Genomic DNA, 72,089 nt, shown 5'->3' on the forward strand with positions numbered 1-72,089 from the left:
TGATGCTGTGACTGAGGGTAATGGGTTGCAGTGGGTGAGGGGAATGGGATGCCGTTTCTGAATGAACTGGGATGCCGTGACTGAGAGAACTGGGATGCCGTGACTGACAGAACTGGGATGCAGTAACTGCGGGAAATGGGGTGCAGTGAGTGAGGGAAATGGGAGGCAGTGACTGAATGAAATGGGCTGCCGTGACTCCGGGAAAAGAGATGCAGTGACTGTGGCGAATGGGATGCAGTGACTGAGGGGAATGGGAGGCTCTGACTGTGTGAAATGGGAGGCAGTGGCTGTGTGAAATGGGAGGCAGTGGCTGAGTGAAATGGGAGGCAGTGGCTGAGTGAAATGGGAGGCAGTGGCTGAGTGAAATGGGATGCAGTGGCTGAGTGAAATGGGATGCAGTGGCTGAGTGAAATGGGAGGCAGTGGCTGAGTGAAATGGGAGGCAGTGGCTGAGTGAAATGGGAGGCAGTGGCTGAGTGAATTGGGACGCAGTGACTGATGGAAATGGGATGCATTGACTGAGGGAAATGGGATGCAGTGACTGAGGGAAATGGGATGCAGTGACTGTCAAATGGGATGCAGTGACTGTCAAATGGGATGCAGTGACTGAGTGAAATGGGATGCAGTGGCTGAGGGGAATGGGATGCAGTGTCTGAGGGAAAGGAGATGCAGTGACTGATGGTAATGGGATGCAGTGATTGTGGAAATGGGATGCAGTGACTGAGGGTAATGGGATGCAGTGTCAGATGGAAATGGGATGCAGTGACTGAGGGAAAGGAAATGCAGTGCCTTTGGAAACGGGATGCTGTGACTGAGGGTAATGGGTATGCAGTGACTGAGGAAAGGTGACGCAGTGACGGAGGGAAATGGGACGCAGTGACGGAGGGAAATGGGATGCAGTGACTTATGGAAATGGGATGCAGTGACTTATGGAAATGGGATGCAGTGACTGACGAAAGGAGATGCAGTGACGGTGGGAAATGGGACGCAGTGATTGAGGGAAATGGGACGCTCTCAGTGAGTGTAATGTGAAGCATTGAATGAGTGAAATGAGATGCAGTGAATGCGCGAAATGGGATGCAGTGACTGATGGAAATAGTGTGCTGTGACTGACGGAAATGGGATGCAGTGACTGAGGGTAATGGGTTGCAGTGGCTGAGTGAAATGGGATGCGGTGACTGATGGAAATGGGATGCGGTGACTGATGGAAATGGGATGCAGTGACTGATGGAAATAGTGTGCTGTGACTGACGGAAATGGGATGCAGTGACTGAGGGTAATGGGTTGCAGTGGCTGAGTGAAATGGGATGCGGTGACTGATGGAATTGGGACATAGTGACTGAGTGAAATGGGATGCAGTGACTGATGGAATCCAGATGAAGTGACTGTTGGAAATGTGATGCTGTGACTGAGGGTAATGGGTTGCAGTGGGTGAGGGGAACGGGATGCCGTTTCTGAATGAACTGGGATGCCGTGACTGACAGAACTGGGATGCAGTAACTGCGGGAAATGGGGTGCAGTGAGTGAGGGAAATGGGAGGCAGTGACTGAATGAAATGGGCTGCCGTGACTCCGGGAAAAGAGATGCAGTGACTGTGGCAAATGGGATGCAGTGACTGTGGCGAATGGGATGCAGTGACTGAGGGGAATGGGAGGCTCTGACTGTGTGAAATGGGAGGCAGTGGCTGTGTGAAATGGGAGGCAGTGGCTGTGTGAAATGGGAGGCAGTGGCTGAGTGAAATGGGAGGCAGTGGCTGAGTGAAATGGGATGCAGTGGCTGAGTGAAATGGGATGCAGTGGCTGAGTGAAATGGGATGCAGTGGCTGAGTGAAATAGGAGGCAGTGGCTGAGTGAAATGGGAGGCAGTGGCTGAGTGAATTGGGACGCAGTGACTGATGGAAATGGGATGCATTGACTGAGGGAAATGGGATGCAGTGACTGATGGAAATGGGATGCAGTGACTGTCAAATGGGATGCAGTGACTGTCAAATGGGATGCAGTGACTGTCAAATGGGATGCAGTGACTGAGTGAAATGGGATGCAGTGGCTGAGGGGAATGGGATGCAGTGTCTGAGGGAAAGGAGATGCAGTGACTGATGGTAATGGGATGCAGTGATTGTGGGAAATGGGATGCAGTGACTGAGGGTAATGGGATGCAGTGTCAGATGGAAATGGGATGCAGTGACTGAGATAAATGGGATGCAGTGACTGATGGAAATGGGATGCAGTGACTGATGGAAATGGGATGCAGTGACTGCATGAAATGGGATGCAGTGACTGAGTGATATGGGATGCAGTGGCTGAGTGAAATGGGATGCAGTGACTGCATGAAATGGGATGCAGTGACTGAGGGAAATCGGATGCAGTGACTGCGTGAAATGGGATGCAGTCACTGTGGGAAATGGGATGTAGGGACTGAGTGAAATGGGATGCAGTGGCTGAGTGAAATGGGATGCAGTGACTGAGTGACCTGGGATTCAGTGACTGAGTGACCTGGGATTCAGTGACTGAGTGACCTGGGATGCAGTGACTGAGGGAAATGGGATGCAGTGACTGATGGTAATGGGATGCAGTGACTGATGGTCATGGGATGCAGTGACTGAGTGAAATGGGATGCAGTGACTGAGTGAAATGTGATGCATTGATTGAGGGAAAGCAGATTCAGTGACTGTGGGAAATGGCATGCTGTGACTGAGGGGAATGGCATGCTGTGACTGAGGGGAATGGGATGCAGTGACTGATGGAAATGGGATGCAGTGACTGATGGGAATGGGATGCAGTGACTGTGGGAAATGGGATGCAGTGACTGTGGGAAATGGGATGCAGTGGCTGACTGAAATGGGAGGGAGTGACTGACTGAAATGGGAGGGAGTGACTGAGTCAAGTGGGAGGCAGTGACTGAGTCAAGTGGGATGCCGTGACTGAGTCAAGTGGGATGCCGTGACTGAGTCAAGTGGGATGCCGTGACTGAGTGAAATGGGATGCCGTGACTGAGTGAAATGGGATGCCGTGACTGAGTGAAATGGGATGCAGTGACTGAGTGAAATGGGATGAGGTGACTGATGGCAATGGGATGCAGTGACTGATGGAAATAGGACGCAGTGACTGATGGAAATAGGACGCAGTGACTGTGCGAAATGCGTTGCAGTGTCCTTTGGAAATGCGACGCAGTGACTGAGGGAAATGCGACGCAGTGACTGATGGAAATGCGACGCAGTCACTGAGTGAAAAGGGATGCAGTCACTGAGTGACATGAGATGCAGTGACTGAGTGAAATGGGATGCAGTGACTGACGTAATGGGAAGGAGTGAATGAGGGAATAGGGATACAGTGCCCGACTGGGCTTGGGGTGCAGTGACTGACGGAAATGGGTTGCACTGACTGAGTGAAATGGATGCAGTGTCTCAGTTAAATTGTATTCATTGTCTCCGTTAAATGGAATGCAGTGACTGACCTCATGGGAAGGAGTGAATGAGGTAATCGGGATGCAGTGCCCGACTGGGCTTGGGTTGCAGTGATTGAGGGAAGTGGGATGCAGTGACTGAGGGAAGTGGAACGCAGTGACTGAGTGAAATGAGATGCATTGACTGAGTGAATCGGGATGCAGTGACTAATGGAGTTGGAGTGCAGTGACCACATCAGATTTGGTACTGGGTCATGAGCCTGGCCAGGTGTTAGATTTCGAAGTAAGTGATCACCTTGGTGATAGCGATCACAATTCTGTTATGTTTACTTTAGTGATGGAAAGGGATAGGTGTACACCACTGGGCAAGAGTTATATCTGGGGGAAAGGCAATGACGGTGAGATTAGGCGAGATTTAGGGAGCATAGGATGGGGAAGGAATCTGCAGGGGATGGGCCCAGTAGAAATGTGGAGCTTATTCAATGAAAAGGTGCTGTGTGTCCGACACAAGTATGTACGTGTCAGGCAGGGAGGAAGCTGTAGAGCGCGGGAGCCGTGGTTTACGAAGGAAGTAGAATCCCTGGTGAAGAGGAAGCAGAAGGCTTCTGTTAGTGTAAGATGTGAATGCTCAGTTAGGGTGCTTGAGGGTTACAAGGTAGCCAGGAAAGACCGAAAGAGAGATCTCAGAAGAGCCAGGAGGAGACATGAGAAGTTGTTGGCGGATAGGATCAGCGTAAACCCTAAGGCTTTCTATCGGTATTTAAGGAATAAACGAATGACAAAAGTTAGATTAGGCCCAATCAAGGATAGTAGTGGTAAGTTGTGTGTGGAGTCAGATGAGATAGGGGAAGCGCTAAATGAATATTTTTCAGCAGTATTCACTCGAGAAAACCACAATGTTGTCGAGGAGAATACAGACATACAGGCTACTGGACTAGGTGGGATTGAGGTTCACAAGGAAGTGGTATTTGAAATCCTACAGAGGGTGAAGATAGCTATGACCCCTGGGCGGGATGGGATTTATCCTCGGATCCTCGGGGAATCCAGGGAGGAGATTGCCGAGCCTTTAGCATTGATCTTTAACTCGTCATTGCCTGCAGGAATAGTGCCAGATGACTGGAGGATAGCAATTGTGGTTCTCCTGTTCAAGAAGGGGAGTAGAGACAACCCTGGTAATTATCGGCCAGTGAGCCTTACTTCAGTTGTTGGTAAAGTGTTGGAAAAGGTGATATGGGATAGGATTTACAATCATCTAGAAAAGAATAAATTGATTAGGGATAGTCAGCACGGTTTTGTGAAGGGGAGGTCGTGCTTCACAAACCTTATTGAGTTCTTTTGAGAAGGTGACCAAACAGGTAGATGAGAGTAAACCGGTTGATGTGGAGTATATGGATTTCAGCAAGGCGTTCGACAAGATTCCCCATAACAGACTATTGTACAAAATGCAGAGGAATGGAATTGTGGGAGATATAGCAGTTTGGATCGGAAATTGGCCTGCTGAAAGAAGACGGAGGGTGGTAGTTGATGGGAAACATTCATCCTGGAGACCAGTTACTAGTGGTGTACCGCAGGGGTCGGTGTTGGGTCCACTGCTGTTTGTCATTTTTATAAATGACCTGGATGAGGGCGTAGAAGGATGGGTTAGTAAATTTGCAGATGACACCAAGATAGGTGGAGTTGTGGACCGTCCTGACCCGCTCACGGCGACGTGCCGCCGCCGCCCTGACCCGCTCATGGCGACATGCCCCCGCCGCCCTGCCCCGCTCACGGCGACGTGCCCCCGCCGCCCTGCCCCGCTCACGGCGACCTGCCCCCGGCCGCCCTGTCCCGCTGACGGGGACCAGCCCCCCGCGGCCCTGCCCCGCTGACGGGGACCAGCCCCCCGCGGCCCTGCCCCGCTGACGGGGACCAGCCCCCCGCGGCCCTGCCCCGCTGGCGGGGACCAGCCCCCCGCGGCCCTGCCCCGCTGGCGGGGACCAGCCCCCCGCGGCCCTGACCCGCTCGCAGGGACTTGGGCGCGCGCACGCACACACACACACACACACACACACACTCCTCTGGATTATTCCTGGTGCCACATGCTGAGAAGGCAAGAAAAAGGGGAAGAAAACAGATGAATGCTTTGCTCAAGTGTTCGTGTTTGGGGAAGGATTTAGACTCCCAGATCTGAAGGAAAATTTGCGGGCATGGTGTATCCTCTTCAAGTGGGCTGGTCTGCAGCTGAACCGGAAAGGAGCCAAAATCTTTGCACAAGGGTTTGCTAATGTTGTGAGGAATTTCGGCTATGGACCTCCAAGCAGTGGGCAATTGCAGGTAATTCACTGAGAGGTGAGAACGAATAAAATAAAAATTATATCAGGGGATTTCAACTGCACAACATGAATTGAGATAACATAAAAGGTTGACTTGGGAAATAATTCTTGAAATACATTTGAGAGATTATTTAACACCAACACGAGCTTGTAAGGGACAGTGCAATGCTGGACCTATTTCTGGGACACCAAGCCAGTGTTCAAGGTGACAGTGGCTAAGTGTTTTCGCGATAGTGACCATGACAACAAACTTTTCAACATATGTTACGGGAAAGGAGAACGTCAGTCTGTTAAAAAAAACCAAGTGTCTTTGGTTTGGGAAGAGACATGTTTTATTTAAACAAGGCAGGATCTGGGTAAAATATTTTGTGAAGTTACTTGAGGGTGAATCTGCAGCAGAATAGTCGTATACGTCCAGGAAAGGAACTGGGAGAGTAAAGGCCAGTTATATTCCATTTTGGGTAGAATTTATAATCGACAAGCCTGGAAAACCCTGGATCTTGAGGAATGTTCAGGACATGTTTACGACAAGTGCGAAGGAAGCAAATGAATGGATGACTAGTGGCGTATAAAAACCAAGTGTGAAGAAACGGTGGTGGCCAATATTGGAGAGAATATCAAGATATTCCACAGGTACATGAAGCAGGAGAATAACCAGGGAAAGAGTAGCGCCAATTAGAAACCGGGGTGTACACGGGGTGAGGGAGCAATCTGTGTTCGGAACTGAAGGGCATTGATACAGTAGACAAGTCCCTCCCATCGGCTCTCCCTTCAAGGAGGAGCATTCATGTCGAGAAAGCAGGAAGATGCAGTGTGAAATTGAAATTTTTGGCTGGTGAACAAATCCCCACGCCCAGATGAGTTGTTTCCAAGACTGCTGTGGGAGAAGAGAAAGAAAATCTCTTCAGAGATAGTAGCAACTGCAGATGCCGGAGAATCTGAGGTAACGAGGTGCAGAGCTGGATGAGCGCAGCAGGCCAAGCAGCATCAGAGGAACAGGACGGCTGATGTTTTGAATCTGGACCCTTCTTCAGAAATGGGGCAGGGGAAGGGGATTCTGAAATAAATAGGGAGAGAAGTGGAGGCGGATCGAAGACAGGTGGAGAGGAGACAGACAGTTCAAAGAGGCGGGGATGGAACCACTGAAGAAGAGTGCAGGTGGGGAGTTAGAACATAGAACAATACAGCGCAGAACAGGCCCTTCGGTCCTTGATGTTGTGCTGACCTGTGAACTAATTGAAGCCCATCCCCCTACACTATCCCTTCATCATCCATATGCTTATCCAAGGACTGTTTCAATGCCCCTAATGTGGCTGAGTTAACTAGATTGGCAGGCAGGGCGTTCCATGCCCTTACCACTCTCTGAGGAAAGAACCTGCCTCTGACATCTGTCTTAAATCTATCACCCCTCAATTTGTAGCTATGCCCCCTCGCACCAGCTGATGTCGTCATCCTTGGAAAAAGACTCTCACTGTCCACCCTATCTATTCCTCTGATCATCTTTTATGTGTCTATTAAATCCCCTCTTAGCCTTCTTCTCTCCAATGAGAACTGACCAAGCCCCTCAGCCTTTCTTCATAAGACCTTTGCTCCAGACCAGGCAACATCCTGGTAAATCTCCTCTGCACCTTTTCCAATGCTTCCACATCCTTCCTGTAATGGGGCGACCAGAACTGCACGCAATATTCCAAAATGAGACCGCATTAGCATTTTGTACAGTTGCAGCGTGACATCTTGGCTCCGGAACTCATTCCCTCGACCAATGAAACCTAACGCACTGTAAGCCCTCTTAACAGCACCATCAACCTGGGTGGCAACTTTCAGGGATCTATGTACATGGACACCAAGATCCCTCTGCACATCCACACTGCCAAGAATCTTTCTATTGACCCAGTATTCTGCCTTCCTATTATTCTTCCCAAAGTGAATCACCTCACATTTATCCGCATTGAACTCCATTTGCCACCTTTCAGCCCAATTCTGCAGTTTATCCAAGTCTCCCTGCAACCTGCGACGTTCTTCCACACTGCCCACCACTCCGCCAACTTTAGTGTCACCTGCAAACTGAGTAATCCATCCACCTGTGCCTGCATCCAAATCATTTATAAAAATGACAAACAGCAGTGGTCCCAAAACAAATCTTTGTGCACACCACTAGCGAATTGACTCCAGGCTGAATATTTTCCATCAACCACCACGAGTTGCCTTCTTACAGAAAGCCAGTTTCTAATCCAAACTGCTAAATGTCCCTAAATCCCATGCGTCCATATTTGCTCCAGTAGCCGACCACGTGGAACCTTATCAAAGGCTTTACTGAAGTCCATGTACACCACGTCAACGGCCCTTCCCTTGTCCACATGCTTGGTCACCTTCTGAAAACTCAGTGAGGTTTGTGAGACACGACCTGCCCTTGACGAATCCATGTTGACGATCTCCAATCAAATTGGTGCTTGCTTGATGTTTATAAATCCTATCTCTTCTCATCCTTTCCAAAACATTTCCAACAACAGACGTAAGGCTCACTGGTCTATAATCACCTGGGTCATCTCTCCTGCCCTTCTTGAACAAGGGCACAACATTTGCAGCCCTCCAGCCCTCGGGTACTAAATCTGTAGAAAATGAGGACTCAAAGATCAAGGCCAAAGATCAAGAGGATAGGAGATGGTGGTGGGGCTTGATGTGGGAGGAGGGGATAGGAGGGAGAAAAGACAAGTTTGGGAGACGGGGGTGAGCTGGGCTGGTTTTGGGATGCAGTTGTGGGAAGGGGTGATTTTGAAGCATGTGAAGTCCACATTGATAACATTGGGCTGCAGGGTTCCCAAGCAGAATATGAGGTGCCCTTCCTGCAACCTTCGGGTGGCATCATTGCGGCACTGCAGGAGGCCCAGCATGGACATGTCATCTGAGGACTGCGAGGGGGAGTTGTTCAGTGTGAAGTGAGCATAGGTGATGTGCAAAGTGGTCCCCAAGCCTCCGCTTGGTTTCTTTGATGTTGAGGAGGCCACAATGGGAACAGCGGATGCAGCTACCACATTAGTGGCGCCGATACAGTCATCAATGTAACGGAGGAAGAGGTGGGGTTTAGGGCCAGTGTAGGTATGGAAGAGGGATCGTTCCAAGTAACCTACAAAGAGGCAGGCATAGCTTGGGCCCATGTGGATACCCTGGCCACCCGCTTTGTCTGGAGGAAGTGGGAGGATTTGAAAGAGAAGTTTTAGTTTTCAAGGACCGCAACTCCCCCCGCCCGCTCCCCCCCGACACCACCCCCCACCCCCGCAGTGGTCGAAAACGCCCTCGACCGGGTCACCCGCATTTCCCACAACTCACCCCTCACACCCGCTCCCCATAATAACAACCAAAACAGAGTCCTCCTCGCCCTCACGTACCACCCCACCAACCTTTGGATTCAATGCATCATCGCCGACACTTGAACCATCTGCACTCTGACCCCACCACCAAAGACATTTTTTCCCTCCCCACCCTCAGGTGACTCCCTTATGCACTCCACACTCCCCTCCAGCACCCCGTACACGCGGCACTTTTCCCTGCAACTGCAGGAAGTGCTTCACCTGTCTCGATACCTCGTCCCTCACCCCCATCCCAGGCCCCAAGAAGAAATTCCACATCAAGCAGATGTTCACCTGCACATCTGCTAATGTGATATACTGTATTCGCTGTTCCCATTGCAGCCCCCTCTACATCGGGGAAACCAAGCGGGGGCTTGGGGACCTTTGCAAGTCACCGATGCACGAAAGAACTGCACCTACCAGTCGCGAACCGTTTCACCTCTCCCTCCCAATCCTCAGATTACATGTCCATCCTGGGTCTCCTGCAGTGCCACCTGAAGATTGCAGGAGCAGCGCCTCATATTCCGCTTGGGAACCCCGCAGCTCAGTGGTATCAATGTGGACTTCACAAGCTTCAAAATCTCCTCTCCTGCTCCCGCAACCCAAAACCAACCCACCTCTTCCATCCTGCCACCTCAAGCCCCACCCCCAGCTCCTACCTACTAACCTCTTCCCGCCCCCTTGACCTGTTCGTCCTATCTGGACTGACCTGTCTGCTCCCTAACTTTCCACCTGCACTCCATCCCTGCCTCTTTGACCTGCCTTTCTCCTGTCCACCTATCTTTTCCTTTATCCAACTTCTATCCACCTCCCGCTCTCTCCCTATTTATTTCCGAACCCCCTCTCCCTCCCCCATTTCTGAAGAAGTGTCTAGGCCTGAAACGTCAGCCTTCCTGTTGCTCTGATGCTGCTTGGCCGGCTGTTTTTGTCCAGCTGTACACCTTGTTACTTCAAAGAAAATCTCAGTGGCCCTGACCAGTTTTTCAATTCCTCTCACAAGGGAAGTACCAGAGGGTTGGAGAACAGAATGTGGTTTGACTTATCAAGATAAATGCAAAACTATTCAATTCCAGTGGAGGTTTGAGATGCAGTGTTGATGTTTGTTCTATGTCGTAGCCTGGCCTTAACTTGTCCTGTGGTGAGATGTAATTTGAAGGGGATGCTGTGCTTTTTTTTCTCGTTTTGGTACGGTATGTGTTACTTTACCTTGTCAGCCTATTTTATAGTCATAGTCGTACAGCGTGGAAATGGGCCCTTAGGTCCAACATAATCCCAAACTAAACTAGTCCCAACTGCCTCTTCCTGGCCCATATCCCTCCAGCCTTGTCCTATTTATAAACGTCGATCAGGTCACCTTTCATCCCACTTTGCTCCAGTGAAAAAAGTTCCAGCTGACCCAACCTTCCTTTATCACTGAAACCTTCCATGCTCAGCAACGATCTGGCAAATTTCTTCTGTGCCCACTCTTGCTTAAAAATATCCTTCCTATAATAGGGCAACTATAAATTTGTACTGTAGAAATCTTCAAGACTAGAAAAACATAAAAGCATACAAACCAGGAAATGAAGGGATCAAATTGTAGTTCAGGAAGTGGAAAAATGGAAGTGGCTTGAGTGCAGCATGTTCTGGACTAACGTGGACTGTAGTTCTGAAAGGGCACTTCACTGGTGTGGGTGGGAAGTTGTAGATGAAATAGTGACTTGAGTCTTCATATATGCTCTCTCTCCAATTGATGTTGGAAACTCCTTCATGTTTCTAATGACGAATCCCAGGGATCGCTGCTGTTGTCTAGCTGATAGCCAGCCTTCAAACTGTTTCAAAGAGGAAAAGAACAAAGAAAATTACAGCACAGGAACAGGCCCTTTGGCCCTCCAAGCTTGCGCCGTTCCAGATCCTTTATGTAAACCTGTCGCCTATTTTCCAAGGATCTGTTCCCTTTGCTCCCTGCCCATTCATGTTTCTGTCTAGATACATCTTAAATGACGCTATTGTGCCCGCCTCTACCGCCTGCGTTGGCAACGTGTTTCAGGCACCCACGACTCTGCATAAAGAACTTTCCACGCGTATGCCTTAAACTTTTCCCCTCTCACCTTGAAATTGTGACGTCCAGTAATTGAGTCCCCCCACTCTGGGATAGAAAGCTTCTTGCTATCCACCCTGTCTATACCTCTCATGATTTTGTCGACATCAATCAGGTCCCCGCCTTCAATCTCCGTCTTTCTCATGTAAATAATCCCAATCTACTCAACGTCTCTTCATAGCTCGTGCCCTCCATACCAGGTAACATCCTGGTGAACCTCCTCTGCACCATCTCCAAAGCATTCACATCCTATTGGTAATGTGGCGACCAGAACTGTACGCCGCATTCCAAATGTGAACCAAAGTCCTATAAAACTGTAACATGACGTGCCAACTCTTATACTTGATACCCCGTCTGATGAATGAAAGCATGCTGTATGCCTTCTTGACCACTCGATTGACCTGTGTTGCCACCGTCTGGGTGCAATGGACCTGAACACCCAGATCTCTCTGTGCATCAATTTTCCCCAGGGCTTTTCCATTTCCCGTACAGTTCGCTCTTGAATTGGATTTTCCAAAATGCATCACCTCGCATTTGCCCGGTTTGAACTTCATCTGCCATTTCTCCACCGAACTCTCCAATCTGCCCATATTCTGCATTCTCCAACAGTCCCCTTCGCTATCCGCTACTATCTGTTTCGCATCGGTTTTGCACAAAACTAGATTTCTGTTCTATTTTTTCAAGTGAATTGTTTCAAATTAGTTGCTGTTCTTTGTAAATCACAATCATGAATGCACATCAAAGCAGTGGGGAGAGGGGGAGAATGGATTTGAGTGTCATGAAGTCTGGGATTTGTTATAATCCATAAATATTGTCATTATAATTTTTAAAATTCAGGAACATGTTATTGATGTTGCTTTCTTGGGCTGTATTTGCTATCCATCCAGAATTGCTGTTGAGAAGGTTGTGGAGAATTGGCCTGTTGAATAGCTGCAATGCACGTGGTGTGAATATATCAATGAACTGCTGAGGACAGGAGATGAATTGCTTTTACTCAGTGGAAATGAAGTAACAGTCATACAGTTCCACATCAGGATTCTGCTGATTTTGACAGGGAACATGCTGATTCTGGAGCTGCTCTTTAAATATTTTTGGGTGGTCGGGATCACACAATTATCAGGTACTGTGGAAGGAGTTTGATGAATTGGTGCATTGTCTCATTGTAACTCCCCATCTCCAAACAACAGTTAATTCTCGATCCATTGTTAATTGTAAAATTTTCAGTTCGACCAAAAGGAAAAAAAGTATTGAGGGATATGGACCAAAGGCAATATGGAGGTAGGCCACAATTAAGTTATAATCTCATTGGATGGTAGAAAGTGTTTGAAGGGTTGATTGGCCTACTTGTTTTCCTGTATCCTTAGGTAAGAAGGGGGAGCAATCAATGGGATGATTTGACTGCATTGCTGTCGTTTATCGATAGTGTTGTCGGAGTCGCACTCGTTCAGCTGAGTGAAGAGTATTTCATTGACACCCGGATTTGGAGTTTATAGGCAGTGGACAGATGTTGAGAAGTCCAAAGTGAGTTACTTGCTGTAGAATCTATTGTCTCTGATCTACGGTTCCAGTCACATTGATTAACATAGATCCGAGAACACTTCAGCAGAGGAACAGGCCCTTTGGCATGCAATGTTGTGCCAAACATGATGCTAAATTTAGCTAAAGCCTTCTGAATGTCCTTGATTCATATCCCTACATTCCTTGTATATTCATGTACGTATATAAAAGTGTCTTAAACGCCCTATTGTACCTGCTTCCACAGCCACCCCAGCAGTGCTTTTCAGACTCCTACCACTCTCTGTATATAAGAATTGTCTCTGACATCTCCTTTGAACTTACCCCCTCTCACCTTAAATACATGCCCCCAGTTTTAGACATTTCAAATCTGGGAGAAGGGTTACAGTCAGAATCTGCCTATGCATGTCATAAATTTGTAAACCTCTATCAAGTTTTCCCTCAACCTCTGCCACTGCAGAGAAAACAGCCTGAGTCTTTCCAGCCTCTCCTTTCTAGCTCAAGCCCTCAAATCCAGGCAACCTCTTTTGCACCCTATTCAAAACCTCCACGCCCTTCCTGTAACATGACGACCAGAATTGGGTACAATTCTTCAGAGTGCAATACTTAAGGCCGAACCAAAGTGTTCTAAAGCTGGAACATGACATCCTGATCCTTGTGCTCGATTCCCCAACTAATAAAGGCAAGCATGCCATGCGTCTTCTTTACCACTCTATCAACTTGTGTGGCCACTTTCGGGGAGCTATGAACTGAATCCCGAGATCCCTGTATACACAAATGCTGTTCAGGGTCCTGCCATGAACTGTATATTTATCCTGAACATTTAATTTCCCAAAGTGGAGCACTTCACACTTAATGGATTAAAATTCACTTGCCATTTCTGCAACGGATCTGTATCCTTCTGTATCCTTTTATGACTTTCTACCCTAACTACCCCTCTTACCAATCACTCTATCGTCTACAAACTTACTAACCCATCCATCTATATTTTCACCTCAGTCATTTTATATATACCACAACAGCAGAGGTCCCAGTACAGATCCCTGCAGAATAGAATAGTCCTGGATCTGCAGCCTGAAAAGCACCTTTCCACCACCACCCTCTGACTTCTCTGGGCAAGCCAGTTGTGAATCCAAGCAGCTAAGTGACCACGGACCCCATGGATCTTAATCTTCTGGATGATCCTACCATGAGACACCTTGTTGAAAGCCTTGCTAACATCCATGTCAACAATATCCACTACTCTACCTTCAATGATCACATTAGTTACCTCCTCAAAAAATTCGATCAAGTTAGTAAGACATGACCTGGCCTGCACAAAGCCATGCTGACTGTCCCTAATTGGGCCATGCTGTTCCAAATACAGATAAATACAATCCCTAAGAATTCTCTCCAATAGCTTCCCAATGAACGATGAGAAACTCGCTCGTCTATTGTTTCCTGGATTGACCCTATTTCCCTTCTTGAACAGAAGAACAACATTTAGCTACTTGCTAGTCCTCCAGTACCCCTCCAGTGGCTCCCAAGGATACAAAGATATTGCTGAATGCCCCGACAATCTCCTCTCTCACCTTGCTCAAAAACCTTGAGGAGATACCATTGGGTCCTGAGGACTTATCCACCTTAATGCTCTTTCTTGATTTCAAAATGCTGTTGTCATATGAGCATGCTCCACACAAATCCCACTATCCTCCACACCCTTCGCCTGAGTGAATAGTGATGCACAGTACTCATTTAGGATCTTGCCCACATCCTCTGCTTCCGGACACAAGTTCCCTCCTTTATCCTGAATGGTCCTACTTTCTCCCTATTTATCCTCTTGTTTTTGATGTATGCATAGAATGCCTTGGGATTTCCTTTAACCCTCCTTGCCAAGGTCATTTCATCGCCCTTTCTTTTTCTGCTTTCTTTATGTCGGCCCTGTTCGATTTTAGCTTCCTAAACCTGACATATTTCTGTTTTTTGCCCATTTGACTAAATTCACAACCTCCCCAATTATCCAAGGGTCTTTTACCTTGCCATCCTTGTCCTTCCTCCTTCCTGATCCTAAACTCATAAGCAGGCCTTTAAACAATTCCCATATGGCAAATGTGACAGCTCCTCCCAATTAACACTCCCCAGCTCCTACCTAAAATTGATATAATTTACTCTCCCCCAAGGTCCTGACTTATCCTTCTTCATAGCAATCTTAAAATTGAAGGAGTCGTGATCACTATTTCCAAAATGCTTTCCCACCCTTCTCACCAGTTACCTGACCAGGACAAAGTCCAGTATGGCCCATCTTCTATCCATATATTGTGTCAAGAAACTCTCTTGGATAGACTTAACAAATTCAGCCTCATTTAAACTCTTGTTGTAAGGGGGTCCCAGTCAATACCGTGGAGGTGAAATTCACTGACTGTGACAACTCTGAGTTAGTGCATCGTTTCACAAGCTGCCTACATATTTGTTCCTCAGTGTGTCAGTGGCAACAGGGGAGCAGGCTATTAGTTTAATCTGATCAGAGTGATTGTGTCTATCTTATTTTTGAATGCTACCTCTATTGCCTCAGTGGGCAAGCCCTCCAGAATGTCCTTTCTGGGTGCAGATGTAACATTTCCCACAGGTTAGGAGTGCACCTCCTTCTTTTATCTTCCCCTCTATCTTGTCTAAAACAATGAAACCCTGGAACATTGAGCAGCCAGTCCTTTGTCTGTCTCAACCAAGCCCCTGTAATAACCTCAACATCAGAGTCCCATGTACTGATCCAGGCTCTAAGCTCATCTGCCTTACCTGTAATACTCCTGGCAGTGAAATAAACATACTTCAGCTTGTTCGTGCCATCATGTTCATATACCTGTGTCTGACTGCCTTTCTTTTCTGATTTATTGGTCCTAACATGTACCTGCCATCAATTCATGTACTTGCTGACCTGCTGCTCTTGTTCCCAGCTGCCTGCCAGTCTTTCAATCTTCGGAGATAATGGGAACTGCAGATGCTGGAGAATTCCAAGATAATAAAATGTGAGGCTGGATGAACACAGCAGGCCAAGCAGCATCTCAGGAGCACAAAAGCTGACGTTTCGGGCCTAGACCCTTCATCAGAGAGGGGGATGGGGAGAGGGAACTGGAATCCAAAGTAGGACTAACAAACCTTGCTGTGAGGGTGTTTGTTCCCGTTCAGTTTAGGTGCAACCCATCCCTCTTACACAGGTCACCCCTTGCCCAAGAAGCAGTCGCAATTATCCATGAACCTGAAAGCCTGCCCCCAGTACCAGCTCCTTCACCATGCATTCATCTCACCTATCTTTCTCTGACTTACCTCACTAACATGTGGCACTCGTGGCAACCCATAAATTATTACCCTCTAGGTCCTGCCTTTCAGCCTCTTTGCTTACTCCTTGTACACAGTCCGCAGGATCTCATCCCTCTTTCTGCCTATGTCATTGATACCAATGCGCACAGTGGCCTTTGGCTGCTCACCCTCCCGCTTAAGAATTTCTTGCAACCACTCAAAGATGTCCTTGACCTTGATACCAGGGAAGCAACACACAGCCCTGGTGTCTCAAATGTGGCTACAGAAACTATGCCCCCAACGAATGAGTCTCCAACCACGATCACTCACTTGGATTTGCCTGACCCTGTTCCACAGCAGGGCGGTTTGTACCACGGACCTGGCTACAGCTGATTATATAACTGACCCTGTTTAGTCTTAGATCAGTGTTAACCTTGATGAAGTGGATAGCCAAGCACCTCAGTGGTCTACAGTACAGGAGCATTAAATTCTTAAGCTCACAGATTCTGTGACAGTCAAAGACAAGCACTGAATTTTTCTAACCTCATTTCCAACACCTGGCCCATAGCCCTGCATGGCTTGTATAACACTTGTACATTTAAAAAAAATGTATGGATGATGTGAGGGGAAGGACATGGAATTTTGTGATGTGGTCATATTCTCTCTTGTTGGAGCTGATTGCTGCTTAGCACTTGTATGGTGCAAATGTTACTTATCCTTTATCAGGCCAAGCCTGATCGTTGTCCAAGTCTCACTGTATTTTCTCATCGTTGACTTCACTGTTGGAAAAGTCATGAATTCTGCTGGACACCTGGACAATATTCAATGAACATTCATGTCTCCACTTTGGTTCAAATGAAGACATGACTTCAACCAGTGCAGGTATCCAGTGAATGCCACTGACTGAATTTTCTATTCCTCTGCTTCACACCACATTCAATCAGAAGTTGCCAGGGTGGAAATGACAGATTGCAGTTTCCTTCCTTTTCAAGCTCAGGATCTCTGATCATGTTTGTGGTAAATCCTGAATGAGGTTACGAGAAGTGTGGGCATGACGAAAAGTAAACTGAGCCTTAGTGTGCAACTGTTTGACAGCACTGTCATCCAGATGTTGCATTAGAACATAGAACATAGAACAGTACAGCACAGAACAGGCCCTTCAGCCCACAATGTTGTGCCGACCATTGATCCTCATGGATGCACCCTCAAATTTCTGTGACCATATGCATGTCCAGCAGTCTCTTAAATGACCCCAATGACCTTGCTTCCACAACTGCTGCTGGCAACACATTCCATGCTCTCACAACTCTCTGCGTAAAGAACCTGCCTCTGACATCCCCTCTATACTTTCCACCAACCAGCTTAAAACTATGACCCCTCGTGCTAGCCATTTCTGCCCTGGGAAATAGTCTCTGGCTATCGACTCTATCTATGCCTCTCATTATCTTGTATACCTCAATTAGGTCCCCTCTCCTCCTCCTTTTCTCCAATGAAAAGAGACCGAGCTCAGTCAACCTCTCTTCATAAGATAAGCCCTCCAGTCCAGGCAGCATCCTGGTAAACCTCCTCTGAACCCTCTCCAAAGCATCCACATCTTTCCTATAATAGGGCGCCCAGAACTGGACGCAGTATTCCAAGTGCGGTCTAACCAAAGTTTTATAGAGCTGCAACAAGATCTCACGACTCTTAAACTCAATCCCCCTGTTAATGAAAGCCAAAACACCATATGCTTTCTTAACAACCCTGTCCACTTGGGTGGCCATTTTAAGGGATCTATGTATCTGCACACCAAGATCCCTCTGTTCCTCCACGCTGCCAAGAATCCTATCCTTAATCCTGTACTCAGCTTTCAAATTCGACCTTCCAAAATGCATCACCTCGCATTTATCCAGGTTGAACTCCATCTGCCACCTCTCAGCCCATCTCTGCATCCTGTCAATGTCCCGCTGCAGCCTACAACAGCCCTCTACACTGTCAACGACACCTCCGACCTTTGTGTCGTCTGCAAACTTGCTGACCCATCCTTCAATTCCCTCGTCCAAGTCATTAATAAAAATTACAAACAGTAGAGGCCCAAGGACAGAGCCCTGTGGAACCCCACTCACCACTGACTTCCAGGCAGAATATTTTCCTTCTACTACCACTCGCTGTCTTCTGTTGGCCAGCCAATTCTGTATCCAAGCAGCTAAGTTCCCCTGTATCCCATTCCTCCTGACCTTCTGAATGAGCCTTCCATGGGGAACCTTATCAAATGCCTTACTGAAGTCCATTACTTTGCTGATGATTGAGAATACATTGAGGTCATAATTGGTCAGGACAATTTGTCTGCCGATTGCGTGATAGGTCATCTTTCTCTGAAATGTGAGTGTTGCAAGTGTTTAAAAATGTACTGGAAAACATTTACTGTTGGTGTGGTGACCTTGGGGCACATTGTTCCAATACAGTTTGTGGGATACTGCCAGGTGCCATGGCATTTGCAGTATCCAGAACGTTCAGTCTTGTCATTGCGTGAAATAACTTGAATTGCGTGTAAGTTAAGATCTGTGATGCCACCTCAGGATGAGGGCAAGAAGATCATCCAGACTGATGCTGTGAATGGTTTCATCTGCTCCTCCATCTTTTGTTCGTAACATCTTGTAACAACTGCCATGTAGCCTGATGAGAAACTAAAGCTCATCTTGATTCATTTGCATTCGAAGGTGCCTATTTTTCCCAAACAAAAGGACCCATCACTGAGCGGGAAGTATGGAGAATGTTATAGACATCAGTGGTGAGATAATGCTGGATCTTGACCAGCAAAACCATTGTTGTGTTGTTGAAATGCAAACAAAAATCTATATGATGTAAACTTTATTCTCAGCTAATCCCTTTCTCAAATGACAGATTCTGATGTTGGTTCCTGGAAAGCCTCCATTGTTGGAGGACGAGAAGCCGTATCCAAATGAAGCAGCACAGGCTTCTGCGATGACTGTGGAAACCACTGCTTATGCCTTGCTTCAAGCATTGTCAAGGAATGATACTGACTATGCAACACGGATTGCGAGGTGGCCAACGATGCAACAGAACTATGGTGGTGGATTTCACTCGATGCAGGTAAATGCTTGAGATCACAACAACAGGCATTCAGATATTTCCATGGATCATGTTACTAACTGGTGGTTGTTGCAGTTTGCAATCAAACTGGACACTGCATTTTCATCTGCAGGTTTGGTGCATTGGCACAAATTCCAGTTCTTCAATGGTGTTAATCCTTGGTTAAATTCTTACATGCACTTTGCCTGTGCATCACTTTTCCTTTTGGCATTGTCCTTGAAAAGTACCTGTTTCTGTAAACCTTCACTTACTTGTCGTAGGATCATTGAGGGACAGCATAATAGAGTGCTGTGGCAATGGAACAGACCCTTCAGCAAATTGTATGTGCCCTCACAAGATGCAAGTCCCGAACTATTCTCATCACATTTCCCAGCACTCGACCCAGAGCCTTGTATGCCTTGGCATCGCAAATGCCCAATCAAAGACTTGTTAAATGTTATCATGGTTTCTGCCTCTACCACCCACACAGTCGGTGCGTTCCACGTTCTCACCACAGGTTGGGTGAAAAAACAAGTAAGTTTCCTCAAGAGATAGTAGGAACTTGCCAATGCTGCAGAATCTGAGAGAGCAAGGTGTCGAACTGGATGAACACAGCTGGCCGAGCAGCATCAGAGAAGCAAGAAAGCTGACGTTTCAGATCGAGACCGTTCTTCAAAACCCGGGGAGGAGAAGGGGATTCTGTAAAAAATAGGGAGAAGTGGTGAGGCAGATAGAAGATGGATAAAGGAGAAGATAGGTGAACTGTCCCGTGCTGTCCACTCACTGTCCCCTGCTCCAGAATCAGAGAATTCTACAGAATTGAACAAGCACTTCATTCCATTGTGTCTGTCACCACTGAAGCCACACTAAGTTGACATTTGGCTCATGTTCTAGCAATAGGCCCATTGCCTTGAATGTTATTTCATTTTAAGTGCTGTGCCAACCCTTCTTCTTTGATGTGAAAAGATTATCCACCTCAACTGAAGTCCCAGACAATGAATTCCCCCCAGCACCTTCTGGGTGTCTTTTCTTTCCTGAAATTCCTTCTGAGCTTTTAGCTTAAATGTACGTATCTCTTCCTCTACCACCACCGCTCCCCGCCACCGACCCCATTATGGACCTTCTTTTTACCTCGCCCCTACCCATATTAATCTAAACAATTTTTTCAGGACCTCCTTCAACCTTCTCTACTCGAAAGAAAACAATCCAACCTTATCCAGATAAAACAGTGATGCTAGAGACAATGGGAACTGCAGATGCTGGAGAATCCAAGAGAACAAAGTGTGGAGCTGGCTGAACACAGCAGGCCAAGCAGCATCTCCAGGAGCACAAAAGCTGATGTTTCAGGCCTAGACCCTTAATCAGAGATCAGCAACAGTGATGCTGCCTGGCCTGTCGTGTTCCTCCAGCTCCACACTGTGTGATCTCAGACTCCAGCAGAAGCAGTTATTGCTAACGCAAACTTATCCAGACTCTTCCAAGAGGTAAAATGCTTCACCCCCTCAGAACATCCTGATGAATGTCCTCCACACATGCTCAAATGCAAACACCTCCTTTCTATAATGGAGAGACCAGAACTGCACTGAGCACTTCAGCTGGGGCCTAACCAAAGTCCTGTACAGCTCTTGAGCCATATGCTTTCTGAACTGTCCTTTTAAGCTGCCATTCCATGTTCAGGAATCTGTGGACAAGCACCCCAAGATCACACCATTCCTCTGATCTTCCTAGTGTCCTGGCATTTCTTTGAATGATTCCTTGCCTTGTTAGTTTGTCCAAATTGCATTACCCGACTGATCAGGGTTAACATTCCATCTACCACTGACCTGCCCATTTGACCAATCTGTAACTTTGGATTCAACTTGCTGTATTTTCCTGGAGCCCCCGAGCTTTACCTTCTTTGCCATGCTCCCATTTGGGACCCTGTCCAAGTCTTTGCTGAAATCTATTTTCACTACATCAACTCCCATCTGCACACTCTGTCACCTCTTTGAAAGAATCATCTAAGTTTGTGAGGCGTGACCTCCCTCTGACAAAGCTATGCTGACGATCGCTGATCAGACCCCACTTCTTGAAATGGAAATTAAGCCTGCCGTTCAGAATTTTCTCCAATATTTTCCTCTCTACTGATGTGATACTCACCGGTCTGTAATACTCTGCTTTATGTTTGTCACGCATTTTGATAAGTGGAACTATGTTACCTGTTCTCCAGTCTTTTGGTACTTTTGAAAGCTCTGTATGAGGGCGAGGGGAATTTTTTTTCTCATCTCCCTGGGCATCTTGGCATACACCTCATCCAAACCAGGGATTTGTCCAATTTTAAATTCACCAAAACACCTAACATCTCCCCAGTCTCTGTTAATTCTGTTTGAGAATTGTGTGCTCCTTCTCACATGTAAAAGCTGATGTGAAGTTCTCATTTAACACCTGACAATTGCCCTCCAGTTCAAACCATTGATTTGCCTCTTCATCCCGAATGAGACCTGGTTTTCCCTGGGTTTTCTCTTTCCCTCTGAGACACTTGTAGAAAATTTTGAGATTCTCCATAATCCTAATCTTGGTCACCAGCGTTGTGTTGCCCTGTATTTGTTCTCTGAATTGCTATGACGAGATGCCCCTGCACACTATACATCATCATCATGGTGGTTTCTCGCAGATATGGATGACACTCTCCCACTCTCAGGCTGAATTGATCGGCGGGTGTACAGACCGATGCAGCTACCGTCGGCTCTGTTGCACTCGGGGCAGAAGGCAGTCGTGGGAAGGGGTGAGGGAGGTGTTGGTGTGGCTGCATGGCTTCCGCTGCTTCCAAAGGCAAGCCTCGAAGTGTTTGATGCCTTCCCAGGTGCTCTTCAGGCTTTGGACCATCTTAGGCCGGCGATTCCCAGGTGTCTGCAGGAATGTTGCACTTCACCATTGAGGACTTGAGTTTTTCACCGAGTGCTTCCTCTGCACATCTGGGTCTCGCCTGCTGTTTTGAAGCTGGGATGCGAACATGCGGAGAGTCTCGTGTCAGTCATACAGATGAAGTGTCCAGCCCATTGTAGCTGATTGAGGATGGTCAGTGCCTCAGTGCTGGGGATGTTGGCCTGGTTAACGTTAGTGCGTCTACAGGGACTCTTGTTCCCTTGATGACTGTTATACACCTCTGTTTTCCTTTTTATGTGGTCAAAGAACAAAGAAAATTACAGCACAGGAACAGGCCCTTCGGCCCTCCAAGCCTGCGCCAGATCCTATTGAAAGCCGTGTGTTGATGCATTTGTGTAATGATTGTGTTTTGTTTGAGCCCTAACATTCAAAGCAGTGTAAGAATGTCTTTGTGCAGCAGGCAAGGTGTCACAAGATTGAGCCTTCATACGCTTGCAAGATGTTGAAAATTTGCCATTATTTATTAAAACACTGATAAATTTCCATGATCAACATTTCTGTTACGCCTGAATGATTATCCCGTGGCATGTAAAATCAGAAAGATACGATAAAATGAGACTGGGTCGTGCCCTAGTCTTGCGGACTTGGGTCAGCATGCAGGGAGAATGTTTGTATTTCATGTATGTGGAAGTACTGAAATATTTCCATGAATCTAAAAGTCACTTTTCCCTTCATTGAAGGACACAATCATTGCCTTGGAAGCTTCATCACGATGCTAGTTTGCATTTCTGAAGAGGGAAGAAGAAATCAATATGCAAATTCAATTCCATGGTTTTGGAAGTCCCATTGAGAACACGATTCATTTGCGCTGGCATAATGCTCTGACCGAGAAAGAATTGAGGGTGAGTTTGTCGTTTGGAAGATCGCAGCAATTTATGCATCAACTTCTTCATCAATAATGTTCCATTGCTTTCAAACTGCATTTTCCACTCTGCAAGTTAATAACTGTTAGAACAAGCAACAGTATCGGTAGATGGTCTATGGGGAATGCAATGTTACAAAACCCAATCCATTCAACAACATATTTCAGATATGTCGACAAATTAAATATTCCAGCAGAGGGATAAAACAAGGAAGATGAGAGTGAGGAGGCAATAGCTCTGATGACAAAAGAACACCAATTTACCTTTAACCATTTGAGCAAAAAAGCAGGCACACAAACAAATAATCATCGAACAATGCACACGTGCAACGGAGGCTACAGGGGGACTAAGAATGCCGAAATGTTGTCATGCGTGTTGCTGAAAGGGTGATTGAAACAGAATCTGTGGTAAATTTGAAGAAATACAGATAATACATCTCAGGATGTTCGAGAAAGAACATGATGGACTGAGGCAAATTGTATTGCCCTTTTCAGGAGTTATTCGGGTCATAATGAATTCAAATACTTTCTTCTGTGCTGAAAGCTCTCGCTTAGTTGCAGCTGGATCACAATTTCTGTTCCTGGTAGTATTTAGCAAACTGTTTAAAATGAATGTCACTGCACAGAATTCCAAACATGACTCCAATCAGTAGAGAAAATATCCAAGGGGTATGATGAGTTGTATCCTCTCATGTTGAACAATGCAGCTACCGATACAATGGAGGCACTGATGATAATGTCGCAAAAATCCTTAGATTGGGGAAAATTCTCAGAGGATTGAAAGATTGTGAACATAACACCATGATGAGAAAAATACTTCGACAAAATAGCAAGCCAGTATTGCCAATTTAGGTCAACCTGGGTAGATGTTCATGCCGGCAATGAAAGATGAAATAACAGGGTACTGAGAGTGCTATAACATCCTACAGAGTTAACATCCTTTCATAACGGGCTCTCGCTCACAGGGACTGGCCCCCGCAGCCCTGACCCGCTCACAGGGACTGGCCCCCGCAGCCCTGTCCCACTGACAGCGATTTCCCACCGCAGCACTGACATGCTCACACGCACTGGCCCCCGCAGCCCTGACCCGCTCACAGGGACTGTCCCCCGCACCCCTGACCCGGTCACAGGGACTGTCCCCCGCTGTCCTGACCCGCTGACAGGGACTGGCCCCAACAGCCCTGTCCCGCTGACAGGGACTGGCCCCAGCAGCCCTGACCCGCTCACAGGGACTGGCCTCCACAGCCCTGTCCCGCTGACAGCGATTTGCCACTGCAGCCCTGACCCGCTCACAGCGACTTGCCCCCCGCAGTCCTCTCGCGCTCGCAGCGACTTGCCCTCCGCAGCCCTGACCCGCTCACAGCGACTTGCCCCCCGCTGTCCTATCACGCTCACAGCGACTTGCCCTCCGCAGTCCTCTTGCGCTCACAGCGACTTGCCCCCCGCAGTCCTCGCGCTCTCTCGGCGACTTGCCCCCCGCAGTCCTCTCGCGCTCTCAGCGATCTGCCCCCCGCAGTCCTCTCGCGCTCTCAGCGACTTGCCCTCCGCAGCCCTGACCCGCTCACAGGGACTTGCTCCCTCAGTCCTGTCGCGCTCACAGGGATTTGCCCCCTGCAGTCCTGTCGCGCTGCCAGGGACTGGTCCCTGCAGTCCAGACCCGCTCACAGGGACTGGCCCCCCCGCAGCCCTGTCGCGCTCACAGGGACTGGCCCCCCCGCAGCCCTGTCGCGCTCACAGGGACTGGCCCCCGCTGCCCTGACCCGCTGACAGGGACTGGCCCTTATGCAGTCGTGTCACGCTCACAGCGACTTTGCCCCTGCAGCCCTGAGACGCTCACAGTGACTGGCCCCCACAGCCCTGACCCGGTCACAGGGACTGGCCCCTGCAGTCCTGACCCACTCTCAACCACCCCACCCTCCTCCTACTCCCCCCGACCCTCTTCCTCCTTCCACCCCCCCACCCCCTTCCTCCTTCCACCCCCCCACCCCCTTCCACCCCCCCACCCCCTTCCTCCTTCCCCCCGCCAACCCTCTTCCACCTTCCACCCCCCCCACCCTCTTCCTCCTTCCACCCCCCCCACCCTCTTCCTCCTTCCACCCCCCCCACCCTCTTCCTCCTTCCACCCCCCCACCCTCTTCCTCCTTCCACCCCCCCCACCATCTTCCTCCTTCCACCCCCCCCACCCTCTTCCTCCTTCCACCCCCCCACCCTCCTCCTCCTTCCACCCCCAACGCCCCTCCTCCTTCCCCCCCCAACCCCCCTCCTCCTTCCCCCCCAACCCCCCTCCTCCTTCCCCCCAACCCCCCTCCTCCTTTCTCCCCCCAACCCCCCTCCTTTCTCCCCCCAACCCCCCTCCTTTCTCCCCCCAAACCCCCTCCTTTCCCCCCAACCCCCCTCCTTTCCCCCCAACCCCCCTTTCCCCCACCACCCTCCTCCTCCTTCCACCCCCTACCCTCCTCCTCCTTCCACCCCCTACCATCCTCCTCCTTCCACCCCCCCCACCCTCCTCCTCCTTCCACCCCCCCCACCCTCCTCCTCCTTCCACCCCCTCCCCTCCTCCTCGTTCCACCCCCCCACCCTCCTCCTCCTTCCACCCCCCCACCTTCCTCCTCCTCCACCCCCTCCCCTCCTCCTCCTTCCACCCCCCCACCTTCCTCCTCCTTCCACCCCCCACCTTCCTCCTCCTTTCACCCCCCACCCTCCTCCTCCTTCCACCCCCCCTACCCTCCTCCTCCTTTCCTGACCACCCTCCTCTTCCTTTCTCCCCCCAACCACCTTCCTTTCCCCCCAACCCCCCTTTCCCCTACCCTCCTCCTCCTTCCACCCCTTACCCTCCTCTTCCTTCCACCCCCACCCTCCTCCTCCTCCTCCTCCTCCTCCTTTCCCCCCAACCCTCCTCCTTCCCCCTACCACCCTCCTCCTTCCACCCCCTATCCTCCTCCTCATTCCCCCCCCAACCCTCCTCTTGCTCCTCCTTTGTTATCACAGAGTAGGATGAGGGTTGGGGTGGAGGAGGAGGAGTGGTCTGGGGGGCAATGGAGGAGTTGAGGAGGAGGAGGAGGAGAGATAAGGGGAACTGCAGATGCTGGAGAATCCACGTGAACCATGTGTGGAGCTGGATGAACATAGCAGGCCAAGCAGCATCTCAGGAGCAAAAAGCTGACGTTTCGGGCCCAGACCCTTCATCAGAGACGGGGATGGGGTGAGGGAACTGGAATAAATAGGGAGAGAGGGAGAGGCGGACCGAAGATGGAGAGAAAACAAGATGGGTAGAGAGCAGAGTACAGGTGAGGTGGGGAGTGGATAGGTCAGTCCAGGGAAGATGGACAGGTCAAGGAGGCAGGATGAGGTAGAGGTAGGAAATGGAGGTGTGGATTGAGGTGGGACAGAGGGATGGGTGAGAGGAAGAACAGGTTTGGGATGCAGTGGGGGGAGGGGACGAGCTGAGCTGGTTTTGGGATGCAGTGGGGGGAGGGGACGAGCTGAGCTGGTTTGGGGATGCAGTGGGGGAAGGGGAGATTTTGAAGCTTGTTTTCTCTCCATCTTCGGTCCGCCTCCCCCTCTCTCCCTATTAATTCCAGTTCCCCCACCCCATCCCCGTCTGTGATAGAGGGTCTGGGCCTGAAACATCAGCTTTTGTGCTCCTGAGATGCTGCTTGGCCTGTTGTGTTCATCCAGCTCCACACTTTGTTAGCGTGGATTCTCCAGCATCTGCAATTCCCATTATCTCTCCCCCTCCTCCTCCTCCCCCACCCCGAACACCCTCCTCCTCATCCTCCTCCTTACCCTCTACCCCCTCCTCCTCCTCCTCCACTCCTCTACTCGCCCCACCCTCCCCCCCACTCCCCCCACCCTCCTCCTCCTCCAGTCCCCACCCCCCTCCTCCTCCACTCCCGCCACCCTCCTCCTCCTCTTCCACTCCAGCCACCCTCTTCCTCCTCCTCCTCCTCCACCTCCTCCTCCTCCACTCCCCCCACCCGCCTCCTCCTCCTCCTCCTCCTCCTCCACTCCCCCACCCTCCTCCTCCTCCACTCCCGCTCCTCCTCTCCACTCCCGCCACCCTCCTCCTCCTCTTCCACTCCAGCCACCCTCTTCCTCCTCCTCCTGCACCTCCTCCTCCTCCACTCCCCCCACCCTCCTCCTCCTCCACTCCCGCTCCTCCTCTCCACTCCCGCCACCCTCCTCCTCCTCTTCCACTCCAGCCACCCTCTTCCTCCTCCTCCTGCACCTCCTCCTCCTCCACTCCCCCCACCCTCCTCCTCCTCCACTCCCCCCTCCCTCCTCCTCCTCCAGTCCCCCACCCTCCTCCTCCTCCACTCCCGTCACCCTCCTCCTCCTCTTCCACTCCAGCCACCCTCTTCCTCCTCCTCCTCCTCCTCCACCTCCTCCTCCTCCACTCCCCCCACCCGCCTCCTCCTCCTCCTCCTCCTCCTCCACTCCCCCACCCTCCTCCTCCTCCACTTCCTCACCCTCCTCCTCCTCCACTCCCCCACCCTCCTCCTCCTCCACTCCCCCACCCTCCTCCTCTCCCACGCCTGCCACCCTCCTCCTCCTGCACTCCCCCCACCCTCCCCCCCCTCCTCCTCCTCTCCTCCCACCCTCCCCCCCTCCTCCTCCTCCCCACCCTCCCCCCCCTCCTCCTCCTCCTCTCCTCCTCCTCTCCTCCCCACACTCCTCCACTTCCTTCCCCCCACTCTCCTCCTGCTCCTTCCCGCCCCACTCTGCTCCGCCACCTCCCCGCCCCACTCTCCTCCTCCTTCGCCCCACCCTTCCTTCTCCTTTCCCCCCCACCTTTCCTCCTACTCCTCGTTTCCCCACACCCTCCGCCGCCTCCACCTCCCTCACCCTCCTCCTCCTTTGCACACCCTCCTCCTCCTTTGCCCACCCTCCTCCTCACAGCCCCTTGCCCCCTCCGTCCTCACCCGCACACAGCCACTTGCCCCTGCAGTACTTAGCAACTGACAGCGACTTGCCTCCTTTGTCATTACCCGCTCCCAGCCTCTTGCCCCTGCTGTCCTGACCCCCTCACAGCCTCTTGCCCCTGCAGTCCTCACCCGTCCACGGCGACTTGCCCCCTCCGTCCTGACCCGCTCACAGAGACTTGAGCCCACTGTCCGCACCCGCTCACAGTGACGTGGCCCCCCCAGCCCTGACCCGCACACAGGGACCGGCCCCCGCAGCCTTGACCCGCTCACAGGGACCGACCCCCGCAGCCCTGTCCCACTGACAGCTATTTGCCACCGCAGCCCTGAACCGCTCACAGGGACTGTCTCCCGCAGCCCTGACCCGCTGACGGGGACTGACCCCCGCAGCCCTGACCCGCTGACGGGGACTGACCCCCGCAGCCCTGACCCGCTGACGGGGACTGACCCCCGCAGCCCTGACCCGCTGACGGGGACTGACCCCCGCAGCCCTGACCCGCTGACGGCGATTTCCCACCGCAGCCCTGACATGCTCACAGGGACTGGCACCCGCAGCCCTGACCCGCTCACAGGCACTGGCCCCCGCAGCCCTGACCCGCTCACGGGGATTGGCCCCCGCAGCCCTGACCCGCTCACGGGGACTGGCCCCCGCAGCCCTGACCCGCTCACGGGGACTGGCCCCCGCAGCCCTGACCCGCTCACGGGGACTGGCCCCCGCAGCCCTGACCCGGTCACAGGGACTGGCCCCCGCAGCCCTGACCCGGTCACAGGGTTCTGTACCCTGCAGCCCTGACCCGCTGACAGCTATTTGCCACCGCAGCCCTGACCCGCTAACAGGGAATGGCCTCCGCAGCCCTGACCCGTTCACGGACTGTCCCCCGCAGCCCTGACCCGCTCACAGGGACTGTCCCCCGCAGCCCTCTCTTGCTCACAGGGACTGGTCCCCGCAGCCCTGACCCGCTCACAGGGACTGGTCCCCGCAGCCCTGACCCGCTCGCAGGGACTGTCCCCCGCAGCCCTGACCCGCTCACGGGGACTGGCCCCCGCTGCCCTGACCCGCTCACGGGGACTGGCCCCCGCTGCCCTGACCCGCTCACCGGGACTGGCCCCCGCAGCCCTGACCCGCTCACGGGGACTGGCCCCCGCAGCCCTGACCCGCTCACGGGGACTGGCCCCCGCAGCCCTGACCCGCTGACGGGGACTGGCCCCCGCAGCCCTGACCCGCTGACGGAGACTGGCCCCCGCAGCCTTGACCCGCTCACGGGGACTGGCCCCCGCAGCCCTGACCCGCTGACGTGGACTGGCCCCCGCAGCCCTGACCCGCTCACGGGGACTGGCCCCCGCAGCCCTGACCCGCTGACGGGGACTGGCCCCCGCAGCCCTGACCCGCTGACGGGGACTGGCCCCCGCAGCCCTGACCCGCTGACGGGGACTGGCCCCCGCAGCCCTGACCCGCTGACGGGGACTGGCCCCCGCAGCCCTGACCCGCTGACGGGGACTGGCCCCCGCAGCCCTGACCCGCTGACGGCGATTTCCCACCGCAGCCCTGAACCGCTCACAGGGATTGTCCCCCGCAGCCCTCTCTTGCTCACAGGGACTGGTCCCCGCAGCCCTGACCCGCTCACAGGGACTGACCCCCGCAGCCCTGACCCGGTCACAGGGTCTGTACCCTGCAGCCCTGACCCGCTGACAGCTATTTGCCACCGCAGCCCTGACCCGCTGACAGGGAATGGCCTCCGCAGCCCTGACCCGCTCACGGACTGTCTCCCGCAGCCCTCTCTTGCTCACAGGGACTGGTCCCCGCAGCCCTCACCCGCTCACAGGGACTGTCCCCCGCAGCCCTCTCTCGCTCACAGGGACTGGTCCCCGCAGCCCTCTCTCGCTCACGGGGACTGTCCCCCGCAGCCCTGACCCGCTCACGGGGACTGTCCCCCGCAGCCCTGACCCGCTCACCGGGACTGGCCCCCGCTGCCCTGACCCGCTCACCGGGACTGGCCCCCGCTGCCCTGACCCGCTCACCGGGACTGGCCCCCGCAGCCCTGACCCGCTGACGGAGACTGGCCCCCGCAGCCTTGACCCGCTCACGGGGACTGGCCCCCGCAGCCCTGACCCGCTGACGTGGACTGGCCCCCGCAGCCCTGACCCGCTCACGGGGACTGGCCCCCGCAGCCCTGACCCGCTGACGGGGACTGGCCCCCGCAGCCCTGACCCGCTGACGGGGACTGGCCCCCGCAGCCCTGACCCGCTGACGGGGACTGGCCCCCGCAGCCCTGACCCGCTGACGGGGACTGGCCCCCGCAGCCCTGACCCGCTGACGGGGACTGGCCCCCGCAGCCCTGACCCGCTGACGGCGATTTCCCACCGCAGCCCTGAACCGCTCACAGGGATTGTCCCCCGCAGCCCTCTCTTGCTCACAGGGACTGGTCCCCGCAGCCCTGACCCGCTCACAGGGACTGACCCCCGCAGCCCTGACCCGGTCACAGGGTCTGTACCCTGCAGCCCTGACCCGCTGACAGCTATTTGCCACCGCAGCCCTGACCCGCTGACAGGGAATGGCCTCCGCAGCCCTGACCCGCTCACGGACTGTCTCCCGCAGCCCTCTCTTGCTCACAGGGACTGGTCCCCGCAGCCCTCACCCGCTCACAGGGACTGTCCCCCGCAGCCCTCTCTCGCTCACAGGGACTGGTCCCCGCAGCCCTCTCTCGCTCACGGGGACTGTCCCCCGCAGCCCTGACCCGCTCACGGGGACTGTCCCCCGCAGCCCTGACCCGCTCACCGGGACTGGCCCCCGCTGCCCTGACCCGCTCACCGGGACTGGCCCCCGCTGCCCTGACCCGCTCACCGGGACTGGCCCCCGCAGCCCTGACCCGCTCACCGGGACCGGCCCCCGCAGCCCTGACCCGCTCACGGGGACCGGCCCCCGCAGCCCTGACCCGCTCACGGGGACCGGCCCCCGCAGCCCTGACCCGCTCACGGGGACCGGCCCCCGCAGCCCTGACCCGCTCACGGGGACCGGCCCCCGCAGCCCTGACCCGCTCCCGGGGACCGGCCCCCTGTGGCGCTCACACCGACTTGCCCCCTGCAGTTCTTTCCCGCTCACAGTGACTTCCCTCCTCAGTCTTGACCCGCCCATAGCGACTTGCCCCCTCAGTCCTGACCTGCTCACAGCGACTTGCCCCTCCTTCCTGACCTACTCACAGGCACTTGTCCCCTCCGTTGTAACCAACTCACAATGAATTGTCCCCTCAATCCTGACCCACTCACAGCGTCTTGCCTCCCATCCCTCTTACACAGGTCACCCCTTGCTCAGAAATGGTCCCAATTATCCATGAACCGGAAAACTTGCCCCCTGTCCCAGCTCCTTAACCATGCATTCATCTCACCTATCTTTCTATGAATTAACTCTATGACATGTGGCACTCATGGCAACCCATAAATTATTACCCTCGAGGTCCTCCCTTTCAGCCTCTTTGCTAACTCCTTGTACACAGTCCTCAGGATGTCATCCGTCTTTCTGCCTATGTCATTGGTACCAACGTGCACAGTGGCCTCTGGCTGCTCACCCTCCCCCTTAAGAGTTTCTGGCAACCAATCAGAGATGTCCTTGACCTTGGCAGCAGGGAAGCAACACGCAGCCCTGGTGTCTCAAATGTGGCTGCAGAATCTATGCCCCCAACGAATGAGTCTCCAACCACGTCCGCTAACTTGGATTTGCCTGACCCTGTCCCACAGCAGGGTGGTTTGTACCATGGACCTGGCTACTGCTGGTTGTATAACTGACCCAGTTTAGTTTTAGATCAGTGTTAACCTTGGTTTAGTGGATAGCCAAGCACGTGAGTCGTCTACAATACAGGAGAAATACATTCTTGAGCTCACGGATTCTGTGACAGTCAAGGACAAGCACTGAATTGTTCTCACCTCATTTCCAACACCTGGCCCATAGCCTTGCATGGCTTGGATAGCACTTGCATGTTTAAAAAAAAAATAAATGTAAGGATGATGTGAGGGTAAGGACATGGAATTTTTTTGATATGGTCATATTCTCTCTTGTTGGAGCTGATTGCTGCTTAGCACTTGTATGGCGCAAATGTAACTTAACCTTTATCAGGCCAAGCCTGATAGTTGTCCAAGTCTCACTGTATTTTCTCACCGTTGACTTCACTGTTGGGCCTAACCAACATTTTGTACATACCCTGCCTATTCTGAAACTCTATCACTTAATATTAAGTCTAATAAAGACAAGTATCCAATGTGCCTTCCAAACCACTTCAACAACCTGGTCCATTACATTGGGGGATCAACAGGCATGCACATCAAGATCCTGAGATCCCTCTGATCATTGGTGCTTGTGAGGTCCCTATGATTCATCATGGGCTCCAAAATCTGTCTGTGCTGTGTCACCTGATCCTTATCCCGTTTGTCCTTCCATGAAATAATGTTCACAAACGCTTCTCAAAAATTCTTCCCAATCCTACTTTTTGCAATCATGATACAAGTGAGCATAAAACTTGGAACACTACAGCAACAGGAATGTGCCCGTTGGGCCAAACATGACAACAAATGAAATAATCCCTTCTGCCTGTCCTTGATCCATAGTCCTCCATTCCTTACCTATTCGCGCACTTAACTATAACTCCCTTTTAAATGCTTTCATCGTATCTGCATCCACTACCACCCCGGGCAATGTATTCCACACTTTTAACATGCTCAGTGTGAAATATTTGCCCCTCACATCTCTTTTGAACTTCCCCCCTCTCAGCTTAAATGCATGCCCCCTAATAGTGGACACTTCAACTCCGGGGGAGAAATTTTCTGACCGTTAGCTGTATTTATGTATCTCCTAATTTTATAGACTTCTATCAAGCCTGCCCTCAGCTTCTACTGCTCCAGAGAAAACGAAGAGTTTTTCCAGCTTCTCCCTCTCGTTCATACCCTCGATTCCAGTCAGCATGCTGGTAAATCTCTTCTGCACCCTGTCCAAAGCCTGCACGTCCTTAGTGTAATGTGGCGGCCAGAATTGAATGCAATACTCTGTGTGGTCTCACCAAAGTCTTGTAAAGCTGCAATGTGACATCCTGACTCTTGCACTGAGTTCCCCTATGAATAAAGGCAAGCATGCGATATGCCTTTTTGACCACCCTATCTACTTGTGTGGCTACTGTCAGGGAGTTCTGGTCTAGGACCCCAAGATCCCTCTGGACATCACTGCTGTTTGGGGTCCTACCATTAACTGTGTATCCCTTTCCTTAACACTTGGTCTCCTAAAATGCAATACCTCATGCCTGCCCAGATTAAATTCCATCGGCCATTTCTCCGCTCGTGTTTGCAATTGGTCTGTATCTTGCTGTGTCCTTTGACAACCTTCCATGCTGTCCACAAGTCCACTGGTCCTTATATCATCTGCAAACTTACTAATCCCCCGTCTACATTTGCAACCAAGTCATTTACACATATCACAAACAGCAGAAATCACATCGATGCGGAACACCACTCGTCACTGAGCTGCAGCCAGAAAAACAGCTTTCCACCACTGAGACGGCAAGAACTGTACATGCTGGAAGAACGCAGCAGGTCAGGCAGCATCAGAGGAACAGGAAAGCTGACATTGTTGATGCTGCGTGGCCTGCTGTGTTCCTCCAGCCCTATACTGTGTTATCTTTGTTAGCCTTCCACCGCTACCGTCTGCCTTATATGGGCAGGCCAAGTCACCATGGATCTCATGGATCTTAATCTTCTGGATGAGCATACCATGAGGGACCTTATTGAAAACCTTCGTAAAATCCATGTATATATGTTATCAACTGTTCTACCCGAATTGATCACCCTTGTCACCTCCTTGAAAACTTCAACTGACTTGGTAAGACATAACCTGCCTCGCATAATACCATGCTGGCTGTCCCTTATTAGCCCATACTTTTGAGACATGAGACACTCACCAGTCTGTAGTTTCCTGGAAAGTCCCTGTTTTCCTGCTTGAACAGAGGAACGACTTTATCCACGCACCAGTCTCCGCAACCCCTCCAGTGCCTGGCAAGGATATCAGATCCTGTTGAAAGTAGTGCGTTGATGCATTTGTATCACGATTGTGTTTTGTTTCAGTCCTAACATTCAAAGCAGTGTAAGAATGTCTTTGTGCAGCAGGCGAGGTGTGATGAGACTGAGCCTTCATACAATTGCAAGATGTTGAAAATTTGCCATTATTTATGAAAACAGTGATAAATTTCCATGATCAACATTTCTGTTACACTGCAATGATTGTCCCGTGGCATGTAAAATCAGAAAGATACGATAAAATGAGACTGGGTCATATGCAGGGAGAATGTTTGCCTTTCATGTTTATAGAAGTAGTGAAATATTTCCATGAATCTAAGAGTCACTTTTCCGTTCATCGAAGGACACAATCATCGCCTTGGAAGCTTCATCACGATGCTAGTTTGCATTTCTGAAGAGGGAAGAAGAAATCAATATGCAAATTCAATTCCATGGTTTTGGAAGTCCCATTGAGAACACGATTCATTTGCGCCGGCATAATGCTCTGACCGAGAAAGAATTGAAGGTGAGTTTGTAGTTTGGAAGATCGCAGCAATTTATGCATCAACTTCTTCATCGATAACGTTCCATTGCTTTCAAACTGCATTTTCCACTCTGCGAGATAATAACTGTTAGAACAAGCAACAGGATGGGTAGGTGGTCTATGGGGAATGCAATGTTACAAAACCCAATCCATTCAACAACATATTTCAGATATGTCAACAAATTAAATATTCCAGCACAGGATAAAACAAGGAAGATGAGAGTGAGGAGGCAATAGTTCTGATGACAAAAGAACAGAAATTTACCTTTCTCCATTCGAGCAAAAAAGCAGGCACACAAATAAATAATCATCTGACAATGCACGTGTGCAACCGAGGCTACAGGGGGAGTAAAAATGCCGAATTGTTGTCATGCGTGTTGCTGAAAGGGTGATTGAAACAGATTCTGTGGTAAATTTGAAGAAATACAGATAATGCATCTCAGGATGTTGGAGAAGGAACATTTATGGACTGAGGCAAATTGTATTGCCCTTTTCAGGAGTTATTAGGTTCATAATGAATTGGAAGACTTTCTTCCGTGCTGAAAGCTTTAGTTTAGTTGCAGCTGGATCGCAATTTCTGTTCGTGGTAGTATTTAGCAAACTGTTAAAAGTGAATGTCACTGCACAGAATTCCAAACATGACTCCAATCAGTAGAGAAAATATCCAAGGGGTATGATGAGTTGTATCCTCTCATGTTGAACAATGCAGCGACAGCTACAATGGAGGCACTGATGATAATCTTCCAAGAATCCTTAGATTGTGGAAAATTCTCAGAGGATTGAAAGATTGTGAACATAACACCATTATTACAAAGATACTTCGACAAAATAGTAAGGCAGTATTGCCAATTTAGGTGAACCTGGGTAGATGTTCATGCCGGCAATGAAAGATGAAATAACAGGGTACTGAGTGTGCTATAACATCCTACAGAGTTAACATCCTTTTATTAAGGGGAAATAATAGTTGACAAACTTGCTACAGTGCTTTGAGAAGGAAACAAACATTACTGACGAAGGACCACCAGTTGATGTTGTACATTGAGATTTCAACAAAGCATTTGATAAGGTACAGCTCATAAGGTGTCTCAAAAGAAAAGAGCCCATGTGTTCCAGGGCAGTATGTTCGGATGGACAGAGGACTGCATCGTAAATAGAAGTAGAGTCGTAGCAGCGGGATGGTAACTTAGAAGTCGTGTACGGCCACAGAGTGAATGCTGCATAGGCCGAACACCTCATGTTGACTGGGTTGATTTCGGAAACGGCGGAGGGGATTGCTATGCTTAAGAATGTTGGGCGGGCTGGGACGACATTCATTGGAGTTTATAAGATTGAAACAAATCTTATTTTTTCAACATTTAAGATGCTTAAGAGGCTTGATGGTGTATATCTGTAGAGATTACTCCCATTTGTGAAAGATTTTACGACCAGAGGCCACATTTTCAAATTGGTTGCCTATTAATTTAGGGGAAGAATTAGTTCTTTCAGGTTGTAGCAATTTATTGAACACTTTAGCAGAAAAGGTTTTAGAGGTAATGCCATTAATTATATGCTCGGCTGAGATGGCCAGGTTAATTTTTAAATCCAGGAACAACGACAATGAGAAAAGGGTAGTCTTTACAGTGGAAGATACTTCAAGGATCCCCTTATTACTACAGAATACAGGGAGGAATTAAACACATCACTACCACACCATCAGTACCATGAGAGAAATAGCAGTAGACAATCTGATGGAGTAAAAGCAGATTAGACTCTTTGCCGTGATGGTTGACTTTCTAAGATTCTAAACAATGAGCTTCAGAGTCGGTGTATGCATTGATTGTAATTTCCCAAAAAGTTTTAGATTCGAGAGAAGCATCTGAGGGCTGGAAAAATGCTGATGTGACATCCCTATTTAAAAAGGAGAGAGGCAAAAAGAAGATAACTACAATCGAAACAGCCTGACATCTATTGTTGGAAATATGTGGCAATCAGCGATGAAGAAAATAGTAGCAGGACATTTGGAAAGTCATAATCTAATCAAACAGAATCACCATAGCCTGATGAAAGAGAAATTATGTCTGGCTAATTGTTTTGGTTTTTGGAGGAAGTTTTGGAAGGAGAATTAATAGAGGAAAACCAGTAAATGTGTTGTGTTTGGACTTGGAGAAAGCATTTGAGAATGTACTCAAAAGTAATAAGCTGAGAGCTGAGGTTTTGAAGGTCGTGTATTGCTAGGGATCAGTATGCTTTGCATGTTCTGGAAGGAGAGATTGCATCTAGAGTGAATGTATATTTTGGTGGCAATGTCTGTGCAGAGTGTAAGAGGTGCCATTTGCTTGTTTTTTTTTGCCTGTTAGTTCATAAGCATTTTATTTTGAAACAGGGTAAATTGAAGCCAGAATCAGGGACCCAGAGGGTGAACCAGGCTCATTGTTTGGTGATAGCTAGTGGTTTAAGAATCTATTATCGGGAACTTTGAGATTGAAACTAAGTCGGAGAAATATTTACAGGCTACAAACTAAAAGACCAGAATGTTTTTAAATCAAATTAAGATCGAAGTAATTGAAATGGAGATGCCAGGCCAGACGATGATTTATACCTACGTGACGGGGGAGTGGTCATACCCCATACTCCAGCTCAGGGTTGATGAACTAGAACCTCAGTTTTGACCAATCAACAAATCATGCGGGGGAGAGTTACCAGGGAATGCTGTGCTTCAGGAGGCAGTCAAACACCTCAGATTAACTAGCTGAAACTCGGTCAGTGGCCAGGGACGTGAGAGTGTGACAAAGAACAGGGCAGGTGGAAGGATCCAGGATGTAGTGCAGATGGAACCTTGGCCTTTGATCTTATCTAACAGCTTTGAGATTCTTTCTTCGTGTGTGGATGAGAGTGCAGGGTATAGGGAAGATGAGTAAGCTGACTGTAGCACTGTGGTACAGGGGGGACATTCAGGAGGGGATAAAAAGTGTAATGTAGTTATAATCAGAGGTAGTATAGTTTGGGGAATGAACACTGTTCGTTGTGATGAGGATCGAGAGTCTCGAAAGTAGTGTTGCCTGCCTGGTGCCCAGGTTCAGGATATTCCATCTCGGCTACAAAGGAACTTGAAGTGGGAGGAGTAGAAATCCAGCTATCGTGGTCCACACAGGTACCATTGATATGGAAGAAAGAGGAAAGAGGTTCTGCTGAGGGATTATGAGCGCTGAGGTGAGAAAGCAGAACCAGAAATGTAGTAATCTCTGCATTCTTATCTGAGCAATTTGGCACAGTGTGAAGAAAATTCAAGATGTAAATGCATTGTTCAAATGGTGGCATGGCAGAAATGTGTTTGAATTCATGGGACATTGGCATGGGTATGGGGAAGGAGGGAGTTGTTCTGGTGGCATAGGCTCGACAAGAATCATATGGGGACAAGTATCCTGGCAAAAGACAGAGCTAGGTCTCGGGGGTAGAGCGTTAAAATAAAAAGTGTGGAGCGGGTGAGTTCAGTTGCATGGAAAATTATGGAAAAAGTTAGAAGCTGGTAAGTGCTTAGCAAAGTTTCCAGAGCAAGTCATAGGACCAAAAGTATGGAAATGGTCAGGACTCTGACTTCAGGTGCAGCAGATAAGAACGGTGGCCGAAAATGGCGGACTGAGGATCTTGTATTTAATTGCAGGGAGTGTATGAAACAAAGTGAATGAGTTTGTGGTGCAGATTGATCGCTCTGGGTATCACAGAGACATTGTTGTTGGGAACTAAATATCCAATGATTCATGTCCTATAGAAAGAACAGGCAAATGGTCAGAGATAACCAAATGTGGAGCTGGATGAACACAGCAGGCCAAGCAGCATCTCAGGAGCGCAAAAGCTGACGTTTCGGGCCGAGACCCTTATACTTCAGTAAACGTCAGCATTTGTGCTCCTGAGATGCTGCTTGGCCTGCTGTGTTCATACAGCTCCACACTTTGTTAAAGTGGATTCTCCAGCATCTGCTGTTCCCATTAGCACTGATAAAAATGGACAGAGATAACAGGGTTGGCTTGTCGGTAAGAAATGAGGTAGCGCTGAAGGAACCACAGGTCTTGAGCTTGTTTACTCATGACTTTGAGGAAAGGGGTGAATGTACTGTGGCGAAATTTGGAGTTGACTCAAAAATATTTAGAAAGACAAGGCATGACAGAGAAACAGAGATTTACCAGGATGTTAGATAATGAAATGTGAGGCTGGATGAACACAGCAGGCCCAGCAGCATCTGAGTAGCACAAAAGCTGACGTTTCGGGCCTGGACCCTTCATCAGAGAGGGGGATGGGGTGAGGGTTCTGGAATAAATAGGGAGAGACGGGGAGGCGGACCGAAGGTGGAAAAGTCCCTCTTCCACACCTACACAGGCCCCGAACCCCACCTCATCCCCTGTTACATTGATGACTGTATCGGCGCCGCCTCTTACTCCCCAGAGGAGCTCGAACGGTTCATCCACTTCACCAACACCTTCCACCCCAACCTTCAGTTCACGTGGGCCATCTCCAGCACATCCCTCACCTTCCTGGACTTCTCAGTCTCCATCTCAGGCAACCAGCTTGTAACTGATGTCCATTTCAAGCCCACCGACTCCCACAGCTACCTGGAATACACCTCCTCCCACCCACCCTCCTGCAAAAATTCCATCCCCTATTCCCAATGCCTCCGCCGCTTCTGCTCCCGCGATGAGGCATTCCACTCCCGCACATCCCAGATGTCCAAGTTCTTCAAGGACCGCAACTTACCCCCACAGTGGTCGAGAACGCCCTTGACCGCGTCTCCCGCATTTCCCGCAACACATCCCTCACACCCCGCCCCCGCCACAACCGCCCCAAGAGGATCCCCCTCGTTTTCACACACCACCCCACCAACCTCCGGATACAACGCATCATCCTCCGACACTTGCGCCATCTACAATCTGACCCCACCACCCAAGACATTTTTCCATCCCCACCCCTGTCTGCTTTCCGGAGAGACCACTCTCTCCGTGACTCCCTTGTTCGCTCCACGCTGCCCTCCAACCCCACCACACACGGCACCTTCCCCTGCAACCGCAGGAAATGCTACACTTGCCCCCACACTTCCTCCCTCACCCCTATCCCAGGCCCCAAGATGACATTCCACATTGGCAGATGTGCAGGTGAACCTCTGCTTAATGTGGTATACTGCATCCACTGTACCCGGTGTGGCTTCCTCTACATGGGGGAAACCAAGCGGCGGCTTGGAGACCGCTTTGCAGAACACCTCCGCTCAGTCCGCAACAGTTCGTCCCCTCCCCCCACTGCACCACACAACCAGCCCAGCTCTTCCCTTCCACCCACTGCATCCCAAAACCAGTGCAACCTGTCTCTGCCTCCCTAACCTGTTCTTCCTCTCACCCATCCCTTCCTCCCACCCCAAGCCGCACCCCCAATCTACCTACTAACCTCATCCCACCTCCTTGACCTGTCTGTCTTCCCTGGACTGACCTATCCCTTCCCTACCTCCCCACCTATGCTCTCTCCACCTATCTTCTTTTCTCTCCATCTTGGGTCCGCCTCCCCCTCTCTCCCTATTTATTCCAGAACCCTCACCCCATCCCCCTCTCTGATGAAGGGTCCAGGCCCGAAACGTCAGCTTTTGTGCTCCTGAGATGCTGCTTGGCCTGCTGTGTTCATCCAGCCTCACATTTTGTTATCTTGGATTCTCCAGCATCTGCAGTTCCCATTATCTCAAAATAAAGATGCACCAGTTTACAAATGAGATAAGAAGGAATTTCTTCTTTCAGAGCGCTGAGTGTCTTTGGAACTCCTGACCAATAGATATCTATGATGGAAAAGTCCGAAAGCACGCATAGGACTGAGATAAATGCATTCTTGGCAAGTTTTGGGGGTTCAAGGGTAACGGTGAAAGGACAGCAAAGTGGGTATGCAGAGTGTGACATGAACCATTATCCTATTGGATGGAGGATCAGGTCAAAGGACCTATTTCTATTGGCCATGTCGTCTTAAACGATGATATTTGGTAACTAGAAGGACAAGAACGAGAGGTAAATGGGGACCCATCAGCAGGATGTTCCTATTCAAGCTACTGATGATCCTGAAACTGAAATATATCTCAGTTCCTTCATGGTTAAAATCATGAAACTGACTTCCTAACAGGATTGTGAATCTAGTTACACAAAATTGACTGCAGTGTTTCAAGAAGCTAGCTCATCCTGACTTTCTCGAGGGCAACTAGGCCCAGTGCTGTCAACATTTCGGAAATGAATTCAAAGATGATGCGTTACATTTCTAGAACGAGCCAAGGTACATTAACTTGATGTTGCAGGCAGTTTTGGTGGTCTGTCAAGACTTGAAACGATCTCTAACCCAGGCTATGCTGTTTCAAAAAATTCAAGTCATTGGGCTGCAGCATTGAGCTGATTCCAATCGGTTGTGGAGCGTTCTTTTACTCTAGGATTTGAAATATAATGTCCTGGCTGCTGCAGCAATGCGTTGTGAATGTGTGTTGCATTTTAATTTGAATGGAAGAGTTTTAAAAACAAAAGCCTGCCTTCACAGGCAAATTCCAAGTTCTGAAGCATTTTCAATAATTTTCGATTTAATAACGATGGCCCAATTAGTGTTCCAAAAACAGAGTTCTATGATTTAGTTAACAGAATTCAATTATGCGAGTAGAGAGAAGGTGGTGGGAGCTTAGTACTTGAACAGCTGTTGCCGATGTGCTGTGGGTACTCTCAATGTCATGACAGAGCGAAATGCAGGGTTGTCACACAGGAATCCTATCTTACTTTTGCCCTTGTCCCTCTAAATGGAAGTGGTCGTGAGTTGGAAAATGCTGTTGATGGATTTTGGTGAATTCCCTCGCCTTGTGTGTAGTTCGCAAGTGCACCCCCTCGTGTGTGTTCAGATTAATTTCCATTTGCCACACAAATCAATCTGACCTGCCTGTTTTCATCACCCTGCAATCCTGGGCTCTCCTCATCACAAGTTACCATCTCAGCGATTTTCATATGTTTCACAAACTTAGTGATCACCCCTCGAAACATTTAAGTCTAAATCATTCTGATATAGCACAGCAGTGAGCGCTCGAACAATAATCCCTCGAGAGCCTCACTGGACACAGACTTTCAGTCACGAAACATGGATCAACCATAACCTTCTGCTTCCTGCCAACTCAGCCCATTCTGAATCCAACTTACCAAATAAAGTCAGAGTCATCGAGCTGTAGAATATGGAAATGGACCCTTTGGTCCAACTTGTCCATGTCAACCAGATATCCTAACTAATCCAGTCCCATTTTCCTGCGTTTGCTACATAGCCATCTTAACCCCCCTCATTTATATCCCCTTCCAGATGCCTCACAAATGTTGTAATTTTCCCAGCCTCCACCACTCCCTCGGAGAATCAAGTGTGGAGCTGGATGAACACAGCAGGCCAAGCAGCATCTTAGGAGCACAAAAGCTGACGTTTCGAGTGGAGACCCTTCATCAGAAAAGGGGAATAGGGAGAGGGTTCTGAAATAAATAGGGAGCGAGGGGGAGGCGGATCGAAGACGGTCAGAGGAGAAGATCGGTGGGGAGGAGACACGCGACTTAAAAAGGCCGGGATGGAAACTGTAGACGAGAGTATAGGTGGGGAGGTAGGGAGCAGATAAGTCAGCCCGGGGGGGGACGGACAGGTCAAGAGGGCAGGATGAGTTTAGTACGTCGGAAATGGAGGTGGGTCTTGAGGTGGGAGGAGGGGATAGGTTAGAGGAAGAACAGTTTAGGGAGGCGGGGACGAACTGGACTGGTTTTGGGATGCAGTGGGGGGAGAGGAGATTTTAAAGCTTGTGAAATCCACATTGATACCATTGAGCTGCAGGGTTCCCAAGCGGAATATGAGTTGCTGTTCCTGCAACCTTCGTTTGGCATCATTTGTGGCACTGCAGGAGGCCCATGTTCAGTTTGGTTATGACTTTTGAGGAATGGATGGTCCCTTGGAGATTGAAATTGGACAAAGATTTCAGGATTTTTTCATGTTCTTGTCTTTCTGTTGCGCCCCTCGGAAAAAAGCAATGAAAGTGCCGTTAATTTTTTTGCATGACGAGCTGCTGCATACTAACCGGTCTCACACCATTAACATCACCTTGTCCTTGTGGATATGGATAAAGTTCTCAAAGCTGACAGAAGATTGAAACCTCTTGGATTATGTGACGATGGTACGTTTCCTTGCGTTTAAAAAAAAAATGCTTGCAGCTTAATGAGCATAATATAGAGCACAGTGGCTCTGGTTAACACTGCTGTGTCAATTCCACCCTTTGGTGACTTTCTGTGTGGAGTTTGCACATTCTCCATGTGCCTGCATGGGTTTTCTCCGGGTGCTCGAGTTTCCTCCCACAGTCAAAAGATGTGCAAGGTCGGTGGATTGGCCATGCTAAATTTCCCAAGGTGTTCAGTGATGTGTCGGTTAGGTGAGTTATAGGTGGATGGGTCTGGGTGGGATGCTGTGAGGGGCAGTGTGGACATGTTGGGCTGACGGACCTGTTTCCACACAGTATGGATTCTCTGATTCATGATTCTATAATTTTACTGAGCGCAAAGGTACAATATTAACTCGTCATATTTGTCTCACCTCTTTACATATTGACAAGAAAGCTTTCATGTCAGTTTCTATGCATTTGCAACTTGTCTGCTGTCTCTAACAAGGCTGACTATATCTCCTTCTCTGATGCACATCTCCTGTCCCCTGACACTGAGAGGTGACACTTGCTTTTCATTCAGTACAATCAATAAAACAATAGCCTCCATATCAGATCCAGCGGCTTCTCTTAACGCACAGACGCTGTTCTTTTTTTCCTCCAGGTATTGACCACTCATCATTTCTAATTCCTCATGTCATCTCTCTCTCATGCTCCCTCTCTCTCTCAGTCTTTATCTCTCCTCTCCCTGTTCTCCCCCATCACTTCACTCACAGGCACAAACAGAAGTTGACAGTCACACGATGTTGCACATGCATATCCTGTCCCTCATGCACAAACACACTACACACACAAAAAAAAAGTCAGGAACACAGTCTCTCACAAACACACTCTGTCACATTCTCACTCATTCATAGTCCATACCGCCACACAGTCGTACACGGTCTTGCACACATTCTGTGGCACACTTGCATGCACTGTCGCAGGATCTTTTGCCAATGCTGTTACTCTCAAGTACACACACACTACCACAAATCTCTCCCTCACACACTTACACTTGCAAATTCGCTTGCTGTCAAGCTCACTCACTCTTAGAGACACTCTCACTCCCTCATGCATGCTGTAACACTTCCCTTCTTGTGCTAACTCTCTTTCACACACTCTTGAGCACAGTCACTGGCACACACATTCTGTCATGCGCACACTCACGCTTTCATGCACTGTCTTTGCACTCTTGAACACAATCATACACTCACCTCTCTCTTGCACACAGTCAATTTGATTTGAGTCGTCATTGTCACATGTGCCCAAGTACAGTGACAAGTTTTCTTCTGCATGCAGTATAGACAGATCATACCATACAAGGCGCATTAGTGAAATGGAACATAGCGACAGCTGCAGAGAAGATGCACAGAGAGCGAGATCAAAATTAGATTTAAACTTTTCAGTGTCCTATTCAGATGTCGAATAACAGCGGTGAAGAAGCTGTTCTTGAATCTTTTCACACATGTATACAAACTTGTTGACACCTTCCCTTCAGAAAAAGGGAGAAGAGAGTGTAATTGGCGGGTGAGAAGGGCCTTTGATTATGTCAGTTTCTTTCCCGAGGCAGCAGGAAGTAAAGGTGGAATCAACGAATGGAAGGCTGGTTTGCATGATGGACTATGCTGTGTTCATGACTCTGTAGTTTCTTGTGGTCTTAGGAAGAGCTGTTGCCAAACCATGCCGTGACATGCATCCAGATAGGATGCTTTCTCTGGTACATAAATGAAAGTTGACCTTGTGGACACACCGAATTACCTTAGCCTGCTGGGGAAATAGAGACATTGGTGTGCGCTTTTGCCCATTGCGACGATCTGGGTGGACCAGGAGAGATTGTTGGTGATCGACACTCTCAACTATCTCCACCTCAGCAACATCTCTCTCACTGCCTGATGCAGGCGCTCACACACTCTCACATTCTGTAGCCTATTCTGTTTGTCTGTCTGTCTGTCTGTCTCTCTCTCTCTCTCTCTCTCTCTCACAGTCTCTCTCTGTCTCGCGCTCTCTGTCTCTCTCGCGCTCTCTCTGTCTCTCTCGCGCTCTCTCTGCCTCTCTCGCGCTCTCTGTCTCTCTCGCGCGCTCTCTGTCTCTCTCGCGCTCTCTCTGTCTCTCTCGCGCTCTCTCTGTCTCTCTCGCGCTCTCTCTGTCTCTCTCTCTCTCTCTCTCTCTGTCTCCACCCACCCACCCCCCCCCCCCCCCCCGCCAGCAACCCCTCTGGCTTTGTCTCTCTCTCTCTTTCTCTCTCTCCCACACACACCCACTATTTTCTCAGTCTTCCGTGGTATCTGAATTGTTGGAAGAATTAACTTAGACTGAGCGTGGATTTTCTCCCAATATAGTTATGACAAAGCAGAACCAATTCTGCCTGGAAGAAGAAAGGCAGGAGCATAATAATTAGGGATTGTTTTGCTAGAGGAACCGTGCTGTGATATGCATCCAGATAGGATGCTTTCTGTGGTACATCAGTGAAAGTTGCCCTTGTGGACTCATGGAATTGCCTTCGCCTCCTGGGAAGTAGAGACAACGGTGTGCTTTTTTGCCCATTGCGATGATCTGGATGGACCAGTGAACTAATCTAAGCCCATCCCCCCGACACGATCCCATTATCATCCATATGCTTATCCAAGGACTGTTGAAATGCCCCTAATGTGGCTGAGCTAACTGCATTGGCAGGCAGGGGGTTCCACATCCTTACCACTCTCTGAGTAAAGAACCTGCCTCTGACATCTATCTCAAATCTATTACCCCTCACTGTTTAGCTGTGCCCCCTCATACAAGCTGATGTCATCATCCTCGGAAAAAGACCCTCACTGTCCACCCGATCTCATCCACTTGTCATCTTGTATGTCTCTATTAAATCCCCTCTGAACCACCTTCTCTCCAATGAGTACAGACCCAAGTCCCTCAGCCTTTCTTCAGAAGACCTTCGCTCCAGACCAGGCAACATCTCCTCTGCACCTTTTCCAATGCTTCCGCATCCTTCCTGTAATGGGGCGACCAGAACTGTACGCAATATTCCAAATGAGACCGCACCAGCTTTTTGGACAGTTGCAGCATGACATCACAGCTCTGGATCTCAATCCCTCTGCCAATAAAACCTAAAAGACCTAAGCCTTCTTCACAGCACTATCAACCTGGATGGCAATTTTCAGGGATCGACATAGATGGACACCCTCTGCACAGCAACACAACCAAGAATCTTTCCATTGACACAATATTCTGCCTTCTTATTATTCATCCCAAAGTGAATCACCTCACATTTATCCGCATTGAACTCCACCTGCCACCTTTCCGCCCAATTCAGCAGTTCATCCAAAGTCTACCGGTAACCTGCAACATTCTTCCACATTGTCCACCACTCCACTGACTTTAGTGTCAGCTGCAAACTTACTAACCCATCTACCAATGCCTCCGTCCAAGTCACTTATGAAAATGACAAACAGCAGTGATCCCAAAATAGATCCTTGAGACACATCACTAGGAACCAGACTCCAGGCTGAATATTTTCTATCAAGCACCACTGGTTGCCGCCTTAGCCAAAGCCAGTTTCTAATCCAACCTGCTAAATCTCCCTCAATCCCATGTCTCCATGTTTTCTCCAATAGCCTACCATGTGGAACCTTATCGAAGGCTTTACTGAAGTCCACGTACACCACGTCAACTGCCCGACCCTCATCCACATGCTTGGTCACCTTCCAAAATTACTCAATGACGCTTGTGAGACACGACCTGCCCTTGACAAATCCATGTTGACTATCTCCCATCAAATTGGTGCTTGCTCGATGATTATCAATCCTATCTCTTATAATCCTTTCCAAAACATTTCCTACAACAGACGTAAGGCTCACTGGGTTTGTAATTACCTGGGGCATCTCTACTGCCCTCTTTGAACAAGGGCACAACATTTGCAACCCTCCAGCCTTCTGGTACTAAACCTGTAGACAATGAGGACTCAAAGATCAAGGCCCAAGGCTCCGCCGCCTGTTCCGTAGCCTCCCAGAGAATCTGAAAGTTTTGAAGGATGATGCGTTGTACCTGGAGGTTGGTGGGGTGGTACGTTAGGACGAGGGAGACTTTGTTTTGGTTGTTGTTGCGGGGTGGGGTGAGAGGGATTTGTTGCAGGAAATGCTGGAGACACCGTCGAGGGCGTTATCAACCACAGAGCGGGGCAAGTTGTGGTCCTTGAAAAATGAGGACATCTGAGATATGCGGGAATAGAATACCTCATCCTGGGAGCGCAGATGCAGAGGCAAAGGAATGGGGAATAGGGGATGAATTGTTGCGGGAATATGGTGGGAGGAGGTGTATTCTTGGTAGCTGTGGGAATTGGTGGAGTTGAAATGGATATTTGTTTCTCAGTGGTTGGAAATAGAGAGGTCCAGGATGGAGAGAGAGGTATCAGAGATTGTCCAGGTGAACTTCAAGTTCGGGAGGAAGGTGTTGGTGAAGTGGATGAACTGTTCGAGCCCCTTGTGGCAACACGAGCGGTGCCGATACGGCCATCGATGTAACGGAGGAAGAGGTGAGGTTGAGGGCCAGTGTAGGTACGGAAGAGGGAGCGTTCCATGTAACCTCCAAAGAGGCAGGCATCGCTTGGGCCCATGTGGCTACCCTGGCCACCCCGTTTGTCTGTTGGAAGTGGGAGGAATTGAAAGAGAAACTGTTGAGGGTTGTTCAAGGACCGGAACTTCCCCCTCCTCAGTGGTCAAAAACGCCCTCGACCGTGTCACCCGCATTTCCCACACCTCATCCCTCACACTCGCTCCCCATAATAACTACCAAAACAGTGCCCTCCTCGCCCTCGCGTACCACCCCACCAACCTCCGGATTCAATGCCTCGTCCTCCGACCCTTCTGCCATCTGCAATCCGACCCCACCACCAAAGACGTTTTTCCCACCACCCTCAGGTGACTCCCTGATCCGCTGCACACTCCCCTCGGCTGCATCCAAAACCAGCCCACCTATCCCGTCCTGCAACCTCAAACCCCACCCCCATTTCCTACCTCCTAACCTCTTCCCGCCCCCGAGACCTGTTCGTCCTCCCCGGACTGACCTATCCCCTCCCTACCTCCCCACCTACACTCACCTCGACTGGCTCCATCCCCACCTCTTTAACTTGTCTGTCTCCTCTCCACCTAACTTCTCCTCTATCCATCTTTGATCCGCCTCCCCCTCTCTCGCTATTTATTTCAGAACTCTCTCCCCCTCCCCCTTTTCTGATGAAAGGTCTCGGCCCAACATGTCAGTTTTGGTGCTCCTAAGATGCTGCTTGGCCTGCTGTGTTCATCCAGCTGCGCACTTTGGTATCTCTACATCTCTTAACAACCTCATTAAGTGAGTTCTAGAGAGAACTGTGCAGGGTAGACTTTGGGTTTATCATTCTAACTTGCCAGTCCTGAAAGATGAAAGTTGGTTTGTGTTGGATGTTTGTCTCATAGCTACGAAAGATACACTGAAAGGATTTTTCAAATCTTTTGTTGAGAATTGTACCCATTTAGTCAGTAATCCTTTTCCTTTTTTAAAGCTTCCTTGGTAGTGACAAATTTCAAATATCTGCGGAATTTTATTTGGCTTTGTATTGGTTCTCTGTGATTATCTGTTCATGACTCGACGACCTGCTAGCTGATTACAGAATTTATCATTGATGTGCTTCAGTCTTATAATATATATCCCAATTTCAGGAGAAAGTCCAGAGAGACCTTTTAAAGGAAAGGGGTTTCGAAAGAAAATCTATCGATCAAAATCATGAATAGTTGATAAATTATTTGCATTTCATATTTCCAGAACCTACCCCGGAAGAGAGAGCCCAGAGAATTGCCAAAGCTGTCCTCAAACTGTCAACAGAAGTGAAGGAAAATTGGGAGCAATTGAAAACCCGTGCAAGCAACTGGCAGAAACAGGTGGAAAAGGCGTTGGAGAAACTTCAAGAACTGCAGAAAGCTCTGGATGATCTTGAGGCTCATGTGATAACAGCTGAGGGGGTCCACACTGATTGGCAACCTGTGGGTGACCTGCTTATTGACTCATTGCAGGATCACATTGATAAAACCACAGTAAGTGCAATTACATTACACTTCACTTATGAACAGATGTAACCACAATGTTGTATGGAGACGATCAGTAATATGAGTACTTCAGTAATATTGATTGAATGGTTGTGAACTTAATTTGCAAATTAAAACTTAGTTGAGCATGCCTTCTGATGATATCACAACATGAATATCAGTATAATTGAGGATTTTATTAGTCAGTGACATCAGCTGAGTTATCTGCTTGTTGCCATGTTATCAGGGTTAAAGGTAAAGTCTTAGCACGCCATTTGGCGACTCCTTGGAGAGAGACAACTGGTTATGATTTAACCTGAAGATGACCACGCCTCAGTCAAGTAGAGCGGTTGAGGCGAAGACCCTTTGTGGTAAGCTCACTGGTATGGCAATTGAGCCCTCTCTGCAGGGCATCAGTCTGCATCAAAAACCAACCGTTCAGCCAACTGAATTTGAATAGAGTTTAGGATTGGAGAGCAATCCATGCAATTATTTTTTTTAATGAATGTTTCTCACTGAGACTCTCTCACTGGCAAACTTTTTAAAAGCCAGCTCAGCCATACAGGCGAGATCAGTTCCTGATCTCAGCTGAATTTTTTGACCTGGGGTGGGTCTGCGTTCGGAGTTCAGTGATTGGAATGAATTCTCATTAAGTTAGCGAGAGGGATACTGCACGTGAATAGATCGATGTTTTGAGCAGAGGACGAGATATGAGCAAAAGTTGAATTGATGTGGAAGACCAGCCACAATCATCATTGACGGTGGAGCAGGCTCGAGTGTCCATGCAACATTGTGCTGCCGCTATTTGACTTGTTCTGTGGAAAGGAAGGAAAATGGTCAAAGTGTCAAAAATGATGAAGACCACATCATTCTACAACCTCAAAATTTGATTGTGTTCAGCATATTATCACTCCTGGTACCCCTAAATCCTGGTCTATCATCTCAGCAGCTCGACTCTGCCCATAAGCTGGTTACTTGTGACATTTTTGAGGGATCTTCCCAAGTCTGAAAATCATTTTTGTTTTTGTAGAATCAGAGTTGGCCAGTGTGGAAGGAGGTCGTTTGGCATATCATAGCTCTTTGAAGTAACTCCCCAATTCGTCCCCCTCTGCTTGGCAATGACTTCAACCACTTATAAAATCTCTTTAATGGAGGGAAACTTTGAAGGCGTCTGAAAGGAGTATTCACGATCCCAGAATACAACTGAGCCTTATTAAGTTCTTAGTTTTGACGATCAAGAGCTTGATGAAAGAGGATTGTTTTAAAAAGTGCCTTAAAAGAGGAAACGTACAGAGGCTAAGATGTGTAGGAAGTTAGCGAGTTTTGAGAAGATTTGTTGCTCTGGTTGAGGTTCTGGATGTGAGTTTGCTCGCTGAAGGTGCAGGAAGTCTCTTGTTGGGTTTGAAGCCGACACAATTAAATGTTTGGCAACTAGTAGTGGGCCGTTTGAAATCAAGAGTGGGCAAGAGGACATAATTAGACGAGTGCAGATATCCTGAAGTATGGTTGGACTGGTGGAGATTACCAAAATAGCCATAGGCATAGCCAAGGAACGATTTGGAAACAAAAATGAGAATTTAATAAAATTACCGTGAATAGTGTCAGTCAGGTAGAAAGTACAGAGAATAGGATTTGGTTCAAGGTGAGACTCGGGCAGTGGAGTTTTAGACGACGTCAAGTTTTCAATGGGCAAATGTGGGACTCCAACAGGGAATGCATTGGAATTGTCAGGTCCAGAAGTGAAGTAGTTCCAGATGAAGGTTTCACTGCTAATGAGCCAAGACAAGAGACAGGTAGGCAGGATTGAAAAGATGTAAAGAGACAGCTTGAGGGATTGCATGAATGTGTTGTTGGACGTTCATCATGGGATAAACAAGATGCCAAGGTTGTGCTGAGACAAGCGTAATATTACATTGTTGCCAAGGCGGAGTAATGCAATCAGTCGGTAGTGAATAGAGATTGGTGTGGGGACCACAAAGTAGTCTTCCCAGTTTTAAATTGTTATCTCTACATAGTTGCGCAACTTTATGTTCTGTTCAAAAGGCATTACTGACAAGGAAACAGAAGTTAGCCATTTGTTTACTTGTCAATATATCTTGATTTTTCCACCATCTTCTCCAATTATTAACACAACATGTGCACTGTACGAACTGAACCGTTCAAACCTTAAAAGGAAATGTTAAAATTGTGGAATATAAAGTTAAATTTATTTCATTGAAAATTTAAATAAATTACATGAAGGTTTGACCAAGACTGCAAGGAATTAGATGGAACACCAGATGAATAAAACAAGCAGTGGTAAGGTGGTATTAGCTGGATATTCCTGAAGAAAGAGAACACAGCCAACCTTTCTTCCATAAGGGGGATTAATTGTGTGGTGTCAGACACAGTCGATTCAATCATTCCTTCTGTCTTTACTGTCTGACTATACTATGGTTGTAATATTTCCTTTTTTAAATGCTCAAGGTTAGACATACTTCACTTGACATTCTCATTTTATAAATTTTAAGAAGTTGACTTATTGTCAAGTCACGGTAGGATTGAAAACACATTCTATAACTGTTTGAAGTCAGAAGTCACATGACACCAGCTTGTCATCCAACAGGTTCATTTGAAATCACACAAGCTTTTGGAGTGCAGCCCCTTCATCAGGTGCAGTTAGTGAGGTGACCACAGAGAGAGAGAGCTTATAAGCAGAGAGATCAAAAGATCATAGAATTGGCGTGAGTGGAGTGTCAGATAATAACTCTATACAGGTGACCAAGAGTGTTAGAGGCAAGTAAAGCGTTTATAAAGTCCATGTCAGTGCTGTGTTGTCATGATAATCAGGCAGCGCAACAGGAATGTACAAAAGGTGACATCTCAGGTCAGACTCTGACTTGTAGTTTAGAGGCTTGTGTTCAGAATCTGTCTTAGAGTTTTCACCTTTATTTCAAAAGCAAGAATTTATAAGATACCACACTGACTGTAACTACAAGTTGTGTGTTTCTTCAACAAAATATCTGCAAACAAACAAACATCCTGGATGAAGACTTATTATCTGACACTCCACTCACACCAGTTGTATGATGTTTTGATCTGTCTGCTTATCAATTGTGTGACTGTGTGTTTTCCTCCCTGACCGCACCTGATGAAGGGACTGCACTCCGAAAGCTTGTGTGATTTCAAATAAACCTGTCAGATTATAACCTGATGTCATGTGAGCTCTGACTTTGTCCATCCTCGTCCAACACCAGCACCTCCACATTATAACTGTTTGGAACCAAGTCAGTGCAACAGGCATATGTTGAACATTTGACTTCGGAAGAATGCCTAGTGCTGAAAAATTCATTAATAACAAAGGATTTCTTCATTGTGCCATCTATCGTAACATGCTGCGTCTCACAGTCATAATGAAAGGATGGCCACTTCAATTTAGCAGGGCCAAGAACAGTTATGGACATTTTTAGCATGGGAGTTCTTAGTTTTGACGATCAAGAGCTTGATGAAAGAGGATTGTTTTAAAAAGTGCCTTAAAAGAGGAAACGTACAGAGGCTAAGATGTGTAGGAAGTTAGCGAGTTTTGAGAAGATTTGTTGCTCTGGTTGAGGTTCTGGATGTGAGTTTGCTCGCTGAAGGTGCAGGAAGTCTCTTGTTGGGTTTGAAGCCGACACAATTAAATGTTTGGCAACTAGTAGTGGGCCGTTTGAAATCAAGAGTGGGCAAGAGGACATAATTGGCGTTCAACCTATTTTATCTGTCCCAGCTCTCTCCCAGCACAAGAAAATTAATCCTTCTCTCGAACTCATTCCACATATTTCACAGAATTGAAATATATAGGTACATATTTAGGAGATTTTAACATCAAGTGAGCAGTTCTTGCACTTCACCTTGTCACTAAAAATGTAAAACTTGACTTACAAAGAGTGGGTCTTTATTTTGTTCTGTTTTGATGATGAAGCAGATGCAAGTCAAAGTGCTGGAACTGGCCTCTTGAACTTAGCAACTGTTCAACGTGTATAAAATGAATTCAGTGCGCATCTACTAAAAGCAGTTTTATGGAAGGAAAAGGTACCAAAGAAGATTTGGTGTATTGTGCTTGATGCTATTATACGCCAACCTGTGAAAACAGAACTCTACGACTGTGAGTGTTGAGTTCTGAGAGGGGGCTATCTTGTTTGAATGTACATTGCTAAGCCTAGGCCTATTTTCCCAACAGCAAAATTGGTAATCCAGCAAGAAATGGCTATTTCTCACATTTGTTGGCTGTAAGTGTCTGTTTAAAGTTTCCTTATATACAGGTGCTTAACCTGCTTTTACAGTTTGAACATTTATTATGCTAATGAAAATTTTTTGAATGGTTTCACCTCCAGTTTTCCTCTTTATACATATTTGGTATTTTTTCAGGGTAAGGACTATCTGCAAAATCTGAGATTGGGTTTTGAAAGACAGCAGCCTTTGTTTTGGAGAGATAATGGGAACTGCAGATGCTGGAGAATGCGAGATAACACCGTGTGGAACTGGACGAAGACAGCAGGCCAAGCATCATCTTAGGAGCACAAAAGCTGATGTTTCGGGCCGAGAACCACCTTCAGAAAATGGGGAGGGGGTGCGGGTTCTGGATTAAATAGGGAGAGAGGGGGAGGCGGATGGAAGATGGATGGAGGAGAAGGTAGGTGGAGAGGAGAGTATGGGTAGGGAGGCAGGGAGGGGATAGGTCAGTCTGGGGAGGCGGGACAGGTCAAGGGAGCGGGATGAGGGGAAATAGGGGTGCGGCATGAGGTGGGAGGGGGGATGGGTGAGAGGAAGAATAGGTTAGGGAGGCGGGGACGAGCTGGGCTGGTTTCGGGATGCAGTGGGAGGACAGGAGATTTGGAAGCTTGTGAAATCCACACTGATACCATTGGGCTGCAGGGTTCCCAAGCAGAATATGAGTTGCTGTTCCTGCAACCTTCGGGTGGCGTCATTATGGCACTGCAGGAGGCCCAGGTTGCACGTGTCCTCTCAGGAATGGGAGGGGGAGTTGAAATGGTTAGTGACTGGGAGGTGCAGTTGTTTATTGCAAACTGAGCGTAGGTGTTCTGAAAAGCGGTCCCCAAGCCTCTGCATCGTTTCCCCAATGTAGAGGAAGCCACAACGGGGACAGCGGATGTTTTGGATATTTCTTCAGCATTGATTTTCATTCAGAGTTGGTTTGATTTTGCTGAAGCAATAGACATAACTCACTATGACGTAGACAATGTCAGAGTTAATGTTTCGCGTCCTGTGACCCTTCCTCAGATCTCACTCTTCACTGATGCTGCCAGACCTGCTGAGCTTTTCCAGCAACTTCTGCTTTTGTTGCTGATTTACAGTGCCCACAGTTCTTTTGTTTTTTACAACACAGACAAAACTTGATCTCTGCAGGAAGCATGATGCTGCATTCTCCAACTTCCCTGGCCTTTTGTAATATAATATTGTCTTTTTAGGACAGAAGTGGCTTTTTTTTTGTTTTAACTTCTGCACATGCTTTCTATGCAGGTTAAAAGTCTACACCTTTTCAGTTCACTGCACTGCTGCATAATGAAGACTTGGAACAATTTTTTTTATGAAGTAGAAAATCAGTGTGGTTTGTTTTCCAAAATGTGATGTGTAAGTGCAACACTTAACAGTGTGTTCATCAAACTATTGTTTCCTTTGATCTTTGTGTTGCAGAAATTTCTAGAATCATTTCATATATATTTTTCTTGATATATTTTAGCAGCTTTCCTGGAGCAAGTCTGTTTACCTTCGGATGAGACGACTTTCAGACATACTCCCTTTATTATGAGATATAATTGGGGTAAAATGAGGAGGATTTTTATTCACTGAGACACACATGACTATATGTTTAAATCATTGGAAAATGCATTCTGTTAGGACTGTCATGTTATCTGGTGTTTGTACCAGGCTTTCCGATTAAATGCAAGTGATTAAGGATGCTAATGATGCCACATGTTATTACAAGAGGAAATGAACTTCCAAGTAAGGATTTTATGCCACATTTATACACAGCATGGACCACGCAGCATGGATGCAGTGACTGAGTGAAATGGGATGCAGTGGCTGTGGGAAATGGGATGCCGTGACGGAGTGAAATGGGATGCCGTGACAGAGTGAAATGGGATGCCGTGACAGAGTGAAATGGGATGCTCACAGCGAATTGCCCCCTCCATCCTGACCCTCTCGCAGCGACCTGACCCGCTCACACTGACTCGCCCCTGCAGTCCTGACCCGCTCACAGTGACGAGCCCCTGCAGTCCTGACCAGCTCACAGCGACTTCTCTCTGCAGTCCTGACCCACTCACAGCGACCTACCCCTCCGTGCTGACCCGCTCAGAGTGAGTTGCCCCTGCAGTCCTGACCCCCCTCACAGTGACCTGCCCCCTCACTCCTGACCCGCTCTGCATTGAGGAAACCAAGCGGAGGCTTGGGGACCGCTTTGCAGAACACCTCCGCTCGGTTCGCAACAAACAACTGCACCTCCCAGTCGCGAACCATTTTAACTCCCCCTCCCATTCCTTAGACGACATGTCCATCATGGGCCTCCTGCAGTGCCACAATAATGCCACCCGAAGGTTGCAAGGACAGCAACTCCTCATCCGCTTGGGAACCCTGCAACCCAATGGTATCAATGTGGACTTCACAAGCTTCAAAATCTCCCCCTCCCCAACTGCATCCCAAAACCAGCCCAGTTCTTCCCCTCCCGCTACTGCATCACAAAACCAGCCCAGCCTGTCTCCACCTCCCTAACCTGTTGTTCCTCTCACCCATCCCTTCCTCCCACCTCAAGCCACACCTCCATTTCCGACCGACCACCTCATCCTGCCTCCTTGACTTGTCCGTCTTCCCTGGACTGACCTATCCCCTCCCTCCCTCCTCACCTGTACTCTCCTCTCTACCTATCTTGTTTTCTCTCCATCTTCGGTCCGCATCCCCCCCTCTCCCTATTTATTCCACTTCCCTCTCCCATCCCCCTCTCTGATGAAGGGTCTAGGCCTGAAATGTCAGCTTTTGTGCTCCTGAGATGCTGCTTGGCCTGCTGTGTTCATCCAGCTCCACACTTTGTTATTTTGGATTCTCCAGCATTTGCCATTATCAGTGGCCTTTCCTCTTTGTCAAAGTTTGTGCAAAAGCAACACGATATGGGGCGGCACGGTGGCTCAGTGATTAGCACTGCAGCTTCACAGCACTGGGGACTCAGGCTCAATTCCAGCCTCAGGCAACTGTTTGTGTGGAATTTGCACCTTGACCCTGTGTCTGCGTGGGTTTCTTCCAGGTGCTCCGGTCTCCTCCCACAGTCCAAAGAGGTGCACGCTAGGTGGATTGGCCATGCTAAATTGCCCATAGTGTTCAGGGGCGTGGGTCTGGGTGGGATGCTCCAAGGTTTGGTGTGCAGTTGTTGGGCCAAAGGGCCTGTTTCCACACTGTAGGGAATCTAAACAATCCTGTTCCCACATCTCCATGTTATAACCCTGCTGATCACTGCACACAGAGATGTTTGATAACAAAAGGATAACAATAATATTCAAACCCAGTGCTGGAGATGTATTTTAAATACACTGAGGCCAGTGTCGATCTCCAATTCAACTTTTATTTACAAATGAACTGTCTTCAACTTTAGCACTGCCTCATTCAGAGATAGTTGCCAGGGTGTCAGCATCTCTGACCCTCACACGACTTAGCTGTCAGTCAGGGCTCCCTGATTTGGGCTGTTAATGTGGACCAGTCAGGCAACTCATATTCTGTGAGGTTCAACTGGCCGACCTGGTCACAAACCAGTGCGGTGTGTTCATCGAAAATCAAACATGTACTAGAAAGGTACCATTACATACCAGTGCAAAGGAAGGCATGAGGCTAAACTGGGGAGGGAAGGGAACTGCTTATTGGGGGTGGCTCAGAGAGTGGAAGAAAATCGAATGGGAAGAAGACCATTTGAGACTGAGGGAGAGAGATGTAATTGCCTGAATGAGGCATTCCAATTGCGAAATGGATTTTTGTGTGTACACCCTGTTCAGTTTCCCCCATCTTAATCTGTCCTCCTCTTTAAATCATTCGTATCTGAAATTTCTGTATCATTTCCAAATGCTCTGTCTCTAATGTTATGCTGTTGGAATTGTTTGAACTGCAGAGATATCATTTATTTGCACAAATGTGTTCAGTGAAATGAGTTGCATGCTATATATGTATTATTCTTCCTGATTCTATTATACGCATACAAATTAAAGTTAGTTCCACTTTTGAACAACAAACTGCTTTTAGATGTATGATGTATCTCATTTGCCTGCCACTTAGTCTTGTTGATGAGTTGTGTTTCTGTTTTGTGAAGAAATTTGAATGAGCTGGAGCACTAATGGCAATGCCCAATGTGGTGATATTCCAACATTGCAGCTGGAAGGTGGGGCGGGGAGGGGGATGGGTTTCACAAGAACTGTTACAGAGGGAAATGGAGAGACAGGTGATGTCTGTGGCAGCACCGAGACAGTGAGGAGAATGAAATGCAGCCTGAAGGGGAATCTGGCTGCATTCTCCCAGGCACGGGCTGAATGGAAGAGGACAGAAAGGATTCACTCAGAGGAAGAGTAGATGAGACTGGACTGATTATGAAACAGGCAATCATCATTGGCAAGTCACTGATAGGAGGGTGAATCAATCGGGCTCACTTTAAGACTGTTTACAGTTACCATATAGTTCCTGGGAGATGTGTAGATCAGGCCAGGCTCATACAGAAACGCTTCCCGGAGTAATTAACATGTAGACCCCACTGGGAAAGAGTGAGGGGTTGGCCGTCCTGCTACCACTGATGCACTGAAAGCTTGGGGCATAACTGGGACGATGGGGCTGCTGCTGCCGAGGCACAGTCGGAAAGGACCACTGAGATTTTCCTGCTGAAGGTAAATGGGGGTCCATTCAGTCCTCGGACCCTCCCCTTGTCTCACATGTATGTAAATAGTTTTGTTGTATGTCTAAGAGAGGTCTTTGGTTTGTTGGGTGGAGCCAAAGTCCAATGCTTTATTTGTTTATTTGATATGCAGCTGGACAGAAGGCAACTGCAGTTGTGACATTGTACATATACAAAGAGATTTCTTGTGAAAAAGGTGTATTTTTCAAATCAGAAATGTGACTGGGAGGAGTGTGGATGAGCCCAGGCTCACTGTGGGTCTGGTTACGGTCACCATATTGTCACTAAGATGTGTGTATATGAGGCATGGCTGGCTGTGAGACTGTGAAAAATCACTGTAATTAATAGGAGTTTGTTTCTTCAATTATTTGTTGGATGTGTGTGTCACTGACTGGTGACTTCAGCCTTATCTTTTGCACTGATGTGCTGGGCTCTTCCATCATTGAGGATGGGGATATGTGTGGAGTCTTCACGTCCAATCAGTTGTTTAATTGTGCACCACAGTAAATGACGAGATGTGGCAGGACTGCAGAGCTCAGATTTGATCCATTGATGGTGGGATCACTTTGCTGTATCTATCACTTGCTGGCTATGCTGTTTGGCGGCTTCACCAGGTTTCTTTATTTATTCATTCACAGGACAAGGGCATCATAGAATAGAATCAGAGGATCCCTACAGTGTTTTGGTATTTCCAGGGGGTCCCGGGAGGGGTGGTGTGTCGGTATTTCCAGGGGGTCTCAGGGAGTATGTCAAGATTTACAGTGGGTCGCAGGGAGTTTGCCTGTGCAGGGGTCTGGGGCTGTGTGTCAGGATTTGGAGGAGCTCCTGGGGAATGTGTCAGTGTTTAGAGGGGACCCTGGGAAATGTGTCATTATATACAGGGAGTCCCAGGGAGTTTCTCAGTACTGAAAGCGGGGACAAGGAATGTGTCAATATTTGCAGCTGGTCTCGGGGAATATATCAGTATTTACAAAGGGTCCTGGGGAGTGTGGCAGTTTTTTTAGGGGTTCTCTGGGACGGTGCCAGTATTTAAAGGGTGTCTAGGGAATGTGTCAGTATTTAGAGGGCTTCCCGAGGAGTGTGACAGAATTTACAGGGGTCCTGGTGATTGCATCAGTATTTGCAGGGTGTCCCAGGGAGAGTATCGGTAGTTACAGGGGGTGGAGTGTGTCAGTGTTTACGGGAGTTCCGGGCTGTGTATCGGTATTTCCAGGGGGAATGGGGAATGTGTAATTATTTCCAGGGGGTCCTGGGAGTTTATCAGCGTTCACGGGGGTTGCGTGGAATGTGTCAGTGTTTAGGTGAAGTCCCGGGGAATGTGTTCGTGTTTAGAGGGGTCCCTGGGAAATGTGTCCGTATTTACATGCAGCCCCAGGGAGTTTCTCAGTATTTACAGCGGATTCCAGGGAATGTGACAGTAGTTACAGTGTGTCGTGAGGTGTGTGTCGGTATTTACGGGATATCCCAGTATTTGTGGTTAGTTGCGTAGAGTGTGTCTATACGTACAAAGGTCCGGGTATGTGTGTCAGTATACAGAGGAGGCCGAGGGAATTTTTCAGTGTATAAAGCGGGCCCTGGGAAATGTGTCAGCGTTTACAGAGGGTCCCTGGGAGTGTGGTGGCATTTTCAGGGATTCTCAGGTACTATGTCAGTATTTACAGGGAGTCCTGCGGAGCGTGTCAGAATTTCTAGGGGCTCGGTGCATACTGACACACTCCCCTGGAATCCCTGTAAACACTGGCACACTCCCTGGGACCACCTTGAAATACTGTAGCTCTCCCCAACACCCGCTGAAAAAACAAAGTCCACAGGCCCCCCTGTAACGACTGACGCTCTCCCCAAGTCTCCCTGTCAATCTTGACACAATCCCTGAGACGCCCTGTAAATACTGACCCTCCATGGGACCGCCTGTAACTACTGACACACTCCCGGGAGCACCTGTAAATAATTTCAAATTCCCCGGAACACCCTGTAAATACTGACACTCTCACCAAGAGCCCCTGTCAATACTGACACAGTCCCTGAACCCCTGTAGGTCGCGGGAATTTTTCAGTATTTAAAGGGGGCCCCGGGAAATGCGTCAGTCTTTGCAGAGGGTCCCAGGGACTGTCACTATTTTCAGGATTTGCTGAGACTGTGTCAATATTTACAGGGGGTCCCACGGAGTGTGTCAGTTTTACAGGTGATTTCAGGGGCTTTGTCAGTATTTCCAGGGGGTCACACAGATGTGGCAATATTCACAGTGTGTCCCTGGGGACTCTGTTGGTCTTGACAGGGGATTGCCAGGTCGTGTGTCAATATTTACAGGGTGTCACAGGTTGTGTGTGTGTGTGTCAATATTTACAGGGTGCCCCTGTGTGTGTGTGTCAATATTTACAGGGTGCCCCTGTGTGTGTGTGTGTGTGTGTGTGTCTGTGTGTGTCTGTGTGTGGGTATTTACAAAGAGTCCCTGGGGCGTGTGTCAGTGTTCATTGTGAGTCCAGGAGAGACTGTGAGTATTTATAGGACGTCCAGGGAGACTGTCAGTCTTTACAGGGGGTCGTCAGGAGTTTGTCAGAGGGTGAACGCTGAGGCAGTGCCTCATTATGCAGCTGTCAGAATTCAGATAGTGTCCCTTGATGAGAGGGTCAGTACTGAGGTATTGCAGCTCTGTGAGCAGGTCAGTTCTTAACCAGTGTCTCGTTGTCAAGTGGTCCGTGCTGAGGCAGTGACAGTATCAGTACTGAGATATTGAAGCGCTGTCTGAGCATCAGGGGTTAGGGAGTGCCTCATTGTCACAGGGTCAAAAATGTGGGAGTGCGTTATTGTCAAAGGGTCAGTGCTGAGGGAGTGCTGCCATTTAAGGGGGACAAAATTAAGGAAGTTGTTCACATTTCAAGGGCCAGTACTGAAATAGTTTTGCACTGGGAGGTCAGTGTGGAGGGAGGGCCTCAGAAGCAGTGGGTCAGTATGACGGTTTCCCTTATTGTCAGGGGGGCAGTTCTGAGGCACTGACCCGTTGTCAGAGGGTCAGTACTGAGGTATTGAAACACTGTCAGAGCATCAGGGCTGAGGTGTTACAGGTCTATGAGAGGTCAGTACTACGGGAGTGCCTCATTATCAGAGGTCCAGTCCTGAGGGAGTGCACAATCGTCAGACTGTCAGTGCTGAGGGAATGCCTGATTGTTCAAAGGGTCAGTACACAAGGAATGTCTCAATGTAATGTATGATTAGAGATGCAGTGCTGAAGGAGTGCCTCATTCTCAGTGTCAGTTCTGAGGCAGGGTCACATTGCTGGAGGGTTGTTCTGACTTAGTGCATTAGTAACAGAGGGTCAATACTGAGGCAGTATCTCATTTTAGGGGCTGAGAATTCATGGGTGCTACATAATTAGGAGGTTAGCCCCGAGGTATTGTAGCTCAGGTGCGGTCATAAGTGAGGGGGGAGTGCAACATTGTCAGGGGTCAATTCTGAGGTGTCAGAAAAAGTCCTCCCAGAAGCATCAGCAGGACTTGACAAAATCTGTACAAGTGAAGCAATGCCTGGCCCGTTAAATAAGAGCAGGTTTGTTGGAGCCGATCTAAACGATAGACCTCAGTGTAATGGAGGAAGCATTGAGGGAGTCCTGTACTGATAATACAAGATAATAATTCATACATAATTGCAGCATTGTCAGAGGATCAGAACAGCCAGAGTGCATTATTATGAGAGACTGAACACAGAGGAGGAGCTTCATTGGAACGGGTTCAGAATTAATGGTGAGCAACCCATTCAGAAGGTCAGTACGGAAGTATTGCATTTCTATTGGAGGCTCAATACTGAAAAATTACCTCTGTGAGAAGTTAGTACTTTGTCAGTAGTGAGGAATTGTGGCATTGTCACTGTGTTGGTCTGAGAAAGTGCCTCTTTATCAGAGGGTCAGAATTGATGGGAGTGCGACATGATTAGATGCTCAGGACTAACAGATTGCAGGACTGTCGGCGGGTCAGAACTGTGGGAGTGATCATTGTGAGATGGTCGCTGATATTCAACCCTAAAACACAGAGAGCCCTGTAAATAACTCCTTAAAAAAAGGCCCCTTTAACTAAACCCGAAAACAGAGCCCCCGTATCGAAGTCCGAACACACAGAACCCACTAAATTACCCCGAAAACACGAAGCTCACTGTGAATAAACCCCAAACACAGATGCCCCTGTAAATGAACACTAAACAATAGAGCCTCCTAAAACAAACAGCACCCGTGAAATAAAGCCTAAAACACAGGAACCCCAGTTTATAAACCCTGACATTCAGAGCCCCCTGTAGATAAACACTAAAAAAAAGTAAAAACTAAAAGGAACTGTGGATACCGTAAAATCAGGAACAAAAACAAAATTGCTGGAAAAGCTCAGACCTCACGCTCGCCCAATCCGGCACTCACCAGAACCTCAGGCCCAAAGTACACCAAGCTTCAGCCGCACTCATCGCCCTCACACACGGAGCCGCCTGCACAGAGCCCCTCAAACACCTGTCTATCATCCGTAAAAAGCGGGCTTCACTGTAAATAACCCCAAAACACAGAGTCCTGTTTAAACAAACTTCTACAATATCAACTTCACCCCCTGTAATTATACGCTCAAATACAGAGACCCCTTTAAACGAACACGAACACATATCCCCCAGGAAGTAAAAGGTGAAATACCGGGCTCCTTCTCAATAAAGCCGAAGGCACAGAGCACGTGTCAATACACCCCAACATCGAGCCGACCTGTATATTATCCGTAAAACAGGGCCCCTTACAAATAAACCCTAAAAGACAGAGCTGGCTGTAAGTAAAGAGCCCCTTGTAAATAAATACCAAAGCACACAGTAAAAACCGGAAGAACTGCGGATGCTGCAAATCAGGGAAATATCCAAAGTTGCTGGAAGAGCTCAGCAAGTCTGACAGCATCTGTGAGGGAAAAGAAAGAGTTAACGTTTTGGGTCAGGTGATCCTTCCTCTGAACCTCTGGCTGGCGCGTCTTCAGTAATGCAGGGTCAATTGCTTTAAAATATCCTTTTTCTGTGAGGCTCTATAACATTATAATAGAAAAACATCAGAACTAAGCAGGAGTAGGCCATCCGGCCCCTCGAGACTGCCCCGCTGTTCAATAAGATCCTGGCTGATCTTTTTGAGACTCAGCTCCACTCACCCACTCGCTCACCATCAACCTAAATTCCTTTCATGTTCATAACGTGATCTGGTCTTGCCTTAAACACATTCAGCGAGGTAGTTTCAACTGCTTCACTGGGTAGGGTATTCCACAGATTGACAACCCTTTGGGTGAAGAAGTTCCTCCTGTCCTCAGTCTGACATCTGCTTCCTTTTATTTTGAGCTATACCCGCCTCCTCCTCGTTTCACCTGCCAGTGGAAACAACCTCCCTGTCTCCACCTTATCTGTTCCCTTCATAATCTTGTGTGTTGCTATAAGCTCTCCCCTCAGTCTTCTGAATTCCAATGAGTATCATCCCAGCCAACTCAGTCTCTCCTCATATTCCAACCCTCTCAAGTCTAGAATCAACCAAGTCAGTCTCCTCTGTGCCCCCTCCAGTGAGAGTATATCCCTTCTCAAGTCAGGAGACCAAAACTGCACACAGTAGTCCAGGTGAGGCTTCATCAGGACCCTATACAGCTGCAGCATAGCCTCCCTGTTTTTAAACTCCATCCTTCTCGCAATGACAGACAAAATTCTATTTGCCTTTATAATTACCTGCTACAATATTACTTTGAGCGATTCCTGCACAACGACACCCAAGTCACTTTGCACAGTAACATGCTGCAATTTTTTTACCATTTGAACCATAGCCTACTTTGTTGTTATTCCTATCAAAATGGATGACCTCACATTTATTGACATTGAACTCCATCTGCCAGACCATTGCCCACTCACTGAGACTGTATAACCATCTGCAGGCCTTCAGTTCTTCTGCACACTTTGCTCTACCGCTCATCTTAGTATCATCTGCAAATGTTGACACACCACACTTCATCCCCGACTATAAATCATCTGTATCAATTGTAAACAATTGCAGTCCCAACACTGATCCCTGAGACACACTACTAGCCACTGACCGCCAGCCAGATAAACACCCATTTACCCCTACTCTTTCACTATGAAAGGGAGACTGAATTAAAATGCTCCTTCCACCCCATTTACAGCCCTTTCACAGTTTTAATCCTCACGGCTTTATTTTGCCGACAGCTGCAAAACGTGGCTCTACATCAGTGTCTATCCCTGAGTACATGTTAATTTTCTAACCTATTCAGAACAATACCATCGTGTCATCGTTTGAAGAAGCATAATATTAATCAGCCCTCAGCAACCGTCTCCCAGGACTTGAACAGCTTGCAGGATATCAAACAAGTTTTCTGCATTAGCAGAGATAGTAGGAACAGCAGATGCTGGAGAATCTGAGATAACAAGGTGTAGAGGTGGATGAACACAGCAGGTCAAGCATCAGAGGAGCAGGAAGATTGATGTTTCAGGCCTAGATGCTTCTTCAGAAATTGGGAAGGGGAAGGAGGTTCTGAGATAACGAGGGAGACACGGGGAGATGGATGGAAGATGCATAGAGGAGAAGGTAGGTGGAGAGGAGACAGACAGGTCAAAGAGGTGGGGATGGAGCCAGTAAAGGTGAGTGTAGATGGGGATGTAGGATGGAGCTGGGTCAGTCCAGGGAGGATGGACAGGTCAAGGGAGCGGGATGAGGTTAGTAGGTAGGAGACGGAGGTTGGGGCTTGAGGTAGGAAGAAGGACAAGGGTAGGGAGGCAAGGGCGAGCTGGGCTGGTTTTGGGATGCGGTAGCGGGAGGAGAGATTTTGAAGCTTATGAAGCCCACATTGACACCATTGGGCCGCAGGGTTCCCAAGCGGAATATGAGATGCTGTTCCTGCGACCTTCGGGTGACATCGTTGTGGCACTGCAGGAGGCTCAAGATGGACATGTCGTCTGAGGAATGGGAGGGGGAGTTGAAACAGTTCGCAACTGGGAGGCGCATTTGTTGAGTGCGAACCAAGTGTAGGTATTCTGCAAAGCGGTCCCCAAGCCTCCACTTGGTTTCCCCAATGTAGAGGATGCCACAACGCGAACGGTGGATGCAGTATACCACATTGGCAGATGTGCAAGTGAACATCTGCTTGAGGTGGAAAGTGTTCCTAGGGCCTGGGATGGGGAGTGAGGGGAGTGGTGTAGGAGCAGGTGTAGCACTTCTTGCAGTTGCAGGGAAAAATGTGCCGGGTGTATTGGGGCTGGAGGGGAGTGCGGAGCAGACAAGGCAGTCACAGAGACAGTGGTCCCTCCAGAAAGCAGATAAGGGTGGGGAGGGAGAAATGTCTTTGGTGGAGTCGGATTGCAGATGATGGTTGGAGGATGATACGTTAGATCCAGAGGTTGGTGTCGTGGTACATGAGGATGAGGAGGATTGTGTTTTGGTTGTTATTGCAGAGAAGGGGCATGAATTACGGGAAATGTGGGAGACACGGTCAAGGGCATTCTCGACCACTGTGGGGGTCGGGGGGAGGATTTGCGGTCCTTGAAATATTCGGAAACCTGAGATGTATTGGAGTGGAATGCCCTCATCCTGGGAGCAGGTGTGGCGGAGGTGAAGGAATTGAGAACAGGGGGTGTTATTTTTGCAGGAAGGTGGGTGGGAGGAGATGTATTCTAGGTAGCTGTGGGAGTCGGTGAAATAGATATCAGTTTCGAGGTGGTTGCCGGAGATGGGAACAGAGAGGTCCAGGAAGGTGAGACAGGTATTAGAAATAGTCCAGGTGAACAGGTATTAGAAATAGTCCAGGTGAACTTCTGGTTTGAGTGGAAGGTGTTGGTGAAGTGGATGAACTGTTCAAGCTCCTGGTGGGAGCACGAGGCGGCGCCGATACAGTCGTTAATGTTATGGAGGAAGAGGTGGGTTTCGGGCCAGTGTTACTTCGGAAGAGGGACTGTTCCATGCAACCTACAAAAAGGCAGGCACAGCTTGGGCCCATGCGATGTTTCTTCTGACTGCAGCCCCCTGGCGGCCCGCCCGTGGTGGTGCTCATCTTTGCTGCGATCTGCCGGCTCGGTCCCCGAAAGGCAGCATCGGTTCCCCATCCCCGCCCTCCCGACAAACCAACCCTTTAAAGGCGGAAGGCACCCACCCCCTTATCATAAAGGTCAGGTTGCGGGGTTGGGGGGCACGGCGAGAGGGTGCCAGAGGCTGCATTTATTTTGGCGCAACCCTAATCTGGGGGTTATCTAGCACCCCCACGCCCCCAGAAATAGGGATTATGGGTGCACACCGCTAATTTTGGATTCCTCTTTAGAATAAAAAGTAGAGGGGGAGTGTGAATAGGGTTTTGGGATGGGGGATGGGATAGGGTGTGGGGGTGGGGGTGTAGGTCGAGTTGGGGGAGAGGGGGAAGAAGGTGCCCCTCTCCTTCCATTGAAGGGTGCGTACCCACAATTTGGCCCCTTAGGCTCTTTCCTGTTCTGGTTAGGGTGAGGCCGATGGTGAAGGTTAGGGTTTGGGCTGAGGCTAGGGTGAGGGCTGATGCCTGGCACTCCCTCCATACTGACCCTCGAATATCTATGTACACCTAAAACACAGAGTTTCCGGTAAATATGCCCTAAAACACAGAGTACCGTGTAAATCAGCCCAAAATGGAGAGGGCCCTGAAGATAAGCCCTGTAACGCTGAGTTCACTGTAAATAAACCCTAAAACACAGATCACTGTAAACAAACCCAAAGACACAGAAAACCCTGTAAATAAACCATGAAATACAGAAAGCCCTGTGAATAAACTCTAAAAACACAGATCTCACTGTAAATAAACCCTAAACACAGATCTCACTACCGACAAACCCTCAATCAGAGAGCTCCCTGTAGATAAACCCTATCACAAAGCTAGCTGTAAATAAACCCTAAAACACAGTGCCCTCTGTAAACAAGCTCTCAATCAGAGCTCACTGTAAATATTCCCGAAGACGCGGAGATCACTGTAAAAAAGAAACTCAGAACAAAGAGCCGCTCGTAAATTTTCCTAAAACACAGAGTGCCTTGTAAAAAGCCCGAAAACACAGAACCTCCTGTAAATAAAACCTAGAACACAGAACCTTCTGTAAATAAACTATTAAACACAGAAACAAAGTTGCTGGAAAAGCTCAGCAGGTCTGGCAGCATCTGTGGAGGAGTAAAATGAGTTAACTTTTCGAGCCTGGGTACCCTTCCATTCTGAGGAAGGGTTGCTGGACCTGAAAAGTGAACTCGTTTTTCTCCTCCACAGATGCTGCCAGACCTGCTGAGCTTTTCCAGCAACTTTGTTTTTGTTCCTGATTTACAGCATCCACAGTTCTTTTGGTTCTTATTAAACACGGAACCCACATTAGATAAAACCTAAAGCACAGAGCTCAAGTACATAAAGTACATAACCATAAACGCACAGCCCCCAGTAAATAAGATTTAGGGCTGAGGCTAGGCTTCATGTTTATGCAAGTGTGAACATTAGGGCTGAGGCTAGGCTTAGGTTTAAAGCTGGTGTTATCTCTGAGGGTAGCGTGGAAGAAAGCAGCTTTGCATTCCCAGAGACAGAGCTGAGGGAGAGCATTTGTGTATTCCATAGGAGGCACGGGAACCATTGTAACCTTAACAGATCAAATTATATGACAGATTAGTTTACAATTCAAGATCATTGTGACTGTGGTCACAAGGTGAAGAGCTGGATGAACGCAGCAGGAAAAGCAGCACCAGAGGAGCAGGAAAGCTGACGTTTCGGGCCGAGAGCCTTCTTCAGAAATGGGGGAGGGGAAGGGGGTTGTGAAATAAATAGGGAGAGAGGAGAGGCCGATAGAAGGCGGATAGAGGAGAAATTAAGTGGGAGGACGGGATAGGTGGGAGGAAGGACAGGTTAGGGAGGCAGGGACCAGCTGGGCTGGTTTTGGAATGCGGTCAGGGGAGGGGAGATTTTGAAGTTTGTCAAGTCACATTGACACCAGTGGGGTACAGGGTCCCTAACCTGTCATTCCTCCCACCTCAAAACCCAGCCCCATCTCCTACCTACTAACCTCATCCTGCCCCCTTGGCCTGGCCATCCTCCCTGGACTGACCTATCTCCTCCCTAACTCCCACCTGCATTCACCTTTACTGGCTCCATCCCTGCCTCTTTGGCTTGTCTGTCTCCTCTCCAACAATCTTCTCCTCTATCCATTTTCTGTCTGCCTCCCCCCTCTCCCTATTTATTTCAGATCCCCCTCCCCCTACCATTTCTGAAGAAGGGTCTCGCCCAAAACGCCAGCCTTACTGCTCCTTTGCTGCTGCTTGGCCTGCTGTGTTTATCCAGCTCTACACCTTGTTAACCCTGTAAGTATGCTCTCAAGCACAGACACCCCTTTAAATAAATCCTAAGAAGGGTCATTCAGGAAATAAAATGTAAAAGAAACCATAAAAGCCAGAGTCCCTGTAAATAAAGTGTAAAACATAGAGCTCCAAGTAAATAAATCCTGAAACACAGTGCCCCCAGCAAATCCTCCCTTCAACTAAGCCTCCTGCAAATAAACTCGCAGAGGCGACTGCAAACAAACCCCAAAACACAGGACATCCAGTTAATAAAGCCTAAAACAGAAGGCCCACTGTAAATCAACATGAAAAAACACAGCTCCCACTGCAGCACTGCGAATTAGTCGGATTGAGTTAGTACCTCAGTCAGCAAGTCAGTTCTGAGGCAGGGCCTCTTTGTCAAAGAGTCAGATTTGAGGGAGTACCATTGGATGATGGTTATTGCAGCACTGTGAGAGTACTGGAGTGAGAGAGCACCTCACTGTCAGAGGGTCAGTACTGAGGGGGTACCTCACTGTCAGAGAATCAGTACTGAGGGAGTACCTCACTGTCAGACGGTCAGTACTGAGGGAGTACCTCACTGTCAGAGAATCAGTACTGAGGGAGTACCTCACTGTCAGAGGGTCACTACTGAGGGAGAACCTCACTGTCAGAGGGTCAGTACTGAGGGAGAACCTCACTGTCAGAGGGTCAGTACTGATGGAGGACCTCACTGTCAGAGAATCAGTACTGTTGTCATGTTCGTTTTCGGAGACCCTCACGGATTTGTTGCAATAACAAGACACTGACCTGTTTAGAAAAACACGAATCCTTTTATTACCAAGCAAGTACAAGCTGTGGAGAATCACAGCACTTAACCCGGCACAGAGCGCAGAGTCTCGCAGGTAATTCTCCCCGAGCAGCGGACAGACCCGCTCTTCAAACTTTACAAAATACATGATACATAAAATAATTACACATTTTACAATGACATGATACATAACACAATTACTACAACAGACAAAGACAGGATACCAAACAATTATTATATCAAGAACATAAAAGACCAAGATATAGTCCCGAAGATAATAAAACGTGAGGCTGGATGAACACAGCACATCTCAGGATGCTGCTGGACTTGCTGTGTTCGTCCAGCCTCGCATTTTATTATCTTGGATTCTCCAGCATCTGCAGTTCCCATTTTCACAGGATATAGTATCGATTGCTCTTGAAGTGGCTGCTGATGGCATGAGGCGATTTCAAGTAGTTATCCGGACAGATTGTTCCAGCCAGCCAGACACACTGGCAACTTGAAATCACAAATTCAGTGCCCTGGCCCCTTTGTCAGCGACAGAAATTGCATGCTTTAGAAGTTTCACTCCTTTACAAATGTTCCCCACCGAACCCTATTTGACACAGTTTAATTCTAATTGTATTCAGTCAGGAAGCTTAAGACAGTGTCTGCATACCGATGTGTGGGAAGACAAAGAGTTACAAAAGTTTTACACTGAATTCCTAGCTGGGCAGGAAGCTTCAGGGCAGTGCCTGCATCCCTGTGCGTAGGCAGATGAAAGACTTTAATTTGTAGAAGTATCGAAATCAATGGGACGTTATACAATAACATCTCATTGTGAGAGTACCTCATCGTCAGAGGGTCAGTACCGTAGACGTGCAGTGTTGTCTGACGGCCAATCGGGTCAGGATTGAGGGCTATTACAGGGACAGGACTGAGGTATTTGAAATAGGGCAATGACTGGTGTGGATCCTTTTTATTTTTTAAAAATTAGACGACACCAGAAAGATTATCAACCCGATGTGATGTGATTGGGCTGACAATCAGTTGATGACAGCAGAAAGGTCAGTGGCCTGATTACCGCGGCCGGGACTTGAGATTTCACTATTGCCGACCTTCTCATTCTTCTCGCTCAATTTCACGGAAGAGCTGTTTTGAGAGAGAGTCGGAACTTTCTGAAAGTGATCGCGGGCCCTAGTCAATATGTATCTAACAGAGAAACAGGTAAAGCAGAAACTTGTTTGATGTCCCGCCAGCTATTCAAGTCCTGGGAGACGTTTGTTGAGGGCTGATTAATATTATAATTATTCATAGTTTCGGGTGACACGATGGATGGGAAGATATTGTTCTGAATAGATTAGAAAATTAACACATAGTCAGGGATTGACTCTGATGTAGACACAGGTTTGGACACTGTCAGCAACACGAGTTCAAACTGTGAAAAGGCAGTAATGCGTGGAAGGAACATTTTAATTTATAGTCTCCCTTTATTAGTGAAAAGTATGGCAAGATCGCAATTTTATGAATGAATGAATGAAATGCGCTAACAGTAAACAGAGGACCCTAGTGAGTGGCCAGTAAAGTTATGAATGAATGAGAGCGCGATAGTGGTCACATGGAGCGCTGTGGGTTCTTCGGTCAAGAGGACCTTTAGTGCAACAGTAAAGAGGCTTATGATATAATGTCACACAAAAACCACACAAAAGGATATTTGAAGGCGATTGGCCCTGTATCACTAAAGACACACCAGCCAGCCTCCGGAAGCCTTGTTAAGTGCTAACCGATATGAGTAAACAGGGCAGACCACAGGATATTCAGGGGCAAAGATTACAAGATTAACAAGTGACCACTTTTCTGAAGAAGGGTCTAGGCCCGAACCGTCAGCCTTCCTGCTGCTTGGCCTGCTGTGTTCATCCGGCTCGACACCTTGTTCTCTCAGACCACGTGAGCGAACGAGTTTGGCGTGTTTGAGCCTGACTGGTAAATATGTGATACACAACCATTTGATGTTACTGACTGCCTGGTGAATTGAAAACTGAAATAACTGCGGATGCTGCAAATCAGGAACAAAAACAAAGTTTCTGGAAAAGCCCAGCAGAACTGAGGGAGGTTCTGTGGAAGGGTCACCGAACCGGAACCGGTTAGCTCTGTTTTTCCGCTGACAAATGCTGCCAGACCTGCTGAGCTTTTGCAGCAACTTTGTATTTGTTTTCTGATTTGCAACATCCGCAGTTCTTTGGGTTTTTACTCAGTGTTTTAGAGTTTATTTACAGGGCGCTCTTTATTTATCGCGAGCTCTGTCTTTTAGGGTTTATTTGTGAAGGGCCCTGTCTTACAGATAGTTTACAGGTCGGCTCAGTGTTCGGGTGCATGAAGAGGTGCGCTGTGTTTTCGGCTTTATTCAGCCCTGTCTTTTCCTGTCTACTTCCTGGGGGATGTGTGTTCGAGTTCATTTTAAAGGGGTCTGAGTATTTGAGTGTACAATTGTAGGGGGCTCTGTGTTTTACACTGTCCTGTATGTTTTTGACTTAATTTACAGGGTAGATCTGTGCTTTATGGCTTATTTACCGGGGGCTCTGTGTTGCAGTGCTTCGACACTGGCCGGGGGGGGGGGTGGTGGGGTGGGGTGGTCTCTGTTTTTAGAGTTTATTTACATTGAGGCCTGTGTTTTCGGGTTATTTACAAAGAGCTCTGTGATTTAAGGTTTACATAGGCTGTATTCTAAGGTTTATTTACAGAAGGCTCTCTGCCTTAGGGTTTATTTACAGTGAGCAGTGTAGTTTAGGATTTATTTCCAGTGAGCTCTGGGCTTTAGCATTTATTTACAGGAGGATCTTCATTTCATGGTTTTGTTTCAGTTGGATCTTTGTTTCAGGGTTTTTTTTAAACAATGAGCTCTGTGTCTTATTTACAGTGCCATCTGCGTTTTTGAGTTTATTTGCAGAGCATTCTGTGTTTTTGAGTTTATTTCCAGGAGGCTCTCTGTTTTAGCGTTTGTTTGCAGGATCCTCTGTGTTTTAAGATTTAATTTACTGTTTATTGGCATGGGTACTCTCTGTTTGAGGCACTGACTGAGTACTGGCCTTCTGACAATGTGGTACTCATTCAGATCTGACCCTCCAGAAATGAGGTACTGTGTCAGAACTGATCCACTGACAGTAAAGCACTGCCCCCTCAGTTCTGACCCTCTGACAGAGCTGCAATCGTTCAGGACTGAACTTCTGATCATGTTGTACTCCATCAACTCTGAACCCAATGCATTGAGGTACTGACTCAGTATTTACTGTGTGCAACTAATATACTCACTCAGAACTAACCCTCTAGCAATGTGAGCCTGCTTCAGAACTAACCGTGTAACAATGAGGCACTGACCTCAGCACCAAATCTCTAATTACGTGGCTCTCTTCAGTTTTGAGGCACTCCTTCCGTACTGACCCACGAACAATGCGGCACACACTCAAGAATGATCCTTCAATGAGGTATCACCTTATAACAGATCTACTGACATCAAGGTCCTCTCTTTGGACTGTGTCTGATAATGAGGCACTGACTTGGTTCTGACCCTCTGACAATGAGGCATTCTGTCAAGTC

General features: G+C 48.6%; 1 protein-coding gene across 2 annotated transcripts; it reads left to right on the forward strand.

Annotated features, from left to right (window-relative positions):
• Positions 1–34,104: 34,104 nt before the first annotated feature.
• LOC132207919 (utrophin-like) lies at positions 34,105–53,476 on the forward strand. 2 transcript variants are annotated; one of them, XR_009443996.1, is made up of 3 exons: positions 34,105–34,265; positions 48,256–48,524; positions 52,902–53,476. XR_009443996.1 is itself a non-coding variant. In XM_059643737.1 (3 exons), exons 1-3 carry the CDS (start codon positions 40,511–40,513, stop codon positions 53,046–53,048), a joined length of 459 nt encoding a protein of 152 aa, XP_059499720.1. In that variant the 5' UTR covers positions 40,496–40,510; the 3' UTR covers positions 53,049–53,476. The 2 variants fall into 2 exon arrangements, 1 of the variants encoding a protein (XP_059499720.1); XM_059643737.1 differs by lacking the exon at positions 34,105–34,265 and adding an exon at positions 40,496–40,553.
• The last annotated feature ends 18,613 nt before the right edge of the window (positions 53,477–72,089 follow it).

This window comes from Stegostoma tigrinum, unplaced genomic scaffold, assembly GCF_030684315.1.
Source record: "Stegostoma tigrinum isolate sSteTig4 unplaced genomic scaffold, sSteTig4.hap1 scaffold_207, whole genome shotgun sequence".
In the NCBI taxonomy this organism is placed as follows: Eukaryota; Metazoa; Chordata; class Chondrichthyes; order Orectolobiformes; family Stegostomatidae; genus Stegostoma; species Stegostoma tigrinum.

What these genes read in the sequence shown, in the direction of transcription:
- LOC132207919 (XM_059643737.1), top strand. Translation starts at nt 40,511, where the DNA reads ATGAATTCAAAGATGATGCGTTACATTTCTAGAACGAGCCAAG. An exon ending in CATTTCTAGAACGAGCCAAG is followed by an intron (nt 40,554 to 48,255) that starts GTACATTAACTT and finishes TCATATTTCCAG; the next exon opens with AACCTACCCCGGAAGAGAGA. An exon ending in ATCACATTGATAAAACCACA is followed by an intron (nt 48,525 to 52,901) that starts GTAAGTGCAATT and finishes GTATTTTTTCAG; the next exon opens with GGTAAGGACTATCTGCAAAA.